The 72,089-nt window shown below is 25.4% G+C and overlaps 6 protein-coding genes across 6 annotated transcripts in view; 3 read left to right on the top strand and 3 right to left on the bottom strand.

The window, feature by feature from the left end:
- LOC105365879 (uncharacterized) overlaps positions 1–502 on the top strand; it is a 1,034-nt gene extending 532 nt beyond the window's left edge. Inside the window, exons 3-4 of the mRNA XM_011504147.1 lie at positions 1–132; positions 230–502. The exon at positions 1–132 is cut by the window's left edge and continues 30 nt beyond it. Of these exons, the coding sequence (XP_011502449.1) occupies positions 1–132; positions 230–502 (405 nt within the window). The remainder of the gene's footprint in view (positions 133–229) is intronic.
- Positions 503–20,215: 19,713 nt separating this feature from the next.
- LOC105365896 (uncharacterized) lies at positions 20,216–22,015 on the top strand. The gene is made up of 4 exons (XM_011504171.1): positions 20,216–20,344; positions 21,135–21,317; positions 21,504–21,665; positions 21,750–22,015. The coding sequence occupies exons 1-4, from the start codon at positions 20,291–20,293 to the stop codon at positions 22,011–22,013; spliced, it is 663 nt and encodes a 220-aa protein (XP_011502473.1). The 5' UTR covers positions 20,216–20,290; the 3' UTR covers positions 22,014–22,015.
- A 19,882-nt stretch (positions 22,016–41,897) lies between these two features.
- Positions 41,898–43,059, top strand: LOC105361891 (uncharacterized). Its single transcript, XM_011499187.1, has 2 exons — positions 41,898–41,984; positions 42,452–43,059. The coding sequence occupies exons 1-2, from the start codon at positions 41,920–41,922 to the stop codon at positions 42,945–42,947; spliced, it is 561 nt and encodes a 186-aa protein (XP_011497489.1). The 5' UTR covers positions 41,898–41,919; the 3' UTR covers positions 42,948–43,059.
- Positions 43,060–50,032: 6,973 nt separating this feature from the next.
- Positions 50,033–57,511, bottom strand: LOC105361898 (neprilysin-like). The gene is made up of 17 exons (XM_011499199.1): positions 57,389–57,511; positions 56,276–56,413; positions 56,096–56,176; positions 55,375–55,577; positions 54,699–54,884; positions 53,838–53,936; positions 53,622–53,763; positions 53,380–53,497; positions 53,196–53,286; positions 52,415–52,591; positions 52,227–52,327; positions 52,067–52,143; positions 51,597–51,648; positions 51,461–51,528; positions 51,249–51,391; positions 50,905–51,048; positions 50,033–50,297 (listed from the first exon to the last, which is right to left on the bottom strand). Exons 1-17 carry the CDS (start codon positions 57,453–57,455, stop codon positions 50,118–50,120), a joined length of 2,067 nt encoding a protein of 688 aa, XP_011497501.1. The 5' UTR covers positions 57,456–57,511; the 3' UTR covers positions 50,033–50,117.
- Positions 57,512–60,307: 2,796 nt separating this feature from the next.
- LOC105361905 (E3 ubiquitin-protein ligase RNF181-like) lies at positions 60,308–61,690 on the bottom strand. The gene is made up of 4 exons (XM_011499212.1): positions 61,408–61,690; positions 60,777–60,981; positions 60,559–60,674; positions 60,308–60,474 (listed from the first exon to the last, which is right to left on the bottom strand). The coding sequence occupies exons 2-4, from the start codon at positions 60,970–60,972 to the stop codon at positions 60,340–60,342; spliced, it is 447 nt and encodes a 148-aa protein (XP_011497514.1). The 5' UTR covers positions 60,973–60,981; positions 61,408–61,690; the 3' UTR covers positions 60,308–60,339.
- Positions 61,691–66,431: 4,741 nt separating this feature from the next.
- The window catches only part of tup (LIM1_Isl and LIM2_Isl domain-containing protein tup), a 34,286-nt gene continuing 28,628 nt past the window's right edge, over positions 66,432–72,089 (bottom strand). Inside the window, exons 4-6 of the mRNA XM_011499224.1 lie at positions 68,693–68,991; positions 68,191–68,397; positions 66,432–67,225 (exon numbers count right to left, since the gene is read on the bottom strand). Coding sequence (XP_011497526.1) covers positions 66,980–67,225; positions 68,191–68,397; positions 68,693–68,991 — 752 coding nt within the window. The 3' untranslated portion in view covers positions 66,432–66,979. The remainder of the gene's footprint in view (positions 67,226–68,190; positions 68,398–68,692; positions 68,992–72,089) is intronic.

A 72,089-nucleotide genomic window follows, 5' to 3' on the forward strand; every position in this document is an offset into this window, starting at 1 on the left:
ACTATCAATGATTGCGTCTCTTTATTTAATAATACAATTAATAAATTGAACACGGAATTAATTGCCTCTTCAGAGAAGGATGCCGATAAAAGATTTACGTACATGATAAATGAAGCAAATGGCTTTTTGGGAGTGAGATTAATATTAAAAATCATATAATAAACTTTTATGCGCTTTGAATATAATAATAATATGAAAATATCGATATAAAATATATTTTAAATTTTAGGAATTAAAGATTATGCTTGCAAATGTAGAAGGTGAAAAATTAGACCATGAAGTAGAAGCTTGTAAAGTTAATCCAACTGGCTGCTTAATTGCTAAGTATTCCACTCGCATAACTGAAATTAATGCTGTTAGCAGAAATGACCGATGGCTAATACAAAGTATGCCTTTTGATATATATGTAGCAGTGATACGACCATTATTGAATAAACAAATTACGACGGAAATTTTTAATCCTGTAAGTGAATGTATCAAGCGTCGATTGGACCACGATTAGTATATTAAAATAAAATTGTCATATACCTCAATTTAATCATAAATATAACTATGAGATAATCACTGACATACCCTATAATTATTTCGCCCATATCAATATATTATTTTATTATTTATGCATAAAATATAATATAACAGAAAATAATTTTCGGTAATACGAATGAATATAATGATATATGAAATATTGGCATGAATTGTAAAAAATATGTTTGCTTATTTATGGTTGTTATGTAAATAATTTTTTTTTCCTTAACATTTTGAATAATTAAATATAAAGAATTATGATATTATTAATACGATAAATGAAAGATAGAATTTGTTAGGAATTATATTAACATTAAATTATTACTCTCAATTGAATATCCCATCAACTAAACCTGCAAGTTTTTGTATTGAGCCAACGTTTTTTTCATAATTATTTGGCAAAGAATGAAATCAACTTTGATACAATTTCCAATATTAAACATTTTTTTACATTCTTATATTAAGCACATTGAAAAATATGCCATTAATAACATTTCTACTCGATTTAATAGCTAACATTATTTAAATGGATAATTTCAGATGAAATGTTTAAGAACTTTAAACCGGGTTCGAATAATTTATTGTTCCTTCATCTATTGAAAAAATAAATTTCAATTAAAACTGTTCGTTAATTACAAGTTGTTTTTTCATACATTACATTACGTATGTATATTGCAAATTCACAAATAATTTTGTTTAATACTTAAGTCAAATTTACGTAAAATTTTTTTTTAATTAGATCTGATAATATAATGGGTGAGATATTCTAAATCATATAAGCAATCGTTATTATAAGAAATATACTATTGTTTACTTTTCTGCAGTTGTATATGCTAAAATTCGTATTAGTCATATTTCTAATAGTTATTCAAAATTATTGAAATTAATAATAAAAATATTTGTTAAATTTTGTATTATTGTAGCAAATAAATGTACATATTATCAAATAGAAGGACAGTAATAAATTATGCTGAAGATAATAATTATTAATATATTTAAAGAAAAATATAAAATAAATATATATTCTGAATTCTTTCTGAAAGTCTACACAAATTATTATGAAAAAATAGTTCTGAAGGTCTACACAAATTATTATGGAAAAATAGTTTTACCAGATTTGAGATTATCACAATCTTATTAAGCAAATTTAATTATGATAAGACATTCGATATATATAATTTAAATAATTTTTCACAAACATCCAAAAAAATTTAGAATTATCTAGCTGTTCGAGAGTGCAAAGAAATCTCTCGAATTGTATTAATTGGGAAAATTTCAACGGCTATCATAAAGGGAAATGGTGAACGGACATAAAATGTAAGAAAGTCCTCCCACAGTCGTTGGAGGCTCGAAAAGGTTAGTACATCTGAAAAATACTCGTAAACAGCCACTTCTATTATTTTTCGCGCCACAAATGTAGTCATTGTTTTTAATACAATAAATGACCCTTGCTATTTACCATCAAAACCCGGCTAGCTCGTTTACTAGAGTATATTTTGAAGCTTAAGATATTTGAAAAGTATGCCAAATGTTGCCGTTTGGCAAGAGGTAGAAAAGTCAATTCGAAAGGGGCTCTCCGCATAGAGAAGCCTGGTCTGCACGGAACTTTACGCACCTGTACGAATTGGTAAACTAGTGACCAAGTACTTCCGGAGATCCACTGACCAGAACAAGACTGCTGTATCCCTGTGAGTACAAGGATCATCTCGCACGCACTTGCTTTGCCGCGTGCCCTGGTGAACCACTCACCCCTGGCTCAGATCAAGACTACGATATCGCTGTGAGTACACAAATCCGCGCTACCTACTCTATTATTGCTCGCCGATGACAATGATCGGCACAACGCCATAACTTAACGATCTCAAGAGCATCTTGTGTAGTGAAACATTCCATAGATTCCAAGACACCCATGTGTAAATTGTGTAATAAATTGTATAATAAATATATAATTAATCAACTCTCACGTCTCTTGTACAGCCCCAACATCTCACTCCTTCTCGAGCGTCTGCTAGGGCGGGCGGCAAACTAAGCTATTGAAGCATTGGCAGTTCGAGCCAAGAATTACATTACTAATTTCGAACACTAGGAAATATTAGAATTTACATTTTATGATAAACATTTCATAATAATATCTCAGGAATAAATATTTCATGTAACATTTTCATGTTATTAATAACTGTATTTTATGAATTTGTTGTAAAATAAATGAATAATCCTTTCTTCATCTCCTATCTGCATATATAAATAATTTTAAAATTTCTAGTGATAAAGGGGAGGTAGTGTAAGTAATTACAAAAATTAATATTTAAGTTATTTTTTGTTGTCACAGTGGTATAAAATATTTTTTATTTAACAATAAAAAGTTTTTTTTTTTTCCTATTATAGACACAATTTAGATTTAATAGGTAGTTAAATTCATTGTATAATTAAAAAACTTCGTACCATAAATGGATTGTAATAATTAAGAATATATAAATTTAATCGAACATTTCATTAAAGCTTCACAAATAAGTCGTTAGGTTAATTTGAAATTAACTTATTTATCATCAAAATATGCATTCATTTCCATCCATAATTAAAGGAATTATTTAATAAAAATAATTAAGTAATTAATAAATTAAATAATTAAGTACATTCTGGTGTTCAACTTTTGTCATTTGTCGATTAACTTTAAATAATATATTATATATTAAAAGACCATTAATTATGTATATACTTAAAAATCGCCCAAATCGATGATATTATCACATTAATAAATAAACTAATCTTTCTTGCATATTTACAGTATTAACAAATCTGAGCTTGTTTTGTCCGCTATTGACAGTCCCTGTAATTTCTTTTAATTATATAAGAAATAATTTACACATAATTTAAATTTGATATTTATGATATTTACTCAGTATACAGACATTAATGAATTCATTGATTATATTTTGACTGCTTAATTAAATTCTATAAATTCTTAAATATAATTTGATAATGTAAATATATACGATAATAAAACTCTTCGTTTAAAAAATAGTGATTTTTATTATTCGTATTATTTTTTAATATGTTCTTAAATGCTAATTAAAAAACTTATTATATCCAATTGAATGTATTGTATTCAATAATATATTATATAAAAAAAGTGCGTTACAATATCTTAGAAATTATAAATACTTTATTATACAAAGTATTTTATTTCAATGTTTTTTCAATACTAGAGTTAAAATTCTATAGTTTGGTACATACAACGAATAAATAATAAAAATTTTAAAAAGATCAGCTTTATTCGTTCAATTCAACAAAATAGAGAATTTTTTTCTTGATACTTATGTATTAGTAAAAATTAAAATACAAATATTATTCATATTCAAGATCGTCAAGTATTGTAATTGTAACACAAACTATATGATATACCTACAACGATAAGCTTATGAAATAACAAATTTTAATAAATAAATTATTTTTAGGTATAATATTAAATTTAATTCGTGTATCTAAATATTTTATTATTTAATTATTAAAATGAAGACAACTATTATTTAATACTAATGCTTGACAGTAATTTAAATATTTTATATTATAAAGAATCTTAATAATAAGAGATATTTTTCACTGATAAGAAAATTATATAATTAAAAGTTTATTTTGTACAAAAATTATTATTTTTAGTTTGAAAAATTTTATTTTGAAATGCTTTTCAGTAAATTATTCTTTATGTTTATTATAAAATATTATCTATCTAACAATAATTTTTAATATCTAAAATCAAAACAACTAAAATCAAAATATCATAAATACATTAAAAAATTTCTTCCACTTGCTAAAACAACCTGTAATAGATCAACACAATTATTACTAAAATTACGCTCGACTGTCAACGTGTAAATTCATATTGATGTATATGATATTCAAATGAATATCTTCAATTTGATATATTTCAATTGGTTTAATCTTAAAATTATGATATTTCCTAAGTCATGACAACAGAATACAAAATATTTGCAGGTACTTCTAAAAAACTAGATAATACGGCTATTATAATTAATAAATAAAGAATACTAACATCTGTTATATATTTTTATTGTCAGGTTAATCAAAAACATTTCAAATTAAAAAAAAACATTTCAATCAAAATTATACCAAAGTTATAATTAAAATAAGTAAAGTGTAATACTTTTTATCTGTCTCTTGTAAATAAATGATATATTTAACGATTATCATTTAAGAAAAGGCAATTAATATTAATATACTAGAATACAAAATTATATAAACAACTTTAATCATCTGTGTTAAAAAGTTTTGTTTTCACAAGAATAACTAAAAATTTGTATGCATCTATACATGTATTTGTAAGCAAAAATATTCTATTGCTTATACAGATATCTCATTTATAGATAAATAAAACAAACGAAATAACGAAAAAATGATGGAATATTAAAAATTTATATAAAAGATGCTATAAAATTAAGAGAATAGAATAACTAGATAAATCATGGTTCAAACAAAATTATAATATTTCATATTAAATTCAATTTAATTTCACTATGGATTTGTGCAACAAAAAAATTTAAAAAAAAATTAAAAATTACATAAGTAGTAAATACTTATATATTTATTACCAACTTATTTTGGACTTTAATGAGATAATTATAACATTTATAATAGACAATCGAAAGCAATCAATTAATGTAGTTCCTATTAAGTTTTACTGAAAAGAACTGCATTAATAAAAATATTTTGAAAGAAATATATTAAAATAATATTAAAATAATATTAAAATTTTAATTCAAAAACACATTGTAACATCAAACATTTGAATTCTATTCATTACTAACCATAAATTCATTACTGATATTATAAAATAAAAATTCTATAATACTTCATATTAATAAATATATAATTAAAAGTTGAATTATAATTACTGATAAAAATACAATTAATTTGTTAATTATGAATATATTAAATTTTAATTCTATTCTTAATATTCAATCGGAATAATCATAAAACAATTATAAATTATTAGAGTTATTCTGATAAGAAATAAATTATAACGCAGTAAATATAGTTTTATTCTTATACTATTTACTATTTACTAATATATATAGATAAGTAAATCATGAAAATTGAATAAAGCTTTTTTTACATAAATTTTTATGAAATAAAAATTAAAAAGCCATTTAAAACATACTTATTTACATTTATTTACATTTACATTATTTTATACTGAAAATAATAATTCTATTAATGAAATAAAATAAAAGAAAAATTACATGCAGTTCTTAATTGAAGTAAGGAAAAAACTAAATTATAATTTTGAATTACTTTAAATATAAAATGAACCATATTAATCTCTTATCTAAACCATAAATGAATAATAAATAAGTTTATTTAAAATTAGAATTAAGTATTGTTCAAAATATATTTTTTATTTGCTTAATATAAATCTAGAATGTTAAATATATAATTACTACAAAGAAGCCTTGATATTTGAAGATTTACGGTATAACTTTCTTCTTTAATGATTCGTAACATTATATTTTTTCAAAATAACAAGATAAACAGAACTTTATATAAAAATAAATTAGAAAAGAAAAATTATAAAAAGAAGGATACTAATTATATATTATTCTAAATAACTTTTTTTAATAAATAAACTTCTATTTTTTCTATCGAACCTGAGTAGTAAATAACAAATTTATTATATTTATGTATCTTTGATCCAATTCTATACGTAACACGTCACTTTCACGTTTCATATTTATCATAAACGATTACTAATTATTCAATGTAATATTATATATGTATAAATTAATACTATGACGAGAATTTCAGATTTCTATTTTAATTTGGTGTTAAAAAAATTGTAAATTCTTTCCTTATAAGTCACTAAGTTTCTTGAATAACTTCAATAGTAATTTATTTGTATTAAAAAATGATACTAAACATAATTTAATCAAAACTGTAGTGTGCGAAATTGGAAAACTAAAATATCTTAATTATTTTTATGAAATATTTTTAAAATAATTATACAAATATATATAAGATTTTCTTCGTTCTGAAATTCATCTGTACATGTCCTTTTATGCATACGTATTTTTTTTAAACAAAAAATGTTTTGAATAAATGAATAAAAATTTAAACATACAAATGATTAAATAAGCAAATATAACACTAATATAATATCTAATCATAAATACGTCAAATTCTCGTGTTTCATTATTTACATTAAAATTAGTTAATATAGTTAAATATTCAGTCAGAAGACAGTTTTACATACATTGTATTGAGACTTTGTAATTTATGCATAAAACCGCATTTACAGCTGTTTAATATTCCATGTTTCATAAGGATATAAAAGAAAAATGAAAAATAAGAAAAATGATCAAAAAATAAAAAAAATGTTTTTTATTCATATATTTCCTTTTAAATAAAAAACTACGCAGTAATAGAATTGTTTACTACAATTCTTTATATTTATAGCTTATATTTCTTGTAATATTATAAATGTAGGAAAATAGAAAAATGATTTAGAATTCAAGTTTTTTAAAAATGCAATTTGAAATATAAATCACAAAGCCAAGGCACATGATTTATTATAAACGGCTTTGATCATTTCTTCAAACTAGACAGAATAAAGAACAAAAATTGCGTATTATTTTGAAACAAGGCAAACAACTAGTGTACAATGAAATCAAAATATAATAAAATTACAAATATATATATATAATTGAATAGCATTTTTGTATTTAATTTTAATTCTATTTTTATTTTTTTTTTAAATTGAGTATCAACAAAATGTTGGCAGACGTATGTCATAAAATCTAGTGCAAAATCCTACACAACCTATGAAAAATGAAATTCTATGCACAAAATTTAATCTCAATCTAATTGTACTTTATATAATTTTATAAATAAATAGGGCATTTTTTCGGTAAAAAATTTTTTCTAAGATATTTAAAATAATAAGTATATAAATCTGGTGAAATATATTGAGTAGTAATACAGTTTGTACTCAAAAGTGTAAATAAAAATGAAAATAAGAAACTAGAACTTAATTTGAATTTAAAATAAATAATAATTAATTTAATATTAAATAGACTAATTGGCATAGTATAATATTTATGGTGTATCTATAATTAATAAATTTAAAAAATAAAATACCAATTAAATATGTCCGCAATTTCAAAATTTAATGAAGACGGAACTACCATGTAGCAATCTGGCTTTTATCTATTATAACCCCATAACTCAGCATAAAACATTAAATAATCGAAAAATATTTAAAATTTACTATATTTAACTTTCACATTTTGTTCTCCTCTCCAATCAAATATAAAAACAAAACAATTTTTCATTCACAAATTAATGTCTACATTAAAACAAGAAAATTCACTCTTCACTGTAAATATTATTTTTTTTATAATACATTTATATATTCTTTAAAGAAGTATTTAAATTTCTTATTTAAGTACTTAAAAATTTGGATCCAAAAATATTCTTACTACTACAGTTATTCGTGAATTATGATAAATTAAGACTACTAATGACAACAATTTGTTTATTCACTCGACAAAAGGTATAACTATGAAATAAATATTTCTACATATCAATTACTCTAATTATCAGGCTAATCCCTGAATAATAATGTCTGCAATATCTAATTTATATGGTCTATTTTAATATTATTTACAGATTCTCAGGTGTATACTTTAGTGAAGGAATGAAGAACTATTAAAATAGTCTTATTATTTTCTAATGAAATACAGTTTTAAATTACTTATACGATAAAGTAATGTATGTAATTTTAGAAATATATTATTTTCTTTACATAAGCAACTATAGTGTATTTATTATTAGCATTATTATTTAGTAAAACGTGATATTTAGGAACATTAGAATAATTTAAATATTTAAATTTATTAATTTGTGTTGGAATTTTTTATAAAAATTTTTTCGCTAATTATAATGACAAATTTTATTTCAAACTAATTATTCAACAAATATTTTTCCCCTAAACTTTGAAACTTATTACTTCTATTGATTATCCATGGGCAATTAAACTACATTAAACTCTATTAAATTATATTAAACATTATAAAAAGTTAAAATAGAATGGATTTTCATTGTCTCTCAATTTAACATATAAATTCTACCAAAAGATAAAAATTTTGTTTTATTACCAAAATTATTCATCTTATCACATTTCCTAATCTTATTGCGCATTATATTACATCTGTATATACTTAAACGTACATAAATATATGCGTATAAATTTAAATTTCTACCTACATTCACTTACTTATAATGTGATACATTCGAATCTTCCTTCATGGTTACGAATTTTATAATAGTCTAACTAACAATCTGATGTATAATTGAAAGAAACCTTCAATTTTTCTCCTTCCATCATTTGTATACACTGTATGTATTACAAATTTCAATATGCTTTATTTACTTTACTAAGCGAGCAATCAACGTAATTAAAATATTCCTTGCGAGCGTTAATCGCTTGATTGAGAAAATATATAGCATATACACATTTATCAATAATTATCATAATTACTAATATTGACTAATCGAATTATCCACTCCTAATGCTTGATTTTAGCACACGTGTTGCATGCATATATATATAATTAATTATTTATTTTTTAAGAAATTTTTATATTCAAAACTTCTATTAATTACTATTTTTTTCAATTTTATTATGTCTTATCCACTATTTATACTTCAGTATTATCAGTATTATCATCTGTCTAAATTAAATAATATTCATTAAAATCTATAAATAAGATTGCTCAATGAAGTCTAACTATTTTTCTCTCTCGATTCTAAAACGGTTCTGATCACTATCTTTTATTTATGTTATCAAAATAAAAACTAAAATTATTCTGTTCTAATTTAACAATAGTTTTACGTACATCCGAATTTCATTCATAATGTGCAAATTGATTGAAATTATATTGCAATTAAAGTTAATCATCAAAGTTGTATCGTTGCATATTTTAAAATCTCGATAGTTGTAAAATATTTCTAAACTACTCCATATTCAATATGCAATTATCAAACTAACCAATGATTTAACTATAACTACATTTAATATAGCTTCTCTGAGTTTCTAAAACTAATATAATAAAAGGGCATTAAATTTAAACATTTTTATATATGTTAAATAAGAAATAATACAAAAATTAAAAAAGATTATATTAATTTTATTATTTTTTATTTAGAATTTACGTAGAATTTATTTTTAAATTATCAAACTTGAAATATAAATGATAAAATTCATATTTCATTCTCTTATTTTATAAACGATTTGATTAATTTTATATTATATCAAAATAGTTTAAAACTAAATAATCCCTATAATTCGAATAATTGCAAAAATTAAAAATATAAAATTAAAAAAAATATATATAAAAATCTGAAAAAACAGCAACAATGCAATTTAGATAAATAATTGCATACCAAAGTAGAAAAATGTTTTTATAAGTATTCTTTCGTAAAATGCCTAAAATTATAATATTTTATCATATTTAGACACGATTATTTCAATATTGTAATACGTGTTATATTGAACTGCAATTCATAACTTTGCTAATAACCAATATTTATTATTATTTTTGACACTGAATGAAACAATTTAAAATTAAACATTGTTCGATACATCAGAAGCTTCATACCTTACTTCAATTTTACTTATGATAAACTTAATAAGAAATTCTTATAGATATGAATGTATTTTTTCTATTCTTAAGCTTCTATTAATATTAAATAAAATATCAAAATTAATATAATCATTTGTGTAATTTTTTTATATTCATATAAATCTTTACATGATATAAATTTTATAATAATTCATTTTACTTTCAAGCATGCAAAATCTAAGCAAACAATTTCATCAAACAATAAAGCAAACAATCACATAACCTATCTACTCGATAGTTAATTTAAATAAAATAGATAAAAAGTGCAAAATTTAAATAATAATATATATAAATAAATTAATATAACTGAAAATAACTTGACTTTAGAATACTATAAAATCTATATATAATTACTGAATGATACTAATCAAATAATATTCATCATCAAATATTATTAAATAATACCAAATATATATTCGAACGGGGAACGATACTTGTCAAAAACCATAATATTAAGAAATTAACTAATCTGTGTGAAAAATAAAAAAATACATCGATACAATCACTTAGCACACAACTAAATACTAATAAAATATATTTACATAATATGTATAAAGTAAAACTATTAATTTATTATTCAACGGAATATAACAGAATATAAGTATAAATACTAGGTTTATTAACTTTAGAAAGCTGCGAAGTTTTTAACAATAACTAAGCGAAATGAAATATTGTCGGGAATCGATAAAATTGTCAAATAACAATAAATTATCTAAATATACTAACCTAGAATAAAAAATATAAATATCGTTCAAATTGTTGTCAATTCATTATTAAAAAAAGTTTTTAATATTTCAATTTATCCAACAGTATCAGAAAAAATTAATAAATATTTAATTATGTTACTTAACATATAAAACATATGTAATTTTATTTTAAAAAATTTTAGAGTAAATTGTTTATTTATAACTAATGTTAATGTTCCAGAAATTATATAGAATATTAAATTAAATGAAAGCCATAATAAATAATGACAAATATGTTAAAAAAAGTAATTTTATTTACACTTAAGTATCTTCTAACAATTAATGTTAAAATATTTTTTTTAATTAAATTTTTAATTATATGTAGATATTTCGATTTTTTTCAAATTCTAATTTCAAAAGTACTATTTTCACAGATTTAGTAATTTTTATAATTAGAAAAATATATTTGTTTCGGTATTTATTAGTTAATATATTACTATTAAATATAATATTTTGACACGTAAGAAATATCTTAATCAGAAAAATATAAATTTATTGATCAGTATTGTCCATTCACATTTTTTATTTTTAGTTAATGCAAATTTTATTTAATTTAAAATAAATCGTTTCCACCATAATGTAATTTTCCTACTCTATTAATTTTATAAGAACAGAGTTATATACGAAAAAAAAAATTTATCGATATATTTTGTATAATAATGCTATAAATACATTTTTATAAGTAGATTCTATTTAAATTAAATTTTTGATTTCTGTTATACTGAGATATTATTAATTCACCTAATATTATCAGCAAATCATTTTATCATTGCTTTACAAACATGTTTTTAAATAATTCATGATTTTTATAGCTTAATTTATAATTGGACATATATATCTTATGGACAAACACGCCACATAAAAAATACTATATACTTTAATTAATAACTCTATTATCCTTTTGCATCTATTGACATTAATTTTATCCTACCTGGGCTAAATTAAATTTACCTTAATATTTGGGCATTAAAAAATTTATTAAAATCTTATTTTAAAGAAGCATATAAACATTTTTATATAAAAATAAAATAAAAGTATAGGATAATTATTTGGATATCTCGCTTTAATGTATGTTCACATTTTATTAAATACACGAAAATTAAATTGCTATATGTTCATTTTTAAATGTATGTTACTTCATAGACAAAGCACTTGAGTCCAATATTTTAACAATTATAATATAAATAGAAATGGTGCGTGAATCTGAATTAATACTAAGATAATATAATATAATAAATAATAAATACAGATGTTCATGAAGAATGCCCTGAAAGTATTTTCAAAATACCCAACCTTATTTCAAAATACATTATTCCTTAATTATTTATCCAAAATAAAAATAAATAGTTAAATTAATGATTTCCACATTTTTCACATTTAATTAGGGCAATTTTATCTCTCAATTTAAAATATAAACATAAACGTCAACATAGACAAAAATATATATACATATATGAATATAATTTACCATATAAAAGGTGCAAATTACGTATAATTTCGTGGTATCATCAAAACCGATTAAATTGGAAACTTGATAATTTAGTAAAATTATTAACAAAATAAAACAATTGGAAAGTAGAAAGAATTACATTATTAGTGAACCTATACAAATTCAAACTGTAGTCAATGAATTTTTGTCCTACTAATCATCAATGGTACTTTCTACGATTGTATAATTAATTATGATGAACTCACATGTCTTAATTAAAATAAGCTTTGTATAGTTTCTATTTACTTGATAACATTATTAATACGGGAAGTGCAAAGAAACTTGGTTACTTTGCTAAATAATTTTATGGAAAAATATTTAAATTTCTAAGATTAAAAATATTATTAAGTATTATAATCATGAAGTAATATTATTTCCATTTTCAAATTATTATTTACAATTATCTGTATAGCATAAAATTTGAGAAAATGTATTGTTATAAGTTTCGCAATTCTGATATGAATACTATCTCATTTGAAAAAACGTATTGTTATTTAATATAATGAAAAATAATATAAGTTTAATAATTAGATAAAGAAATGTGTTTTTAAAGCCAAGATATCACTGAAAGTCGAACAATTTGCTCAATTAATTTGAATACAAAATCGCAATTATATATTATATAATATTTTATGTATTCACAAATAAATATTTATAAATATAATTGAATTCTACAAAATTTAATTAAATTTGTATTTAGTCAAAATTTCTATAAATTATTTAAAATATACACGTGTATGCAAAATAGAAATTCTTTATCTATAAACCCGTATAAAATTATAATACATTATTCAATCTGAAATTAGTTTTATTTCCATTGTCTAGCTTTTTATTTGCGATAGATATAAATTTAAAAATTAATATATATTATAAAATAAAAAAAATAAAAAAATTAATATAATTGAAAATAATTTAAGTTATAATACTACAGAATACATAATAATAGTATATATAATATATCGTATTTCATTAAGTTTCTGAATAAAATAAAATCTATAAAATAATAATGATTTACTGATTATAAAAACTGTTCTTATGAGGAAAACTATATTAATTGAATTGCCTACATTTGTTTCATTAATTATAATGTTATTAAAAAGTACGAAAATAATATAATTATTACATAATTCTGATAAAAGAAATATTTAAATTTTAGAAACCGTAAGTATAATAAAACGTGTAAAAACTATTAATGTACAAAAAACATAACGATTAGAATATAAAAATCTATTAATATTATAGAATTTCTTACATCTATGAAATCTTATATCTGTTGAAATTAGTAATGTACATAGTATAATGTATATAATGAATATTATTCATTATATGTATATAAGTTTATTCCATTCTTACTTTTAAATATTTTATTCTATCTGAATTAAAAAGAAGTATGTACTTAAAGATATTTTATCTTAATAGTAATAATATTGAAAAAATTCGAAATTTATGTAATGAAATATTCGTTTATAAATTTTAATATATATTAATTACATTTTTTTTGTAAATATTTTCAGTTAAACAATGTACAGATGAATGTAAATTTTAGCAATTTTAAACTTCTACATTGTGTTAACCAACTATATTTTAATAATAACTAAATTAAAAAATAGAACTACTTACTTTTGTACAATAATTTCCAGAAGAGTGACGTGACTTTCGGTGATCGATGTTTTAATATAAAATACGTAACGATATAAAAATGTAATACGTAAAAAATAACTATTATATATGCTACTAATAAATCAATTTTTAATAATATAATAAATATATTATTCTATTAAAATAAATTGTCTAACACATTAAATTGTTAAAAAGACATAATTATTTTATGTAATGCATAAGCTTTGTTATTCTTAATTTAGTTATATCATCGATAACAATTTCTCTTAATGAAACTTAAATAAAAATAAATAAATAAATAATCAAAATTATCAACAAAAATATTACTCGATGATATATTTTTGAATGAATATCATATGGTTGGTTATATTGAATAAAACAAAATAGTAATAATAAGAATTTAGAATGATTGAAAAAAGTATTACTGAATAATAAGAAACCATCTATTATTATGAATTATTAAACAATTTACATCCATTTTACGTATATTTTTTTATTAGAATAAAGTAATTTTAAATACTATCAGTTATGTACAAAATGTTTATCTTCGTACATAAAACGTAGATTTATGGCGTACATTTTTACATGAATTTCACGCTTTTCCAAATTATCATAATTTACATTTAAAATAAAATTGCGTCAATAGTGATAACTAGGTTACTATGTAACATAGTATATTGTTTTTTATAAAAGACTGTTCACTACTATTTGGATTTAGTAATTAACTATAGTGTATTTACTAAAATGCAAATAATTATGCAAATTCATTATAAAAAATATATATATATATATATATTTCTTTACTTTCAAATTGACAGTCTTAATCAATCTCTTGATTAATAATGAGAATATTTTTTAATACCTTTCTTTTTTTGGCAGCTACGAATAAGAGTATAGTAAGTTGTTAATCATTCACTATTTGAAATATAATTATAAAAAACTATATTACGCATGCATAATGTTAATTGTTCCCTATTCAAGAATTCAAGTGCATCTAATGTAGAAATGAAAGCTATTGCCAGTGATTTATTAAGAAAAACAATCACCTCAGTTAATCATGTGAATAATATTCAATTGCTTATGATAGAAGTAGAAAACAACATGAAAAATATTAAAAATACATATAACTTTGAAATACCAAACCATGCAGAAATAGTTAAACTAGAAGTATGTATTAAATTATTAATATTTTTATTTCATAAAATATAAGAATTAAAAAGTAATTAGAGTAATATTCTTCAAAATTTTATGTAATTGTATAAATCCATGGTTTACATAACATATATTTCACGCACTAGTGCAGTTAAAATTTCTTTCAATTCTATTTTTACATAATAATATCTTTTCTTATACGAAAAATTTATTTTCAGACTATTCTAAAGTATCATGAAAAACAGAACAATATCACAGTTTGTGAAAATCTAAAAAATGATAAAACGGAAGCTCTCCTACAAGAATTAAGAATGAAATTCACACGACAAGTACATAGACAACTAGAGAAATATAGAGTTACTCTATCTAGTGTACATAAGGTACATAACTGTTTTTAACGTTAAAAATATTACAACTCTTAATTATATGAAAAATTTAATTTTTAGACTCTCGAAAATATTTTTAATAGTATACAAGAACCAAATTTAAATGAAGAAATCAAATTTTGTATTAATAATCCATCAAATTGTAGACTTAAAATTCAATATCCAAGCGATATCAACAATGGCGAGGAAATTATAAATTCTATGAATCATATTCTAAAGAATCTAATACAATTAGTCTTACAAGGAATTATCAATCCAATGTTATGTAGTCAAATTACTAATATAATTTATAAACCCGTAATGCATTGTATCAAACAAATCAAAGTATAAAAAATACTATTTATTTTTCAAAAAATTAAACGAATGATCATAAAATTCTAATTCAATTCCATATTTTTGAAAATAATCTATAAACTATAATAAATTATATAATTATATATAAAACCTCAATAATCGTATCAACCAAATAAAATTATATTATAAGACAAAATTTTATACTATAGATATTTGAGATTACAGATTACAGAATCTTGCAAATACTATGCAATGAGAGATACCTAAGATGAGACAAACTTATAAATCATTTTATTATTTCTAATATAAGGTAACTTATTAATAGTAATAAAATAAACAATTCAATTATTCAAATTAATATATTAATTATTGCAACATTCGGTACTTGTATTAAAATTTATTACAATATCTGATATAATATTCAATATTATTTTATATATTATTTAAAAACTTTACGCAAGTTAAATTTAAAACTAAATAATTATTCGACGTTATTTCATTTACCAAAAAAATAGAATGTAAATATTTATTATAATGATTCATAATCATTTAGCTTATCATTTATATTATTAATTTATTAACATTAACATTAATATTAACATTTATATTATTAATTCATTAAGAGAAAATGTTTTTATTTTAATATATTTTGAAAATTAATACATAATTTTTTATTTAGCACAAATTATTAATCCTTAATTAAATGTTATTATATTTCATATTAAAACTAAATAATATGACTATAACTGAATGCTTAAAGGAAATAACTTTTATATAATTTATCTTAATGAATATTTTTATTAAAATATTTCTTTAATGAAGTTTCTTAATAAACAATGATAATCAAATATAAGTCATATAAAATTGAATACCTTTTTATACTTTTTAAATAAATTTCTTTAGAAGTATTTAGAAATGATAAAATCTTTCGTATCATAAGAAAAAATTATATATTAATATAAAAAGAAATTATTTATTTATATTTACATATATTTTGTATGAGTATAAATTTATGTTACACAATAATATATTACTAATTAAATAAATCAGCTTTTTTTATATTTAGCATTATTAAATAATGCAATGTACAAAATGAATTATGATATGTTTTATTATAATTAAAAATAAAAAATTATGTATTTATAATATTTCTTAATTTATTACTGAGCATTGGAAAAGTTAAAATAAAAGAATGACAAGCAGCCTTTTATTTAGAAATAAATTTATTGAAATTAACAATATCCTTCGTAAATGTTCGATATGACTTAATTTATTGAATGAGAAAAAATCAAAATAGTATGTGCATAATTAAGTTAAAATACAAAAATATTTGCAATTTACATTGACAATCATGTAGTAGATGATTGATTTGATAATTCAGTAATGTAATAATACATATAAAATTCCTAAATAATACTTTTACTGCTAATTATTATTGACGCTTATTTGTTTAGAACATAATATTTTGAAAATAGAATTTTTATGATAGAATTAAGCAGATGATAATGTAAATTATTGAAATAAACATATTATCCAATGCATTGATAATATAATAAAGAAAATTTTTCTTTTCAATAATTATAGATTATTATATTACCATATTAAGCCATTTCTTATATTGTAAATATTTTTTAGCACTTTACAAAACTTTTTCAAATATATTTTCGACTAATTGCGATTTGTTTAATACATTAAGTTTAATAATAAATATTTGACTATTAAAGTATATTCATACTTTATAAAAAAAAATACAATTGTATAAATATGTTATTATATATTCAACGAAGTATACATAATAACGAAGTGATAAGGTATAATAATTAAGATTAAATACCAAGGACAATGAATATTGTACTTATTCCTTTTTTTTATTAAAATATTTATTACACAATTATATCAATTATTTTTCCTCTTTTATTCCAAAAAATGCAGAATATTGCTAATGTATTGATATTTTTTTATAATTAATTTTTTTTAATAAATAAACCACGCAATAATCAATAAGTATTTCGTTATCCTATTAAAACTTACAAATAAGTAAGTAAACCAATGCTTATAGTCGCGCTTGTTCACGGTCAAGGGTGCTCCGTATGATTGATTTGTTCCCGATTATTGTTGGTGTCACTGATCGCTTATCCTAGGAAATGTAATTTGTGTTTTCCGAAAAGAATTAATATCAAGGAGAAGCTTCGATATTGAGACTCACTGCTTTTAGTTTCGGTGACAAATGTAAAATGTTGAAGATCTTCCTTAGGTTCTATCCGAGAAAAGAACACAATAGAGGATTTGATAAACAAAAAAATGATGTCCATTTGTTAAAACGACATGGTAGCGACTTCTGCTCAAAGGGGTGCAGCTGCGTTTTCCTTGTCTTTATTCTTTTTAGCTCTTCATCGACTATTTGTGGCTTGAACTGTTGGAAATCTCGTGACGCACGAAGCGAGACTGGAAAATAATCAGACGCAAGATTAATAAAGAAGGGAGTATTGTCACGGTACATATTAACTTTTGTAGGAATAATGTTTTTGTAAGACGTAAATATCATTGCATACGTTAAATGTTTTTATTGTACCCCGCATTAATTAATTTATTTTACTAAAGATAACATTTTCTTTATATTATTATTAATGTAATAAATATTATTGATTAAAGTACTGTAAATAATGAAAATTTTAATCTACTATATTATACTTATTTACGTTTAATAACTGCCTGATTGTTTTACTGTATTTGATAAATAGATAAGCATTTTCTTATATTTAATTTAAACAATGAATATTCGATATAACCAATACGCAATAATTTATAAAAATTCTCCATTAGTTTTTATTCTAAATGATTATTTTTATTTGCACAGCATAAAAAGTAACTTACTTCAAGTTCATTACCTAATTTTTCGTACATATTACTTAATAATTTTGATAATTAATTCTCTATAATTCTCTATAAGTTAATTTTTAAGGACATCATAAAGCTTACTTTTTCAAATTTGAAACTGTTAAAAAAGGGGATTGTACATAACCTGAATATCAGATAATATGAAACTGCTGACTATACAATTTAGTGTTATAAAATAAATTTAAATAATACATGTTAAAATAATAACAATTTCGCTTATTTGATTTGATAGAAATCAAAACAATTTTGATATACTTCAGTGAATATTTAAATAAATAATAATTGTAGTAATTGGGGATTTCAATACACTTAGCTGCCGAATATAATTAAACCTCTTAACTGAGTTAAAATAAAAAAACTTAATTTAATGTATGCTGTGAATATAATATTATTTTCTTGTCATAATTTATTATATATAATTTAAAATGCATTTATTTTAAATTTGTCAATAAGCAAATACTAAGCAAAATTTAGATAATTTTTAAGTTCTCATTTATTACATTAGTTTCACTAATTGTTGTATTTAATGCGTTCCTTCGATTGCTTGCTTATTTAATTCTACTATACTTCTAATTTCACGTTACTTAAATGTCAATATGATGTAAAAATTCTATTAACAAATCATACAATCTTAATTAAATATTATAAGATTGAATATATTTACGGATCAAATGATACTATCAAAAACGGCGGTAAAATATTTTAATACGCACATTTGAATATTTAATATTTCTGTAACATGCAGATTTATATTTAATACTACTTCCAAATAATATTACCATTATATTACATATTAACCTTAAACAAAATAGTAATTATAATTTTTTCATATTGATTATCATCATCTTAATTTGATATACTAATGATATTCAGAAATCAAATAATTATAAATTCATAGATTAAAATATAAATATGATAGTGATTGAAATCTATCTATTTAGTATTTTATAAATTGTAATTTAATCTTACGTAATTACATTAATAAGCTAATTATTTTTATTACCTACAAAATTTTTAATAAAAACAATTACGGTTATATAAGTTTCTATTTACTGAGTTATACTGATATTTACTAATTTGTTATTATACTATTTATAAATGGTCCTTTTATTTGCTTTGATTAAATAAAAATGTAATATAATCCCGACTCCGAGGTGGAATAATAACATGTTAGTCATATTGATTAACAAAAACCTGGTTTATTACAAAGAAAATATGCTTATAATATTTATCAACAATATTTATACTACGTAAAATTTATGAAATTAAAATTTTTGATAAAGTATTGAAATTAATTCAGTTTGATTACTTATTTGACAATTTTGAATGGTATCTAATTTATAGCATTATTTTTATGAATATAAATACCATATCAGCACACAACCTACGCATTATTTCATTACTCTGCAATCGAAAAATAGAGTACTAATTACTTTATTTGTAAGGTTTACAATTTTCATAAAATTTAATATATTATATTACACAATGAACACGCTTCTTACAATCTCTCTAATTTGTGTAACCATATTAACAAGAGCAGTAAGTTTTAAAATAGTTTTAAATAGTAAAATAATATAAAGAAAATTTATAAATACGTGTGTATGTGTCCGTGAGCAGGTATGTGTAGATATAAATGTAAATAACAATGCAATAAAGTATTTAATGTTAACGATAAATTGATTTGAAAGAATACTAAACAAAATAAACAATTTTTTAACCAAAAAAATAAATTCATTTCAGTTTATTATTTTAATTTCAATATCAAATTATTAGTTGAATATTAAAATTCAAAAATATTATTTAATATACTATAATATAAAAATTGCGTCAATAATCATCATTCTATTTCAATAATTCCAATTTTTAATTATTTGTAAAAATGGATTTTAAAAGTTTTTAAACAAAATATAACAAAAGAATGTGTGTAACTGAAAACATAAATTCGAAATATCGTTAAGGTTCACAATTGGTTTAAAATACGTAAATTATTGTGATCAATCTAATCTTATATAATCAAACTAAACAAACAATTATGAAAATAATGATACATATACGTAGTTATTTTTTAAACATACAAAGTTTTCTTAACTAAACAGATTATAACGATTCTCCTTTTTATACTATCCATGAAACTACAATATAAATTTGTATAGTAATACTTAGGAAAAATACATAAGGTATTACATTTATTCAAAAGTTGAATAAATCTAATACATATTTTAATATATGATCTAAATTTCAGCGAAATCTTATACATTTCTTTATAAAAATATTATCTTAAATATCAAAAATACTTTAACTATATAAGTTCTAATATCATTTTTTACAGAACTCAAAACCAAATACGGATTTTCGTCAAGTTGCATCTGATCTATTAAAACGTTCAAACATGTTAAAAGATAATGTAAACGATATTCTGACTCAATTGGATAATCAACAAGCAACATTAAACCAGAAAACAGATACATTAAACTTTGAAATACCACAGAATCCTAAAATAATTGAATTAGAAGTAAGAAACTATTTATATACTTTTATTTTAATAAAAAATTTTTATTCTTTTGTTTATAGTACATTATACAATAACACAGTTTATTCAACAATCAATTATGTACAATAGAAAAGTTATTTTTATAAAATATCTATACAACCTACGTTTTTACATTATTAACTAAATTTTCTGTTATTCAATTTTAAGAGCATTTTAAAACAATATGAACTGAAAAAAGGGATTTCAACTTGCATACAACTTAAAGATGAAAAAGTAAACGTCGTCATACAAGAATTGAAAGATCTATTGAGAAAGAAAATAACTGAACAATTAAATATTGATAAATTAACATTAAATTCCATAAGTCTGGTACATATCTATTTTCTATATTATAAAATTAAAAATATAAACAAATATAATGATTAAACATATATAATTGCTTGTAATTTTCAGACGCTTCAGAGTATTTCTGAAAATATTCAAGGGTCCAACTTAGATGTTGAAATTAAATTTTGCGAAGATAATATGGAAAAATGTAGACTTACGAATGAATATTCAGGAGAAGTAGATCACAGTCAAAAGGCTATCGACTTTATAAACACTTCATCACAGACACTAATTGATGCTGTATTGAAAACAGAAGTGTATCCAATTTTATCTGGTAAAGTTACTGTTGAAATTTATGGACCTGTTATGTTATGCATTAAAGGATTATAAATTTTCGAATAATTCGTTCTGAAATAAACTTTATGTACAATAACAACAATTAATTCAGCCCATTTAATATTATAATTTAAAACCCATTTTTCCTAAATACTTGAAATATTTATTATTTTAAACGATAATCAGATTAAAAAGCAACTGTTGTAGATAAATTTATAGTCTTTAATACCCTAACTAATTTAACAGCGATATTTGTCTTGAAAAAATTCCATAGATAAGTTACAAAATAATAATATAAATAATTATTGTTATTATTGTAATTTTAATTTTACCTACATCTATATAATTAATTTAATAGAGCACAATTATATTTATAAGAATAAATTATAGTCAAATTAATTTATATTATTCAATAAATAAATACTAATCAAAAACATGATAAACATAAAAATATTGATATAAATATAGGAAATACTATATTCTTTAAGAGACACGTAGTATATAAATATTGCAATTAAGTTTTTTACATAAATATGCATATCAAAGATTTATTATGATTTTACGGTAATTATGATTATAAAAGCATCATTATCGTACTAAGTTTGTTTGAAACTACGCATACATTATACGTTATAATATTACTTATAATTAAATAAATACAAAAGCGCTCACGCAGAAATATTTGAATTTAATTTAATAATAATGTGAAATATATTTTATAAACAATGTCAACAAACTCAATTACAATATACAAACAAATTAATTGCCGGTTTATGACGAACAAAACAAACAATTTTGACAATTAAAAATTTCTCCTAGTTGTATTGCACACTTGATTAGATAACCATAATAAAAATTATTTTAAATAAAAAGTGACAATTATAATGTTAAAGTCTTTGTGTTACTCTTAGAAGAATAAATATCAATTATTGACAATAAAATAGACGTTAATTATTAATAAGTAAACTAAGAAATATTATTTAAAATATTAGCTTTACAAGTCATTTGATTATTAACTATTATTTCCTAGAAATATAAAAATTTAATTTTTCCTAGTTTTTTTATTTCACAATAATTTCATGAAAATTTTAGTATTTTGTTTTATTATTATCTTTAATGAATATAGATTGCGTTTTATCCTAGAAAATAATATATTAAAGTAAAACATAATAGCAATACAATTACGTTTAAATACTTATCTTAAAACAAATAATTATTCTAAAAATATAGTACTATATATAAATTTATAATTACTATACAATTTACAATAACTGTACTGATCAACATGCCTTTATCAATTGACTATCTTGTGTCAATATTCTTTTTAATGAAGATATGATGTTATCTTCCTTTTTATTATTATCTGCTTAAATCAGGACTACATATTCAAGACCTTAGCACGTATGGTAATAGATTATGTATTATAATAATTACAACAAAATTGGAGGGAATATAGAAATATTTAATATCTAAGTGATTTTTATTTGTTTTAAAATATATTCTAGTAAGAAGTACATCAAATAGTGTAATCCGATTATAATGTATTATATTAATTGCTAAATTTAATTACCTAACAATATTATCCAAACAATATTATTTTTCCTAATCTTATTATAATATAAGTTTGCTAACAATAATCACAATAATGTAATAAAGTAAAACCAAAGAGTTCTTAGAAAAGAGAGAGAGAGAGAGAGATTCGCGATACAACAATCATATATTATTAATACACAATAAATACTTTATGGCAATAATGTTTATCAGTAAATAATTTCACTTAATCATTATTATTTTACTGTCCCACTATGTATATTCTAATATAGACCATCGCATATTGGATTATTCACTTGGCTCAATATTAAATAGAAATCCGTGTTGTTATCAATACACTGTTTTCTTTTATGATAATGCATCAAAATTACTATTTTTTCCAAACTATACGTTCGGTATCCTATATTAATTAGAAAACATTGAACATTCCAAATAGAATATGATGTAGCACTGTAAGAGTCGGACTGACTGATTTCATATTTATAATCGGCTCCAACGTTCGAAATAATTTTGGAAGTATTGAGAATTCGTAATGGATAATTATGTAATATTGTAAATAATAATGTAAAAATATTGTAAACAAATACATTTAAAATATGAAATTATATATATTTATAGTAAATAATTAAAATATTTTCATTAATCAAATTATAATTATAGGAATTTTTATATATTTGAACCTCAAATCGAAAAAAAATAGTAGATTAATTTGAAATAAGAAAAAAGAAATTTACTTTATACATAAGAGTAATTTTACTAAAATTTGATGTAGTGTAGACAATTATTGTAAAAACACACAATTGCTTCAAAATAATGATTCTTGATCATCTCTAAATCTCAGAAATAAAGTACTAAATATAATAAAAAAAAATTTTTCTTTTCAAAAACTTACTTTGAAAACTATAAATATCTATTCCAATAGAGTAATTAAGTTGTTAAATGTAAAAAAGAAAAATTAATTTTTTAATTTGACAAACAATCTCGACTATTCATTGTCATTTCCCGAGCTCTTTGTGGGACCAAATCCAACACCAACAGGCCTACAGTAGATAGAGTAAGGATCTTTCAAGCACTTTTTATAGCTCTGCACCTTAAAATCGTCCAATAAACGATTCCGTAAAGGTCTTAAAGAAAACTTTTCATTCCCCGTTTTCAGCGCACTGCTGTTAAACTCTTTACGACGATCATTCGTTGCCTACGATCTCACAGGTCATTCCAGTGAAATAAGCGAACGCATAGTCGGCCATAGACTACATTAAAAGTCAGTAAAATGGCGTTGTTAGTTCTTTTATTATATTATATTTTGTTAGAAATTTGTTATGTCCTGTACGTCACGATAATTAGTATACATCGCAATCTGCTTGAAAGCAGTCGTTACGTACACAAGTTAATTTCAAATTTGTAATCTCATACTGCAGATATTTTTGTTTTTGCGTTACTGAAGTAATATTAAATTTTAATGATTTTAAAAGGAGGATAGATTACTTGAACTTTGTAAATATTTAGTTTGTAATATCCGAAAATTGCATAACATATGATTATTAAGATAAACATTTCGTAATCATTTGAGTTATTTATTTAAATAATACAAATTTTTAATAAATGAAATATTAATATTTAGTAAAATACGCATGAATAAATTATTTTATATTTTGGTAAAATTAATTAAAATAATCATAACCATGTATTATTAAAGGACATTATAAGATAGCTTAATCCAACTAATCATATTTAATCAATAGACTGACGTTCACGAATGTCAAATTTACTCTAGTAAAATATTAAATATGTACCTGAGAGCAGTATAACTAAAAATATTACATTATAGTTTTAGCAAGTATATATTTTATATATTATTTATAAGATTTATATTCTAAAAATATTTCTATTTTTATCGAAAGCACTTCGATATATAAATAATATTATTACAAAATTATAATAATATTTATATAATTTCGTTGATGACCCATTAATTTTCTCATTTCCCTTATCAGATTCTAAACTTTCTATCTATATCTTTCAAGTAATATTATACTCTGTTTAATCTTGTACTGATAAAGAATATAACGCATAATTTAACAATGAATATTTATATGTCTTAAATATTTATATTCTTAATTGTTTTAAATACTCAATTACTTCTATTAAATCTCATACATTTTATTTAATTATCTCTAGAGATATCTCTAAAGGACAAAGTCTAATACCCAAATCATATTTGGGTTAGATATTGTAAGATATACTGTAAGTTCAACATATTTTGTAATAAACATTTATTTTAAAATACATTTTATAACTATCTAAACGATAATTATTTAGTAACATATTCCCTGCTTTATTAATACTTACTCATTTTAAATCTAATAGTATTTGGTATAAATATATATAATAATATGAAATATTATCTTAAATATATCACATCTAGTCTTTAATAAATTCCACTAATCTAATATTAACAATAAAATAACCAATATAATATAACAATCTTGAAATGAAATTTGTATTTATTTTAGTATTTGTCTAGTATACTGTAGTTATTAGTTAGTTAAAATATATTAAGATAAACTATTTTATCCTATATTTAAATATGAATTAATTAACATTGTATAAACATGTATCCAATATTTATATTTAAATAATTAAAACAATTATTTTTATATGTACAATCTTATAATCATCGAAGCATATTTATTTGTACCTTTATCTCCACTTCTATTCCTACCTCTATCTCTATCTCTTTCTCTATCTCCAGCTTTATCATTGTATATATATATATATATATATATATATATATATATATGCGTGTGTGTGTGTCTCTCTTTTCTCCCTTTCCGTTCTTTTGCAAATATCTTCAAGGCACAATAATTGCATGTTTTCCTTTTCTTTTCGCTTCAAAAACTGCTATTGTTACTCTGGTGTTTTTCGCTTCAAACTAAAACAAAGCACAAAAATAAAGGAAAGATTGCACGACTCGATTTTGTGGATTCGAAGGAAAAATACAGAAATGACGATACTGATATAGAACAAATAAATTTCAAGAAAGGCGGAAAAATTTTTTATCTTTCTTGAAAATCGAGTTTCAAATAACTCTTTCGATAAAATTCAATAAATAATAAAAATCTCCATAAATACCTTTATAAGAAAACATTTCCATAATTTAAATCAGCGCATTAAACATTATCATTATTGTATATATTTTAAATAAAAGTAAAATCTAAATTTTTATTGAATTTTCCATAGTTCTTGCTAATCGACTTATTTTTAAACGAACAAAAAATTCAACTTTAAATTTATTTATTTATTTTAAATATAATATTTTAATAAGCCAAGAAAAATATTGTAAAAATCTAAAAATGTAATAATAGTAAATAATTCATGTAACACTATTGATTTGAAATCTTGATTTACAAATATGTTAAAAATAGATAATTACTTTTATAAGAACATTTAAAATTTCTTAATACAGTAATTAATGCATACGAAATTTCTATTTTCATTAAAATTTGATACAAGTACACTATATATCCAATATATATTAAAACTAGACTTTCTATATTATGATTTTTCTTCTAACGCCGCTTTATGTTATTTCACAATCCGATTACACGTCCCTCTAATATAATTTATATAATTTTATATGTAATTTTATACTTATATGACATAAAAATATAAACACTTTTTCTCTTAACTACAACTAAAAGTGGATTTAATTAATTTCAACTAAAACAAAACTTTTGGCAAACGTTGATTCATAATTTTTCTTTTATAAAGATATTATAGATATAATTTTTTGTATAATAGTCATAAGAACGCAACAAAATTAATATATTATTTTATAGATAATAATTGAATTAAATAACATTTTATTAAGTGGAAATTCTACCAAAACTATAAACAAATAAGATTTAATCGTATTAGAATAAATTTATTTATTCATTAAAAAGTTTATATTTAATTAAGTTCAAATTTATTAAAAATTTATTAAAAAATGATGATTTTAAAGACAATACCTTTTTAAAATCAATTTTGTAACAACTATATTTATACTAAATACATACGTATACTTGAAATGAATAACCAATTGACAAAATTTAGTTATTTATAAAAAATTTTATTATCTGTATTATATTTCATACATATTACAATAAAAAAGCTCTAGTATATTTTCTTATTTATATCAGCAAAAATGCTGTATTCTTTCAATTATTACAACATATAATATTAGACGTGTATAAATCACCTAATTAATCATTTCATGTGAATCAGTAAAAAAAGAATTTTTGTTTCATTACCAGAAAATGACTATTTTTTTGTCTGACCATACCTGTATTTTGCCTATAATATTATAATAATTTGATTTGTAATTAAATTTGATTGAATTTCAGTAAAAACCTCGACATTAATTTCTTCATTCACGTTCACTATATCACACTTGTAAAATGAAAATATGGTAAATACTAAAATATTATTCTAATTATTTCTTTATAATATATTTATACAAAAATATAATAGATAATATTGTATCAAAAATATTATTTTACAACTTTACGATAGCTATCTTAAGCTTTATCTTACTAATACATTAATAAAAATTGATTACATTTGTTCCATAATTTCAGCTGAACAATACATTGCTTCACTAATACTTTATATGTTTACGTTAAAGAATATGCCTAGATATTCTAAAAAAAAATTATGGACATATCTGTAAATTAAAAATACATACTAAGGGTCAGGTAAAATATGAAATAATGCATTAGAAAACCAAAATAATCTACATTTATAAACAAATCAACATATTAATTTAATAGTGACTAGTTCATATTTTACTCATTAATCATCGTTCTACGTCACTTTCTTTTTTCATTTAATACGCGCAAGCGTAGATAAGGAATTTTTAATCAACAATCATGTCAATTAATAAATTTCACTATCTTTTCCCGATTAATTGTAAATAACGCAAAACTAGACCAAACATTAATCTTCAGCAATTGAAAATAATTTAGCAACTGTATTTATTTAATTCCAAATATAATAAAAATTAATAATATAAGCTATTCCTTAATTTTATTATCTTTAAATAAGTGTAATACTTACTATGTAGTGTTAAGGATTCAGATAAAAATATAATTATTTTTACTCTATTTGATTATAAATTTATTATAATTTATTTAATATAAATTTTATTATATTTTTATTTTAATTCTATACATGAAGACATGTTTTATATATTAAGATTTAGTAAGAAGTTACTATTTTTTTTCTTTTTTTAATTAATTATTAGTATTATAGCACAATAGTTTACAAAATTCATGTATTATAAAGTATATAAATATAAAATAAGATTAAATTTAAATTAAATAAAAAGTTGTGAGAATCTACACAACGTCATAAACAATATTATATTATTTTATATTTTACATTATTGATAGAATTTTCTAAAATCAGCTAAAGTATTAAAAATTAATAAACAAGAAATAATATATTGTATTAATATATTGCTTAGTAAAAAAATTATTATAATTTTTTAAAAATACTATATCTGCAATTTCGTTTACATTATTCACTTATTTATAATTTCATAAATGAATAACTATATTTTACTGAAATTCAACACATTTTTTTATGTCAGTAGAATATCAGTGTAGTAAAAGGGATTATTTTTGTGAAATTTACGGAGTCAAAGTTACTAACATTTAAAAAATTTCAATATTTATAATAAATATTAATCGTTCAACAAAAAATATTTTTTTATAAAAATTTACTAATGTATACGTAAGTCACATAAGTAAAATTATTAAAAAAATAGAAAACAAAAATTATATTCGAATATTATTAATAAAAGTATTTAAAATAAAAGTGACTTTATATAGCTGTTAAAATATAAATACCAATTGAATAAAACGGATCTAGATTCCATTATCAATAATTATTATAAATAGTCTATCACGAGTGTGTTAAACAACGAGTAGTAAATATTAATTAGAAAAAGTATATACATAAAAAGTTCGTTTATTTGTAAGGATCATGGACTAGCCACGCACTGACAATAACAATTAATCCCTTCATTGCTCTGAGACAATGCCCATAAAGCTCGCAAATTATGATTATTACGAAGTGGAGAGATAAGAAGAGAGTGGAGGGAATATAGAGGCATTTCCCTCGTCCCAACACTAAAAGGTTTCATTTTCTCTCAAGGTTGTGTCCTCTCAGATCCTTTCTTCCCTTTTTTCCTCTTTCCGCCGTCTCACATCTTTCGTGAGCTGAATTTCGAGACCAGCGAACTTTCTTCCATCTCCAATGTAAGGAGATCCCAAGGTACGCTTTTCCGTCGACCCTTCTACTCTCTCCTTCTCTTTCAGTTACTCCCTCATTCTGACTTTCATTTTTTGTTTTATTCCTACCTTCTTCATAACCCCAAGATTATATGCATTGAATGTGTTAGTGAAGCCTCTAAAAAGACGTTTCTATATATCTTTATTATTAATTACAAGAACCTCATCCTATGAAATTGTTCGATATTTTCAATTTCTCTTTACTAAAACAAAGAAATTTTTTTAACTATATTAAATGACTATACTCAAACCAAAGCTGTATAAAAATTATAAATAAGTTATTATTAACTTTACAAAGTTTATAAAATATTGCATAAAATTAATATCATACGAAATTTTTTTTCCTTTAAAAATACATTACAATTTGATTCTATTTTTCCTTTATATTTTTTATATAAGTATTATACTAATTAAATGACTTATAGAATTAAAATTGAATTACTTATAGAATGATTCTGCAGTTTTTTTAGATTATCTTTAGACATCTTTAAGATGCATTTTCCATTAATGCGAGATTTAGAAAATAAGCTTTTTAGAAATTGGAAAAGAGCTTTACCAACAGTGCAAATTTACAAAAGTAAAGTAAAATGTCACGTGAAATTTATAGCGTAAGCAAAATGTAGTAATGTACGTATATCGAAAAAGTTATGTTTACACACGGTATCCATATTGCAACTCTGCAGTTTGTATGAATCAATACTAATTATAAAATGCAAAAAAACTCTAAATATGATTGTATTGGCTAAGTAAAACTTGTTTATATCTTACAATATCTAATTAATAATATTTGCAAGAATATCTAAATTATCATAAACATAATCAATTTTTTTAATCTTGAAACTTTTCATAAAGATTATTTTATCTAAAGACTTCATAAAATTTTCTAATCTAAACACACATACACGCATATGTGTACGCGTGTCCTTATATAGATATGGATGTACTATGAATATTTAAATATTTACTGTATTAAATCTACATTTAATTTATATTAAATTTGATATATTATACATTAATCGCATTAACTAAAAAATTGTTTTTGATTATATTTAAAAGCAAACATAATATTTATTAGAATATTTATTATTTTCATAAACAAAATATAAGAATAATTTTTTAATATTAATACTTTTAATGAGAAGAATTCGAGCATGAAAAATAGATAGTTATGTTAATTATGATATCGAGATACTCGTTAACTGTCAAGGGCCAAGATAAAATATTCATAGAAAGCGTAAGATGTTCTTTCAGATTAAATAGATAAGGAAAATTATAAAGGGGTTACGAAGATAATAGCAAATTTTTGGTCATCTCATGTCGGTCGTATAAAGTCAATTTTTTTTATTTTCATCCTGATATTATAAGATAAAAAAATATACTTAACATATTAAATTTTCACTTCTGAATTCTTAATCACATTAGGAATAACACAATTTCTACGTAAAAAATTTAATAAGGCAAGAATTGAAAAACCGTATTACATATAAAAACGTTTTTAGCATCTCTCATAGATAATAAATATTTAATTCAATATTTTAGGTTTTAAATGAGTTTCAAATTTAAATATTATATTAAGGTGGATAGAATATTAATGTACTTCGAAAACGAATTTCTTTGTTTATGAAATATTTAAAAGATTTTTGCTTTATTTTTATTCGATTATTATAAAATATACAAATAAAAAGGAAAGTACATTTATAAGTAATAGTTTGCAATTAAATAGGGATTAATTTGAATAATACTGATCGTATACCTACACTTGCAATTTGTAATTATATTTCCTTGTCTTATCTTAATCGAATAACTCAGTTAACCATCCATTGTCTTCTTGGAAAAGAAAGTATTTTATAGTTTCAAAACTGTTAATTATTGCATTTATACTGCAAAATTTAACTAAATAATCGGCAAATGTATACTATTAATAGATTTATGCATAAACTAGTTCATTTTATAAAATAGATTAACATGCTAGAAATAAAAATAGAAAATATTCTTTTAAAGCTAGAATGAATGCATGAATGACAATTATAATAAGACATAAAAAATTGAGAATATATTGGTAAAACGAATTCTTTATTAATCCGAGTGGTCGCAGCATCTACCGATACGCTGATATTTAAGTACTTCTGAGAACTGTCGTACTTCAGTGTACTCAAATTTTCAAAAATAATTGAACCCAGAAAAATTGACCTGCAGGATAGAATTACTTCGTGACGAAAATTTCACATAACATTAACCTTATCTTCTAACTATAAACTTTACTAGACCGTTGTTCGTAATGAGGTTTGCGTATATATGATAAAACGGGTCCAATTTCAAATAGCTGCCTTAGTAGCTTTTAATTTAGATTCTCATTTCTAGAACTTCAAATCGTCTCTATAATATACTGGTGGTTCAATTATTATTTATTTTAATTGCTATTAGCTATTATTAATGCTAATTGAATTGACGCAAGTTAAGGTAAAAAAATTATGCATAAATGATATTAAAGTATAACTGTATTAATATACTTGTCGTTAAATATTCCAATGAAAAAAAGATTGCCGAACAAAAGATTGCCTTGTGCACTTGGATTTTAATAATAATACGCGTCAATTAAATCAATGTCAAATAAATCTTGTATTAAATTTCAAGCAAAATTCACTTTAACTCCAGTAGTAGCGATTCAAGTGACGCCCACAGAGCAATCTATATAGAAATTAAGTATCTCGTTCCAATAAATGATGGCAAATCTGAATTCTGAGATAAAAGTTTATCATTGCCTATAAAAAGAATAACAACGTGGTATTTGTACCGTATATCGTAAATATAGATTCAAATCAATAAAAGCTTAGTGCTCGAACGACCAAAATCACCGAAGTCAGCGACGGTAATCAGCGATGGCGATAGCGTCGTTGGACAGCGCATACAGACCACAAAGATCAATCAGCACTCTAGGAGTATTCATTGGTTGTTCGCCAATGAGCCGCGTCGTCTCGGACTGTCGTTACCTAGTGGGTCGCGCTGACAATATTGACATTTGCCCGTACAAGATTATTGCCGGGGGCAGGCTGAGATGGGCAGTGAGATGAGGCACGGGAGACGCAGCGGCTTAATGTCGCGTACTATGGTCGCAATTGTCCTCGATGCATTAAGAAAATTTTATTTATCGGAAGAAAATTGAATTCCGTGACCTCAATGCTTAAAGTTGTATTTTATTCTTAGTGACAGTTATATGGTGGAAAAAAACAATGCAAATATCACCATTTTAAACTACTTTGACATCATTCTATACATTTCTTTAACAACTACAACAACTAGGATAAGAAACGTAACACGGGGAGAAAATTTATATACAAACGACTATAGATGCATGTACCAAAATTGTGTATAAATTAGTTAAAACAATTTAGATATCCATATATCGTTGGTATAGGTGAGAAACATTAGCGTACGGTAAAAATAAATGTAATTAAATACTAATAGTATCGTTGATCAGAATCCAACTTTCAATGCTCCAAATATCTTCTAAATTTATAAGTATATACATTCCTGCTAGAAGACATACTCACGGATCCCTTAATCTGAGTTCAGAATTCATTGAATGCATAAAGATATAGTAGGAAGCAACAGTTAAGATATCAAATGATTAACTGCCCTACTATAAATTGTTTCTCCAAGGCCTCGATGTTGCATTAATGCCAAAAAAGTACAGACAATATAGAGAACTATTTTCTTGTTTATAATAGTGGTAATTGATACAGATTACCGTTTAAGCTTTAAATTTATATGCGTATTTTGAAATACTTGATTTATTTGAATTACCAATAATATTTTTATTAAAAAATAATTATTCCCGAACTTTTATTATAAATCACTTTTATATATTTATCTTATTATATTGTTATGAATGGTTAGTTAAATAGTATGTTTAACAAAGTTTTTAAATAATATATTAAAAGTGAAAAACTTGCAAATACCTAAATAAAAATTATATACAGACTTTCATTCTCCTATAGTTAGTTCAAAATTATAAATCTTATATATATATGTAATATACTATCTTTTCAAACGAATAAATAAACATAAAAACAATACAATCGATAAAAAATTATTGAATTGAAAACGATGTGAAACAAAAATATGATATAAAATTATAAATTTCATAATAAACGGCATAGATATTCAAACATTATATTTCGAATTAAAATTTTATTTACCTTCTGTTAGACATTAATACTATAATTTAAATAATTTTTTATTCAACAGACAGTAATTGCATTATTAAAATACAACATATCAAACAGTATTTCGTATACTGAACTTTTGTAATATTTTACGATTACTTAAAAAACCGCAAGTCAAGCAAAATTGTATATAGAAAGAAAGTTGTTAAAATTATTAATATTAAATAATGAATTCATTCCTTTAATATAATAAAAGTATTATATCATTTTACTACAATGTAAAAATCTAGGCCTGAAATGTCTTTTTTATTCATCATATAAAATGAACTCTATTATTACGCATAAATTATATTGTATGACAGAATGTATTTTTCAAAACCCGTGTATATTTTATGATTATAAATTACAAAAACTTTACAAAAATGTGTATAAATGTAGACAAGAAATGATGTAAAAAGAAAAATAATAATAAATCCATTATATTGGATATTATATTTTCGTCATTATATGACCACCCCTTAAGCAAACTATGAAGATACTATCTTTCTCTAGACTTGCACACGAACATGAGAGAGTAGGGAAATGATGGAGAAAGAGAAAGGAAGAGAATTGATCTTCTTGTCGGACATAGCCCAATTGCAATTCCACAACCGCAGTACAAGCACCACTTTGTCCAACACCAAATTATCACAATAGCAAGTGATCTCGCCTATAATGATTCGTAGCAATGAAGTAATTGCTCTTTAATATGCAATTATTAACCTTATCGTATAGTTTTCATCTATTAGACGAAATAAAAATGTGCAACTTCAATAAGTTCCGCATTAATATCTCTTATTTTTTAACGAAGAAAACATTTCTACTATTATAAGCAAGATTACGATCACAGTTAATTAAATTTAATAAAATCATATAAATAATAATTCTCTATTAATAAGTGTGTTTGTTATTTCTTCATTACAACATGAACGAAATATATATATATCCATTATAATACATTTTTAACCCGTGAATTAGTTCATTCGGAAAAAAGAGATAAAGAGCAATTTTCATAATACAATGCTTTAGAAAACTTTCTTGATAATATTGCATTTAAGTTTATGATACTATTATATATATTAAAATAAAATTAAAAAATAAGTAATCTATTTTATAACTACAAAGTTATTTACAATTTTATAGAGCAACATTTTAAAATGTAATTACATTTTAAATCAATTCCCAATAATTAGCAATATTAAATTACAATTTAGCAATATTAAATTATAATTCATAAGTATTTCGATAATATGATAAGTTAGAATATAATTTATTGCAATTATCATATTTTGCAATAATAGTCAAATATTTGTTAATACTTCAATTATGAGTATTTAGTATTCAGTAGTGAAAAATAACTAAACTGCTTGTCATATATAATTTTTGAGGGAATGCTATTCAATATTAAAATTTATCCAAAAAAGAATTATTTACAACTAATTTATCAGAAATATTAAACAATATAGACAATTATTAAAACTAAAAATATAACAGAATCAAAATTGTAACTCTTTTACAAAATATACATATTTGTAATTATAATTTTTTGATAAATTTTATACGTATTAATAATAAATTATTTCCTTTTTCAAAAAATTATACGTATGCTAGTAGAAATATATTTATAGTAGAAAAAGTAATTTAGACTTTTATTTAAAATAATAGTTAATTAATAAGTAAATATTACAATAAATATTATATTACTGGTAAGAAGTTAAAAGCTTCATTACACATGAATAGTGTAGCTTTCGCCGTCAACCTTTGACTTACCAATTACTCTACCGAGCTTTATGATTATACAAAAACAAACATTGACTAAGTTAAGATGGAATTTTTTCAAAGTTTAAAAAAAGGTGCTGACAACAATATTCCCGTATTGTAATTACAACTTATAATTATGATTTAACACAATAATTTAATCAGTTTTATAAAAGTTGACCGATATCTTAAGTAATCTATCAAATAGCATCGTATAAATTTTCTATAAACAACTACGTGCAATATAGAATTCAAAATTGTTTAAAAAGACAATAACGTAAAGTACGCACGTAATATTTTAACGATATGCTTACAATGTATAAGTTGAATGTTTTTTAAAGCATTTTATTCTTAAGTTTATTTGAATCTTATCTCCGCGAACAAAACTTTAAGTACTAAAGAAAAAAAAATTGTAAAAAAAATTAATTTTTTTAAGTCTTCGTTTCTGTAATGCATGTGCGAAAATTTTTACGAAAAGTCTAACGATTGGTCAAACTATTTTTACCTCTGCGTATTTTAAGTTATAAAATGCTCTGATACACGCCAGAACAAATACTCGAAAACAATTTCGCTCTTTTTACACATGTCTTCCTTTTCTCCTCCACTTTCTCGAAAGACTTTGCCTCCAATGTCCTATATTTTTGCCTCTGCTGTAGCGAAAACAATTGAAATACGTATTTAATGTGAAAATATTGATTGTAAAATATTATAAGAAAAGAATGACAATAACAATTTTTCTAATATATAAAATTTATTATTGACTGTGATTTCAAAAGATAAAAGTATTGATCAGCGTACTAATATTATAGAAAAAATCAAAAACAAATGAAATTTAGAACAACAAAAAATAGTAAGCCAACTTATTTTCTTCAATAAAGAATGTTATTCTATTAAACAAAACAAACACCAATAAAAGTAAAATAGCCATTCCTTATAATATCTAAAAGGGCTACAAAATGTAAATACATCTGTAAATACATCGAAACTTTGCCCTTACGACTTAATTTAATAACTTTAATAAATTTCATAAATTAGCCTTTACATAACATGATAAATCAATATGATTTTACTTGCCCAATATTATGTACATACACACGAATATTTAATGGCAAAAATACAACAATTTACGAATTCAAGATAAGTACACATATGAACGTAGAGTTGAAGAAATAAAACTTTAAGAAGACTGAAGCTGATCGATATATGATTCGACGAATAAGGCCGTACTCGATTCACCAAAGATTTTTCGAATAACTTTCGAATTAAATAATGTTTCGAGTATATTAACAAATGCAATTATCAAAAAAGATGACAGAACGATTCATCTTTGTTATATTTGTGGATCTGTATCTACGTGAGTGATTCTGGATACTAGATATAGGGACTATTAATACACTTTGTAAGTCAATTTAAGATCATACATGCTTACCAAAGTTTACCAAAGTTCATTGTTAGTTTAGTAATTAATGTACAAAAGATAAATGTGATATTTATTTGATTAACATAACCTCAATATGTACAATATGTAAGACTGTTTAATTTCATAAAAGAGATACGAAAATCGAAAGAAAAATATAAGAGACAACGGGCAATGAGCGTATAAATAAAAAAATAAAACAGTAGTTCACTAGAAATGAGAAGGATTTTAACCCGTATAAAGGTAATTGGAGAGATAAGTACACCCAATTTAAAAAGCCTGGTTGATACTTTATGGGCTTTTCTTATTTAAAATATAAAATAAAGAGACAATTGAATTATAGGATTAAATATATTCAAATAAAATTGTTGAATTTTTTTCTCCATATTTTATAATGAATATCCATAAAATTATAAATAATGTACAGGTATTTTTATTTTCAAGCAATACTCAACGTCATTGATCATAACTGATTTTTTTTTTTTAACATAGCTGCATTCGAATTTAAATACAGTGCGTCAGTTTTAATCCGCCGTATATTCAATATATATTCAAATGATTTAAATATTTATAAATAAATTTAAATTAACATTAATTAATAAATATGCTTTTTAACGGGTAATATTTTATAATATTATTTTTAGAATAATAAATAGTTGTTTGAGATAGTGACATTTCATAATTATTATTAGTATTATACGAGTGCCATTCGGAACATTTTTCTTCAACAAATAAGATTTAATATATTTTTTCAACCTATAATTTTTAATCTTAAATCACACTACAATAATCAGACTTTTAAAATTATTATTATTACTTATTATTGTAACATTGATATTTTTCCAATATTTCTCATGATTATATTATATATATTATACATATTTACATTATAAAATTATAAAGAACTATGATATTTATTTTAACACTAAAGATATTAGAATTGCAGCGTTACCTTTTAATTATGAATCTTCACAATTTATCATTAAATTATCAAAAACTTTAATTTTAAATTTCATATTATTATGCCATAAATCTTTATTCGAAATTTAACGGTATAGACATTGCTATGTATTCATCATAAATTTACGTCATTATAAATGCATTTAGTGCAATAAGGAACTAAATTCATTAAACAAAATTCTATATTTACATTGAACAAACTAGCACTTACAGCTTTCGCAAACATCGAGCAACAAATTATTACATATTCGCGCTGCGCACGGAGAAAAACGAAGGGAAACATTTTCATAACAAGCATACTAGCTGAAGGTTGAAATAACTTTGAAGTCGATATCATAGCGTAGTTTAACATGGAAGTTTATTTAAAGCGATGAAGCGGCTCGCGCAGAATGATCTTCCCCTTCTGACACTTTGCGGCTTCCACCACTTCGAAAGTTTCACCCAAGTGCTGTTGGTCCTCATGGAGTATGTCATGTTGATACAGTACAAGTGAGCTAGCCCCACCCCCACCACACTTCGTTTTATCTTTATTTAACTAACTTTGGCTAGGAGATATACGTAGGGACCACTGGAATTTTCGTCAGAGCAACTTCCTAATATTATTTATCTGTGTGATCGAACGCAAGTACATTTTCACCTTAGCTTCCGGATAAAAACCACGTCGAAGTTCCAAGTTGTAGCCCACGCAAAGGCTCTTTTTAATACCTCGTCTTAAGAAATCTCAGCTGCTCGATGAAACACGAGTGAATTTTAACTTTTACGTTCCAAACTTATCATACCCGAGCCGATAATATTGATCATAATTTAATTAGTAGAAAAGACTTTTAGTTAACACACTGAAATCAAGCCACTAACTTTCTATAAAAAAAAAAGAAAAAAAAACTGTTGACTCCCAGTGGCAAAGATAAAAAAGCAGATCACAGATTCAATCTTAACACAATAAGACAAATTCGATCTTTACACCCCCGATGGCCAGGCGCCAAGCCTCAAACCATGTCTGCGTTTTAACGCAGACTAGTGTGAACGTGCGCTTAAAGACGCTGCTTCGTCACTCGTCAGAAATCAGAAATGAAACTCTCTCTAGAGCAGCTCTAGGGATTTATTATTGGGCATCCCCAGAAATACTTAATTCACAGAAGTGATTAATGATTGTACATCGAATGATAATCAAAGGATCAAAGCTTATTAAGTTGGCACACCACTAATATTCACATTATCATGTAAGGCTTTTGATAAAATAATTGCCTTATGAACTTCATAATATTTATATTAATTTTATTTAATTCAACTTATAAAACAGGAATTAAAAATGCTAACCGTGATGCAGACATAAATTTTCTTTTCTGACAATTTCTCTCTCTCTCTCTCTCTCTCTCTCTCTCTCTCTCTTTTCATACAAACACGTGCACAGATTTGGAAGCGTGGAGCAATAGAAGTATATATTAAAAAAATATAACATTTATAAACGACCGTGGAGAATAAAAGGCTATTGTAATAAAATAAACAAGCAAATAAATAGAGAAATAAAAATAGAAATATTTTGATTTTTAATATTTGTGAATAAATATAGAATTGAGACATTTTGTCAATAATACGATAATAAGAAATTTTATGCGTGGAAACCCGAGGGAATCATGTTTTTACATATGTAAATCAGTGTCTTATAGAAGTCTTATAGAAGATCGCTCATGAAATCCACACATTCTTTTTGCTTGTTATATATATATATATATATATATATGTGTATATATATATTTTTTTTTTTATATGAAATTTGATAATAAATAATATATATTTTTTATTATTGGTTAGTCATTTGTTCACTTACACAATTAGGGTTTTCATCGATATGATCGATACCTGGTAGCTCGGTATAATCAATTTCTTTTATGACAATCATGTATAATAGAAATGCAATTATAAAAGAAAAATTAAATAATAACCATTGAATCCTTTACAAAGCTATTGCGGCAAAAAATGCCTGTAAATATTTGAATTTTCGATAGTAATACCCAGATTTTATTACTAAAATCTTGCAACAAAATGCTCTTTGTATAGCCCCATAGTCACAGAATCTTCATTAACAATATAGATTCATCGCTTTTTTATATCAAATTTACAATCGCTTAATACGTCGCTGACTGCCACGAGGGCGCGTTACATACGATATACATTATTGGATTGCGCATGCGATTGTTTTCAATGTTGCCGACACGATGAACAAAAATCACATAGAGTTCTTTCAAGCAGTGTTTATCTTTATAAATGTTTCTCTTTCTTTTGTTGTCAGGACCTCGCATCGCGTTTTCACAGTTGGCAAGAAATTTCAACTGCTAAGACAATATAGACGTGCACGACCAAGTAATATAAGGTATTAGATCCCATTGAACTTTGTTCAAATAATAGTGTGCTTTATTAAATATTTGAGAGACAGCGTAATTTGTTACTTCGCTTGCCACTCAAATTTCAAATTTTTCTATAAAATTTCATCAATTAGTGCTCAATAGAAGAGAGTCAAATATATTATTAATCGTATAGATATATTGTTAAAGTATTGCTACAAACAAAAAAAGGAAATTATTTTAGCAATAACTAGGCCACAAGTGAGATCATTAACAAAAAGAAATAAAATATACTGAGTAAGTATAATAGTCTTAATTTCGACATTAATTTTACGTATAAAAAAATTGTCTTTAAAAGATTAGTTTTGTAGTTATTGATTTCAATCAAATCTAATGAAATAAAGTATGTATAGTTTATAAATATAGAAAAGGTAGAGAAATGTGCATTCTATTACGTATATACCTATATAAGATCGAAAACGCCATTGCACTGCTCATATTACATATATTGTGGCGGTTCGTGTTTCATCCACTGATCCCAAGAAAAAAAATTCTTCGATACCTAATACTCTGAATTTCAGTCACAAATATTTACTTCTTTCTACTGGCTTCGGTAAACACATTTAGTTTTATGTTTTCACAAATGCCTCGTATAAGATGCTTACTTTAAATAACTTTTAACGATTCGTACATGCGATATTAAATTATAAAAGTGCATGATGATATATAAAATTCAATATTCTTCATATGTTTGAAATTGACAACTTTATTTGATTATTAACAAAATTAATATGTTTTAATTTATCTAATAAATTTATGAAACAAATAAGTGATGTTTTTTAATTAAGAGAGTTTACGTATTTCAAAGCAAATTATACTTTCGAGTTTTATGCAACTTGTAAAAAATGGAATTTAATAAAAAGTTTTATTATTGTATAAAAATTAGATTGCCACGTTATTTAGTGTCAATTTTAAAATAATGCAATCGTTTATCTTATAATAAGAAATTTCTGATCTTGATAAATAGTCATTGTTAGCGTAAATTAGAGAATCAGTGTGTACGTAATATTGTACAAAAAATTTTCCATATATTTAACAAACAATCCAATTATTTAATAACATTACAATAATCATTATCTTACAACTTCAATTTTTATTGCAACCGCAATGTCATTTGAAAATTGTTCTAAATGCATTATTTTCCTAATGCACACCCTTAGTATGCCGATCTCGTCTATAGTACAATATGTTTACAATATAAGTACAATGATAATTAGAATATAACCGTAAGATTTTTTATGAATTTAACCCTGTGTTCTCAATCTCACCATTATTAATTTAATTTTTATTGATATGTTTAATAGTTAGCTAAAGGAAGTTGTTATAAATTAAATGGAACGTCAAGAAAACCAACAAAATGATAAAGGACCTTATTTTAAAACGCCTTTCAGAAATAGGTAGTTATTAAATATTAAATCCTAATTTCTCTTTTTTACAAATATTCTGAGTATTGTTTTTTTTTACGTTAAACATAAAAGTATAGAATGATCGCGATAGAAGAAACGATAGTATACGTCAATTTCACTTATACATTTCATTAAACAATAATTTATTTTTAATTCTACTCATTAAATTTCATGTTTACCATACAATAAATTTTTTTTCTCCAAAGAAAAGAACAGTACATAACGGAGTATTTAAATTGGATAACAATAACAGTAATAATAATAATAATAATAATAATAATAATAATAATAATAATAATAATTATTACCTATTTTTCATAGAACGTTACTCTAAAATTAATTAATTAAATAGATATAATTAATGATTTATTTATTTACTTAAAAGCGGCATATCATGATATATATGTATTATTTTTTATTAACATTGCTTACTATATTTATGTACTTATTATTTATAGAAACATATCTAAAGTGCTAAACCAAAACCGTCTACGTAAATGGGATCCACAAAATCTTGTTAATTTACAAATGGCTTTAGACAGTGTGTTAGATTATTTCCAAAAACATGGAGAGGACATGCCAAAGTATAACACTGAATTTTCAAACGATATTGTTTATTTTACAAATGCAGAGGACAATTTTCTTATTCGATATTTACATGATAAGAGCGCATCGCTAGATAAATTAGAAACAGAACACATATTTCGTGAAATGCTCGAAAGTTTTCCATCCAAAAGGACCGAACAAGAGCTGAAATGTAGAGCTGTTCAATTATGCCAGCATAAATATGAAATTAATCAGTGGCACGCAATCACGAATAGGTATGAAGATACTTATATTCCAGAAGATGTACCTGAATTCGCCGAATTCCAGAGAATACTGAATCGGCTGCGTTATTATATTTTACCTATTAATGATCCAAGTCATCCAGCTTCACCAACACTTACTCAATAATCACTAAAAAAAAACTACTCCTTTAATGCATTGACGTAAGAAAAAACTGATGAGAAAAAACATTTTATGGAAATGCTTTGTGTTTCGTAATTATTTAATACTGCATGTTAATAAACCGAAATGAAAGATATAAAAATATTAAATATTTATTTTATGTATTTGTTTTCTACAAAAAGTATTATTTTAATAACGCCTATAAAATTGTTTTGTTCAGAAAATAATTCAAAATATATTAATTATGAATACCTTTAATTGAATTTGCTATCAAACATTCATCAAATCGTACGATGTCATTGAAATTTATTTCATATTATATAATAAAGTAGTTGGCACTGAAGAGGAAAATTTTGAATATTGAATTTTTCAAAATTACTAAGTTGATCACGCTAATTCGTTTCAAAGTGCAAAGTGTAATTTTTATGGTTGTTTCATACTATAATGATAACTAACGATATCTGAACTGTAAATTATATTGAATATCCTGATAACAATAAAAATATTTTCAATTTAACAAGTACAGAACAAAACAAAAATCAATAAAAATACATGATCAATTATGTTTCAATTTTTATTGATTTTCTTTTACACCAACAACAATGTAATTCAATTTTAAATAAATACTTTTTACATTTGATAATTATAAATTATGCTGTTTAATGGGTCAGTAATTCCGTTATTGTGAATTATTATATATTATAAAATTATAATTATATATTTTCAGCATGTTGTTGGGTCTGTGATGGTTATATATTTTTGAAGTTCCAAGATTTTTTAAGCGACACAATACATCTTCACTTGACTAACTTCATCCATATTACTCTGATGTATTCAAACATATCATTCATATCTTTCAACAAAAAAAAAGAAAAGAAATAAAACGTACGATTTAACATAATTAAATTTTTATTTTTTTTTAATTATATCAAATTTATGAAAATAGTATTCATCTAATGCACTGTCAAGTTTGAGTAAGTTTTTTACGTCAGTAGATAAAAAAAAAAAACAAAAAAACAAAATCAAGGTCAGTGATAAATAAGAACGAGCCTATAACTCCAAGCCGATTATTTCTCATTAATTAAAAGTGCGATTACACCGAGTGTAGCAAGGCTCTACGTTCTGATGTAAAATTTGAAGGATCGTCGCAAAACCCTGTACAACCCATTCCAATTCCTAAGAGGCGTTATATGCAACCTGGACTGAAAAAGCCGCTCCCACCCTAATGAATGCTCCCAGACAGTTCGCGCATCCGGTTCTTACCCCGGGGATGAATTTACGTGGCGGCGGTCATCGCTGACCAAAAAGTAAATGGGCTGATTTATATGGGACCAGCTTATTAATGGATTTACGGAGCCAAATCCGATTTCGCGCGAGTGTTATTGCACGAAAAAGTCAACAGACAGTATTTCGTGAGGTGTGTGCAACACCTGTTGTGTGCGCCTAATGTTACATTAGATGCATTGAATTTGCAATAAATACGCTCAAACGCATGCTCTACTAAATATGAACGAGTTATAAATTTTAAAAAATAATTATTCCTAGCATTCTACATCTTCCGAGTACGTGCACGGGTATGAATTTAAATAGGCAAATATTCTTCCATTCACCTAGGGTCATTTCAATTCTCAAATAAACTAATTGTGTCAATTTAATTCAAATTAGTCAAGTGCATCGTTGAATTTTATAAATTTGACTCCTGCATTTTTTATACAAGATTATGCTTTAAGTTGAAAATTCAATGGTGCAATGTAATATCAATATTTACACTATATTATTTTATTTATTTACCACTACTGTAAAGTAGCTTTAATTCCTCGATTTCGCGAGAGAGTTGAAAAATTAAAAATTTATCCAGCTTGAGGGAGAATGTTAAATCAGCAGTTTCACAAAAGTTTTCTTGTAGACACTTCATTGAACAATACAAGAACGTTTCCTTACATAAAAAATCGCACACAACATATAGTCGCTTGTCACGATAACCAAGCCCGCCAAAGCCGAAAAATTTTGCCTAAATATTATTTGCTCTTCGCGAGTGTGCTAATTAAGGCTGCCACATCTACAAACTCGGTATGTCTGTTACGACCCAAGCCTCTTAACAATCTTATCGGAACAATTTCATCAACACAAAGGCGTCACGAGGAAATTGGTCGTTAGTAGGTTGCAGGAAATAATTAGACTCGTGGCGCGTCAATTTCGATTTCGCGTGTGATACTCAACACTACTTTATAATTAATAGATTATTTTAAAATCTTGCTTTACATCCTATCGAGCGTCGTATTCACTTACCCCCACACTTTTTTATTATAGTTCTTTCATTCCAGTTATGAATGTACGCGTGAGTACGTGCATCTTTAATAGTGTCATACATGTCGAGAAAATGTGCTTTGCAAGTAATTATGTGAATTAGAATGTTATTTTATTTGAAATTATTATACGTGCATGGTATTTAATTTTATCAATATCAATATTGTAATTGCCTAACTCCATAAATTGTTTATTTAAATCACATTGATGCATTGATATTAAATAGGAAAAAGTTTCATACTTTTTATGATGATATGATAGTTGTTTCGTATAAATAGTTAGATCTTACATACAAAGCTTTTTTCTTTTAATCCTATGATAAATTCGTAGCTAAACAAATCGCTGGCTTGATACATTGATTAAAACTATAAACTTTTCCACGTTCGAAGGATAAATAAGCTGAAGTATTAAAATAACGGCCAATTAAAAATGCCCTCTCACATTAAAACATATATAATAATATATCAACGTAATTATGAGTCATAACAACCTACACATGCTCATATTTACATGAAGATATGAGTGGAATAAAAAAATGTTACAAAAACTATTTATCATAAGTTGAAACAACAATATTCCTAATAGAAGTTCGGAATCCGTAAGTAAGAGGAATGAAAATCTAAATTTCAATGCAAAGCACATAAATATCGAGCCCTCAGTTGATTTATACATCGACGAATCAGCTTCTTTGAAAGGTACTCCAGCCTACGATTACCAAGCATTCTGGTACTCGGAGCTTTCATTTGTTTTGTTGTCGCGATCGCATAGTCGCGCTCCGTTTGTTGCGTGCAGCCGATCAAGCATCCCTGACACTCTCCGGTGTGCGCAGCCGCCGGAACCCAGGAAACGCCGAGGGTCGTCCGTCCAGGGTAAACAAGAAAGTTGGCACGGGAAATCGAGTTATAAGCGCTGAGACTCCCATCACGCGTAAATCAAATGCCAATAAATAGACGCGCCCGGGCGAGCATCGCTTACGTGCGGAAGCCATAAGTTTTTTACGTACAATCGCCCCGACTACTTTTCTGGCAGCGATCGCGCTTTTTCACCCATTCCCCATCATTCTTATATGTAGGGATAAATACGTAAGTAGCCGGGCGAAAAATGCCGATGGCATTAATGAAAAACGAGCTACGGCGGAAAAACTTGTTTCCACAAAGGATTTATACGCTTATTTTATTCCATATCAAGTATTGGAAAGCATTTAATTTTTTCAATTTATAAGTAATAATAATGGCTTGCAATGGACACCATACCTCAATGAAATTCAGATGATCAATGTTTTTTTTTACTTATTAACAACAACAAGAACAACATAAAATTGAATAAGTATAGAATAAGAAGCTTGAATTGAGAAATAGTGAGTTCATGAATAAAAATGATAATATGTACAATTGTTAATTCGATCGTTTCAGTTTCAGATAATGTCAGCAGATATATTAAATACTGGCGTAGAATTAAGCATTAAATAATAAAACTATAATAATACGATACAGGTAATACTACACAACGTTGTAATAATATTAAGACATTAATCGATAATACAAATCTGCATGCACACCATTTTTCAATAATATCTAACATAATCCATAACAAAGTGCAAGTTACAGTCACATTAACGATGAAAGGATGAAAATTATTTTTCCTTACATACCTGACAAAATACCTGCTAATATATTGATATAGTATTATATAATATTCTTCTGATAACAACTACTCGATTAGAATAGCTTAAAAATATTTCAACTAACAATAGTTGAATATGAAAATTCATGAATATTGCAAACACATCCGGAGCAAATGTGATATATTTCCTTAAAAACCAAAATAATTGAAAGCACACAAAATAATATATCCGTGAGCAATTCTGAATAATATGAATCGAACTGAGAGTGAATTGAACGCGATCCAAAGGCGCTTATGCACAATTAAACTTTATTTCCAGCGGCAACCCACGACCACAGGAATACGTAAGGGAGTACGTGCGTATATCGCTGAATTATCCGCTTCACCTTATCAATTCCCCTTCCTCTCTGTCACTGTGTCACATACCGGCGTGTATGTGCGCGAATGTGTAAAAAGCCAAAGAGTATTTTGCAAGCGACTTCGTATGTACACTTTTGGTCAGCAGTTATATAAATCGTAAAAATAAAGGAAAATATTCTTAGGGCAGAGTGCCAATCAATTGGCCTCTAAGTATTTTTTTAAACCCCTGTTGTTATCCATTTTTATAGACTCCGGTGTATACTCGAACCGGAGACAGTGCTGACTCTTATTATACGAATTATATAAAAGTCCATAATCTTCATGAATTTTTATAATATATAAGCTCTTTTTAATTTTCATCATTCACCGTGTATTTCAACTAAAAGTAGAGTTGTATTGGTTGGTCATTTCGAAATAGTTCGAAAGGCATTTCGAAATCGTACTTTTTTATATAATCGCTGACTTCGAATCATAATAATATGACTCAAAAATCTTTATATTTATGCATATATTCGTAATAAATATTGCTAGAATAATGAAAACTCTCGATCAGTTTAAATTTAAAATTTCAATATTTCATTATAAATTTATGCCTACATGTAATAAAATCAACTAATAATTTAACTATTATTTGGTAAATGCGGAAATAATGATGGAATGTACACTTCATTGGTTTGCATGATAATAGATCGTTTATAAAACATCATAAAAAATTGATTAATTTTTTGATTAAACGAAAGCATGGAGATATATTAAAAAATTTTACATCTAATTTATTACGATCATCAATATAAATACATGAATTAAAAATGGTCGTTTCCGAAAATTATTTTTGACCTCTACATAATCATTTATATTATTTAGTGCCACATTGTTACTCAACACTGAAATATAATTTAAAAAAAAACAGTGCAAAATTATTACCGAGAAAATTTCAAGGCATGAATTTGTTAATATTATTAATGTTTGTTAACTTGTAATTGTAAATGTTTAATAAAATACCAGCATAAAAACAAGATTGTATTTATCATAAAATCTTTTAATATTAATATAAGACACCCTCGCTCTCGAAAATGTTTATTAACTCAATAACAAATTGTCACGTATTTAAGGACCATCGAAGACAATAAAATATAATTTACCGTAATAACTAAATATATACTATAATTCAATTTGTATTATGCTTTATACAGGTAATCCTGCATTTATCAAGGACAATAGCCTTGTAACACCTAGAGCTTTTAATTACAATGCTGGATCTTTAAACCTCGAAAGCACCATGACTTTCTGCCAATTCAGCCTTTCAACGTGCCGGCTCAGGTATAAGCAACACCTCCAAGTTTGTGTTTAGCATATCCAAAGTATTTAAAAATTCTGTTTATTAGTATGAGCTAAAGAAATTAAACTTTTGCGATTAAATTGTTACTGTTGTCATCATACGTGATATCATAATTGATACAGCGCATAATGAATACTTATCATCACATTAAACACAACGCATAATGATTACTTATCCTAGTTTACAATCATAATTCGTAATTGAAAAACTCGTCATATCATATCTCGCATTGCCTTTGCGTGGTAATACTGATTATTCGAAACTTCCGTGATATCTAACGGATACATTACCTAATTTTTTCGATAATCATGTGATAGATTTGTAAATAAGTTTCACAGTTGAAAAAAGTTCAATTGCCAAATAACCTTATTGATGAATTTACCTTAATTATTTCGAACTGATGAATTTACCTTAATTATTCCGAACTGATGAATTTACCTTAATTATTCCCCCTTAATTATACCAACCCATTCAATACCTCAAAATGTACTTTCCAAAATCATACACAATAAATTTTATTGGATATTATTATTAAAGATTCTTCGGATACCATTTAATTTACATTTGAAAATAAAAATTATTAAGGGACTGTTATTTAATTAAATTTATTCAATGTATTGAACAAATATTCTTAATTATTAACAATAAATAATGTAATAATAATAAATATCAGTGAGTAATAAAAAACAATGAATATTATTTATAATACATGAGAATATAAATTACTTTATATTCTTCATACTTTCAATATATTTTTCATATATTCTCACTGTATACCTTCTTCGCTCTTTATACCTCCATATCTTCTTTATGCTCATTCATTTATTAGAAAATTTAATTTATTATAGGCTGCAATTCTCATCATTTATTTCCATTTCTTTTCAGCATCAACCTAACAGTTGTGTAAGATTTGATAAAATAGCCTTGATTCTTTAAATTATAAATAACTAATAAATATTTAAACTTTAAGGATAAAAATAATCAATTTTTAAATTTATGTAATATGCAATTTTAATTTATGTCGCTGGTCGAATCACACCTTGAACATATTACAAATTATAACGAAATTGCTCACCAGAATTTCATTATCAATTATCCACAAAAATAATAATAATAATATAATAATTATTATATAAAGTAATTTCCTTATATAAGCATATTCGTATTAGATGTCTTTAAACATATATCGATGTTTACATAATAATAGTATATATTAATAAGTATACATTTATTTAAATAATGATAATTTAATTATTATAATGAATTTTGAACATTATCTTGATTTAAGTTAGTTTCTAAGCTTATAAATTATTCAGAATTCTATATTTTTTATCCTATTAATTTAAACATAAAAACATAATTATTCCTAACTTAATATCTAATCAGCTTCAAAATATTCTAGTTTTTCTGTTTAACCGTTAATGTAATAATTCAAAAATAATAATAAATTTCTTAACTCCACTGTTAAAATATGCCTAATTTTTTCCTTCAGAAACCAAAATAAATGAACGAAGCAATATAATAGGATAGATTTAGCTCGTGAACATTTAATTCCAAAAGTTACACTTCCTTTTAGGATTCATTCGGTCTCCGCTCAAGCAAGAAAACGTTTTAGCAAATTCATTAGTATTCGATAGAGATCCAATGATACGGAATTGAGGCAAAGTTCTAAGAGCTAAGTTGAATCGACTCAAATAAAACTCTTCCAATTCCGGCCTGCAAAGTAGCTGAAATAAAAGGACATAACGATAGAGAAGTATTCATAACTTCATTTAGCATAAATCTTAAAAAGTTACTCAATACTTTTAAATATTGCAAAAGGAAACTTTTTAATCATTAAATAAACATACTATAAAAATGTTCGTATGCTTCTCAATGATAATACCATAGATAAAGCAAATATTAGATATATAAGTCATACATATTTTAAAACAGAGAAGATAATACTTGGATAAACTAGAAGAATTTATTATTAAGCATTAGATGTGTAAATAAAAGCTAATATAATCAAAGTAAGTTCAAATATTATTAAATGATAATCATTTTTAAGCAAAATATCTTATGTGACATGTGAAATATACATATATTTAAAAATGAAAGATTTTTTATTAACGGAAGTTTTTCAAAAGAAAAAAGTATACATATCGTACATCTGGATATACTTCAAAATTATTATTCAAGACTTGTATTCAAACTCGATTTAATAGCTTGAATGAAAAAACTATCCCTGTAATATCAGAAAACTTTGTCTTCAATGTATTAAAATACAATTAAATTGGTATTATATCGCAATCACGCAGTAATGTAAAATAATAGAAGCTTACAATTACTTACACTAGCAAATGAAGTAAAAAAATTTTCATCGTCTTGGATAGATGAAATGTCTTGTTTTCTAGATCTTTCATAATATGCTTGGAAAGCTATTTTGATTGCTGCAGAATCTGCAATATTTTCCATCGCCGACCTTTCACCATCGACCTTTAACAAAACGTAATAATACAAGTTTGGCGTTCGATGATTAAAAATATCAAAAATATTGAATGAATATTATTAGTATAATAAATATAAAATCATAATTAATATATAAACTCGATTATATAAAATTATACATGCGTGTGTGTGTATGTGTGTGTTCGTGTACCGCACTTAGAAAATTTTTATCTTTATAAAATTATTACATAAACTCGTCTTCCTGAATCGAATGGATCAGCAATGTAATAGTTATCGAATTGATTTATAAAGCAATCCATTTTGTCCCAAAACTTTAGTTTGGTTTCTTCGGAAAACATGCGACGCCGGGGGTTAGTATTTTCAATAGAATCTAAATAAATTATTTATAATTTTAAAACAAAATTTATAGTTTTATACTTAATTCAAGGACATAAAATACCTGCATCATTAAAGGCATGCATAATTTCATAAGCCATAATAAAACCCAAAATTCCATATTTCTTGAATCTATAATGTAATAATATAGTTTACATTACATTTAAAAAGGTATATGTTAAATAAAATATATTACTTACTCTGGATAGTCAGGATGAAATAATGGTTCTACAAAATTTTCTACTTTAATTACTAAAACAAACAAAAGAAATTAAATAATTATTTTGTGAAATAAAATAAAATAATATAAGCATTTTATAATCTACAGTTTTTAAAAAAAAATTTTATTTTATCGCTTTAATTAATATAATTAAATCTCTATTCTTTAAAATAATTAGCTATTTTAAGAAATTAAATAGTTTAATATTATATGTTAGTGTTCCTAATGTTATTTTTATCACCATCAATAATATCTTGTTAAATAACAAAAATAATAAACTACAAGCTTTCATAATCATATTAATCAATAAAAGAAAATATATTGAAAGTAGGCAGCTCGTAAGATATAAGAACTTATGTACAATAAACTTATATTACACTAAAATTCAAACAACTGAAAACTATATGCAAATTTTTAAATGTATGCTAGTTTTAGTAATTAGTTCCTTACAAACGCGATTATCGAAGAATTCATAAGCAGACCCAATACTACTAATGGTAGTAATTTTCATAAAATTATTGTTTTCACTGAAATAAGTATAACAATATTAAATTAATGCGTATAAAAATTATGTTAAATTATAAATGTCATATTCATGATGAAAACTTACGATAACTTGTACTTATTTTTTTTCATGGTCTCAAATTCCTTAAGTTTATAAAACTTTCGTAAATTTAATATATTACTAAAGTAATTTTGAGATATTTTTAACTATAATATATATCAAATGTCGACATTTAGTAATATTATAATATAAAATATTTATATAATAAAATAATTAATTAATTAATAGCCTACCTTTTTATAATAATTGTCAATTATTGAAATATTTTTCAATGACTCTGGAATACCTAAGATAACATTAATATTCAGAATTTTACGTTCAGCCATTCTTTTTTCATCTTCATTTAATAAACGCGAATGTTTTATAGTTTTTATCGTTTCGCGTTTGATATCACTTAAAATACGTTGTACCTTTAAAATTAATGAATCAATTAATTTCTTATACTATAAAATTTTTTCCATATATAAAATATTGTAACAAAATTAGACAACATGGTGTAAGAATATAATACATTAAATATTTATATATATAATGTATGCCAATCTATTTTGTACATTGGCATTGATGTTACATTCGTATACCAATTTACAAAATGTGAGCTAAAATTATTAAACATCAAATCAAAAGTAATTTTTCTTTTTATTGATACATATAATTAGAAATATTTATATAATTATAAGTAATACATGGAAATTACGTGAATATATAAGATTAAAAATGTAAATAAAAGTAATACGATTAAATAAAATATAAAGTTTTTAAATTTCACAATTTGAGTTCATATTATTTTCATAGAAAATTAACTCTTACAAACTTCTTATATTATAAATTATATAAGTGAATTCACATTATATTTCAATAATTCAATTCAGTAAAATAGACTTATAAAAAAGTAAGTAATAATTTTAATAAATTATTTAAAAATTGAACTTATCATGCAAATAAAATTACGTAATGATTTTTTATATGCTTTTATCTGTATATTACGTAATATATAATATATATATGGCTTACGTATTTTTCAGATCTTGGTGATATATATTTCTTTGCAAAAGTATAAGAAATTGCATGATCAAATGAAGGTTCAAATCCACAAAATTTCCATCTGAAACGATAATCATTCTTTTTCAAAAAATCATTATATTTGCTTAAAAATTAATATTTCAAAATGTAAAAACTGGTTTGCGTAATGATATACCTTGATACATTTTTTGGAGGCTCTTGCATTAAATATTTCATTTCAAAATATAAATTTCTCATTTTATTATTTGTATATAAAAGAAATTGATGTATGAATCTCCAATGTATATAGTTTACTACATTATAAAACATAAATATATGAAAACAATTAATCATTTGTATACGATAGTGGATTAATATTTTTTTAGAATATTTTATATTTATAAAGAATTATATAAAAATGGATTACATAAATCTTACCAATAATTCTCATCGGAGTTCTATCCATTAATTGCATTAGTTTTGGAAAGTAAGTTAGGGAAGAAATGTCAATTATATCCTCAATAGTAACTAAATGTGAAGATGTGTAGTACATTTTATTTATAATTTTCACCCAATCCCACTAAATTTATTCAGAACAAAATAAAATAGTCGATAAAGTAGACTAAAACTTATTTAATTTTATATATTTATTACCGTATAATTTCTATTGTTCTCTAATTGATTAGTTATATATTGAAATTTTTTCAAAGTCACTGGGCGATAAAAATCTGGCCTCTCACTTATTTCCAATATCTATGAACAAAAACTTGTTACTAGTATAGTTGAATACATTACTTAAATATCTCTTTTTATAACTTAAATATTTTATTAAAGTTTGAAAATTTTATAGTATTATTTTATCGAACATTTTCTACTTCATAAACTAAAAGAAAGATTTAAATATGAAATTTAAATATACACACTTATCTAATAAAGAAAATTAATTATGCTTTTTATAATAATAATACTAATATTAATTGATAATGATTTATATAAGATCAATTTTTATTTATTTCTTATTAATATTGATTATAGTAGTTTTGTTTTGAAAAAAATTACGTCCAAATCTGCTTGATTTTACAATGCAGAAAATTATTTTCTAAACTTTTAGTTGTTGAATATCTAAATTAAATTAAAATAAATGATTAAACTTATATGAACTTATATAGAATAATATAAAACAAATAAAAATACTAAAATAAAATTGACAAAAATCAGTTATAACGTGTTAGTAGAATTACACTGAAGATATATATATATATATATCATATACAAGCATATGATACTAGTTACAAAAAATTTTTAAAATGATTTTTATTTGCATAATTATACACTTTATGCAGACCCTAATACAAATAAAAAAATAAATAAAAAAAATCTTTTTAAGCTTCGGGTATTATTGCAAGAATGTATAACCAAATGTAAATTAATATACCTCTAATTATAAATAGAGATATCTTTTCAAACACAAGTTATTTTAAATATCTATAAGCATATGCAATTATTCCAACATACTTTCGAAATTTCTGCTTCGAACGACGCTATTTGTTTGGCTTCTATATTAATTTTTTGATCCATGACACTAGATTCGTTTAAATTTGCAATAATGGAAGCCACTGTCTTAATATATTCGACATATTTATGAAATGTTTTTGTTTTATATAATAATGGCTCTCGAATGATTGGTTTTGGCTGCCGAAGCTGAAATACAATGATGTTTATTTTTTATATAAATTATGATGAAAAAAATCATTTAAAATAAATATATATTATTTTAAATATAATTTAACATAAAATTATTTGTAAATCTTTATTTATAGCAATGATTTTTTTCTATTGCATAAGACAATTTTGGCATTACTAATTAATATTTTCGCTATATGTCCTAATAAAATAAATAGTATTTATCCATATTCGTATTTGTATGAATATGTTTAATTTATATGCAAACTATTTATATGTTTACAAATATAATGTTGTATATAAGTGACGTGTATAATATATAGAATCCCATATATTTTCATTTAAACCAATTTTTTTAATTCAATAAATAATTACGATTCATTTGAGTCTAATACAATATTTTAAATACATAATACTTTAAATGATTATTTTTCTTAATACACAATTTCTAATTTTAAATTCTAATTTTAAATATATATATATATATATATATATATATATATCTTACCAAAATCTTGTGAGATCGTTTGAGGGCATCGTTATTAACAGAAATCTCAAACAAAGGAAATACATTAATTTTATTGTAAAATGTATGAAGATCTTGCCAATTTCTAACATTTTCATTTTTCAATTTATTTTTTATAATAGGCCATCCACTAAGTTGTTTTAAGATCGATTGAATTGGCTTGACACCTTGCGCATCAATTGTTTCTATGAATTGTAATTAATATAATATTTTTTAAGTATTGAACATTAATAATATATATTAATTAATGTCCATTCATTAAAAATAATATGTGTGAAATCGTAATTAAAAAACACGTGTTTTTTCTTTTTTTTCATAATTTCTTTTTCTCGTATTACAAATACAATTTAAATGAATAAATCGAACGAAATTCTTTCTGATAAAATGATGTAATAAATATCTTATTTAAATATCTTGAAAAATACTTTTTATAAAATTATTATATATTAATTATTGGTATTAAGAGTTGAATAGAACAAGGTAATAAGAGTAAAACTAAATTTTCTATTTTACTAAAAGTTTATATTAAACTTGCCTTAGTAAATACTTGAATAAGATTTTATTCAAACTTTAATGATTTATAATTTATGTAGTAAGCCTTATAACTAATGAATAGATTTTTTTATCATTAATAATTAAGAGTAATTATTATAAGCTATTAAATTGCTTCATTGCGCTTTGTAATACTTTTTACTTCAATTACCTGTATCCATACATGATTTATAAAATGTTCTTAAAATTTTTGGGGAAAAAATATTTTTCTCATCCTCCTCTTCTAATATTCCTATAATGAATATATACATTATATTATTTCATCATATTATTACATGTTGAGCGAAAAATATATTATTGATAAGTTGATATTGATAAATTTTTTAATTGCCTTTTAATTTTGTAATTATATTGTCTTGGGCTTTTGCTACAAGCGATTTGATATTGGATCTTGAATGTTTTAAGTCCTTATATAGCTGATTTTTACATACGACCGTATGAAAGTTTTCACATGGATTGATTATTATATCTAAAAAAACGATATTTTCTATTTATTAAGGTAAGACAATGATTTGTCAATGCATGTTCTAAATATTCTAAACAAACTTTTATTTAAATTTAAAATTGATCCTCTTAGAAAAGATTGAATATCCTAAAATAAAACTTTATTTATATATATAAATAAAGTTATATATATATATATATATATAGGCCTTTATTAAATGTATAATAATTACGACAACTAATAATACAATCATCGTATATAAATATTGTCTAAATTAAATAAAATAATTATATTTAATTTTTCATAAATCAACGTATGAGAACGTATATTAAAAACCAAATAATAATGGTCAAATACTTCATAGTTACTTAATTTAATATGATAGTATACGTAAATATAACGATTTACTCATTTATTTATATATAAAACGAAGAACAAACAATTAGAAGTAACAATAACAAAAAATAAATAACAATTAATATACAATAACAAATTAAGATGCTATTTTATTAATAATAATTTTGTGTCAATACGATTGCCCTACGATTGTATTTCATTATATTAATTTAGATAATGAAAATTTTTCAAAAAATGTCGATAAAAAATTTGAAATTTGTCATAATGACTCAGACATCATTATTAAATTAAGTAAAATTAACATTTATGAAAGTATTAGTAAACTTATGTAGCTTATAAAACAACGACCTCTAATTATATCAATGCTTTGAAGGTTTATTAAAAATCAAAGTCACGAATAAAGTTGATATATATAAAGTCACGCCTCCAAATTATCTCGCGAAAAGCAGCGCAAAAGCAAATTGGAAACTCGGCGATAACCGATCATTTTACTTCATATTTCCTAGGCAAACAACACCACGCGTATTACATAAGCAAAAGAAAACTCCCGCATGAGCCTCTCCCGTTACAATTAATCAGCCACAACAAGCATCGCATGACAAACGTCCCTAATGCAAAAGTTTCAACCTTCGGGCGACTTACTCTCGGGAAAAGTGGCGACGGCGGCGCCGAGGACAAGGACGAGGAGGCCGAAGCGGGTGCAGGGCATCGAGAGATCGGCGCCGCGACGCTGCAGCACTGTCTGAACGGATTTGATCGGCTCTCGGTCTCTTCGATCACCGCGGCTCTGCTATTAATAATCGCCGTATTTCTCGTAGCTCTTGAAACGGTCGTCGTTTTGCATCCTAAAGTCGAGCCAAGAAAATTGCGAGGGTCACTTGCGCGCGCGTTTGCTTTGCCATTACGAGTGAAAGACGTTGGATGCCTTAGCCGGACTTTTCACCGCTTCATTTCGGGGCGATAACGAAAATTTTCCATATTTAATTGTCATTCGTATAGCAAATTGATTTAAGGCCGTTAAAGTTCCAACATATGGTGGCTTGTGGGTATATGTATCGCTCAAAGCATTTAAGACAATTATTCATATGCATTATTTGTCCTTGTATAAGCCACTTCGATGAAAATTCTCAAAGTTCAACTATATTTGTCTCGTTAGAACGCAATTGTCGATTTTATATTCTAACGTAATGTATTTTTTTATTTACATACTCGAAGTTTACAAAATGCTTTATTCAGCCTTTATGATTATTAAAAGTTAAATATTTTTTACATAGAAAAAAAATGTTCTGTCTTGGAGATTTTATGTCACATAAAAAACTTATCGAAAATAATCTGTTTAATCAATCTATCCATTATGCGACATTGTTAATTTTCGTATTTAATTAATTTTTTTAAATACAAATGAGTTGTTTTCTGGATATAAAACAGCATATATATATATAACGCGTGTGTATTCATGCGTGTAATTATTGTTAATTAATTTGCTAAATATTGTAATTCTCTTTCAATATATATATAAAAGTAATTACGTATAATTATTCGGTAAATATTTGAAATAATCTTTAAGATTTATTAAAAACCACGTAAATAACTATTTAACAATTTCGTACAAAATACATATCTGTTAGATAGATAGGCAGTACTCTGACGTATTCAAATTCACGTAATTCTTATACTGTCTCTTAGAAAAAAAAATTTGATACTATATCACTACTACAAAATTAAAATTTATGTTTCAAATATCTATATATATACTAGAAATCAAATTTTTCTCGGATTCACTCTATTACATTATTTATAAACTTTACATATTTTATAAAGTATTCGACTAAAAATAATGTAATTATCAAGAAAAATGTTAGCAACGTAAATATAGTTTTTCAAATTATATATTTCATTCTATTAAAAATACATGTGATTATATCGTTATCCCACATATTAATATAAGTGGATTTATTAAAAATATGTAAAAATCAATGATATAAATATAAAAAAAAACAAAGAAATAATCTTGCAATAATAAATTAGCATTGAATTTAAGTATGAATTATATACGATGATAGTATATGCATAAAATAAAGTTATTGACAATGCAATATGTAATTGTTTGAACAAAAATTCACGATTTCAATTTATATTCATATTTTTTCTATATCTATAAGAATTTCTATATGACGAAAAAATATCATAAACTTATATTTAAATAAAGAAAAAAATATATTTCAGCATTTTATTTAAAAATTAATTATAATTATTTATAATTAATTTATTATTTATTTATTATTATTATTATTTATAATTTATATTTTATGAGAAAAATGTATAATTTCGTTAATTAATACACTATCTAAGATGTTCCAAAAAAGCATAAAAATCTTTTATTATAATGATATAATATATACTTCATATTTTTTATAAGTTTTGGAATTTTATTTTATTTTTATGTAAATTATGTGGATAAATTCATAATATCTATAAATTCACAATATCTGATAAATTCAACGCCTAAATTATAACATAAAAAAAATAATTTCTGATTTTCAGTTAAATTCATGTGCAATGATATCTTATAAATATATTTTTATATTTTTTAATTTATAATATGAAATACTTTTGAAATTTTACATTTTATTTATCATTATTATCAAAATGATTAATAGGTTAAATGAAATTTAAGAATTTAAAATAAATTTCAAATAAAATAACTTTCCAATTATGAACTTAGATTCTTGTCTATTAATATCTTATTACTATTAAGATTTTGTAACTCATTAATATAACAATTTTTACTTTTAAGATCATTAGCAATGTCGATAAAATCTATGATTTTTAATTTATACAGTACTTAATGAATTTGTAAAAAATGGTATTTATTTATAGATACTTTACAATGCACGAAGCTTCTCATTTGGATGTTGTAACATAAAAATTTTTATAAATCATAAATACGATAAAAGCATTATCAACATTCAAATAAATATAATCAAAAAAATACTTAATCAGTAATTAAAATTGTCTTAAAAAATTATAAAATAAAATAAATACAACAGATTAACTTCACATGATAAATCTCTATCATACTTAATACTTGTAAAGCAATTGTATGTTAATAACCAAACCTAAAATAAATTCTTTTATTGAAATATTATTAATCTTTGACCAATCGAAAGGACGTCTTTATCATTGTTATACTTCAGAGAAAGAAAATAATTATTATATAATATGCAATAGTAAAACTTAAATTACTATTTGCATTATTTTATTTTTATTTACATAATTTTATAGAAACAATTCATTACTCAACATTGTTTATTTTATTAAAAAATATTTAAATCAGAATAAAACTTCATTTTAAGCACTGCACATAAATAAGAATATTCAAAATCTCATTCTTCCATCTTGAATTGGATTGTAATGTTATAGCTAATATTACTCATACCATCATCAATAACAAATAAAATATGTTTAAATTAAAATTAGTACAATTAATTGAAATTATTACAACCTTATAATTTTATACAATTTTTTAAAAGTTCAGAAATTAAAAGTTAAACAGGAATGAAATTTAAGTAAAAATTGATATACAATACATATTAGGAAAACATTGAATTATGTAATATTTCCAAATCCTTTTCTCTTTCTACGGCTCGTTTCTTTTCTTGTTTATAATTTTCATAATCTTTATCGTCTGTAAGTAATTCGTATCTGCATAGTGGGCACGAATTTGTCTAAAAGAATAAAATTAATTTTATTAATTGAAATAATTTTATGAAATCTTCGAATTATAGAAAATTCTAATATACATGGCATACCTTGTGTAACCAAGGTTCTATACACTCTTTATGAAAAAAATGTTTACACGGTAAAGATTTTATAATAATCCCCTTTTCAAAATCTTTTATACAAACTGGACACTGTTCTCTTCTTCCTGTTAATTAAGAGTATAAAATGTAATTATATTTGAAAATTGTCAATGTATGTTTGTATAAAGTAAATTATTTATGATTAACACAAGTTCATTTTATTTTACCTGAATTATCTGTATATTCAGTTTCTTCTAGATTTCGAACAACTTCTTTGGAAGCTGGAGGAGGCAATTTCTCGTGGTCACCCAAGAGTTCCCACATACCAGAGTCCATTAAAAATCGAGCCATTTGTAATAAATGATTGGGAGTTTCCGCATCACCCAAAGGAGTCCATCCCATTTCATGAAAATAGTCAGCCATTTTTTTTATCTACAATTATAGAATTGTTACTTACTTTATTACAATGAATTTTAATCATTTATTTCATTTAAATAATATATTTTAACATTTAATACATTTGCTCAAACTAGATATAATTCATTATTTAGTTACTGTTACAGTATTGTACATTTACTTGACACAAAGTAATACTGTATTACGACAACAAGATATCACCTTCGCTTCTCAAATATTGCTATTACAGTCTGATATTTAAAAAAATTTCATATATAGCCATTCACAATTAAATAAATATATTACATATATACAACTAAAGAAATTGTATATTTACAGTTATTTTTAATTGGCTAAAATGTTCTAAATTATGATCCACGATAAATTTGACATTCTCAATTATAAAATAAAATTGTCACACAATGTACGCGACAAAATATTCAAGTTTATTAATTAACGTACATGATTTTCATCACATACTCATCTCAAAGGAGACACAAACGCCTAAATATCAAACAGCCTCAAATACTACTTGTCATCATCAATATCACAAAACTCATTACGCACATGACATTCCTGATGTCAAACTCAAAATAAACCTCCAATGGGTCCAAATTCCAACTGATAGGCATATTAATCGCATGCGCAGTAGAGATTTAGCCTTGCTATCTTACACAGCCGCACAAATCGAACATTAAAATATATTGGCTACGTAAATATATCTTTCACGTCGTTCAGTATTATTAATGATAATCGCGATAGTAATTTCAATGCTCATTCTGGATAGATTTTATAATTAATTTTTGCCAATATAAATTATAAGTCTCTTAAACCTTTGAATTCTCGCGCCTCTCGTGACAACAGATTTCTTTTCCGGCCAGCCAGCATATCTTCGACTATTATCACTAATTGACAAGCCGAGCTTATTTATAAATAACTCAAGGCTGTTTGCGTATTATTATCGAGAACATATATTAGACGCCCATATTAAAAAGAAATTTTTAATACAACACCGAACCTCCGCGAGGAATTAGTTTACACGCATGAGGCCACATTCGGACGCACGGCACATCACACAATCAATAATTATCCAATAAGCGCGCGGCATGACAATAAGAAGCAAAGACTCGAAAGTTACTGGAAAGCGTATAGCAGCTCAGTAGCGTCACTTACGTAAGGATTCGCGAAGTATAAGTGGCGCGTGCTTCGAAAGCTGGTAGAACAAAATAGATGCGAATAGCGAAATTGAATAGTCCGTACGGTGATTAATTATTTATCCAGTCGTTTAAGAAGTCATGGAGATTTTAAAAGGAACGATGAGTCGATGGAGAGAATAGCTGGACTGGAATTAAAGTGCAGCTCCGTAATTCAAAAGTTAAAGCAATCGATAGAAATTGTGTATGTATCGATAGAAATTCTGTAAATGTAATATGTGCTATTATTATCATGTTTAAAGCCTGTGATCAGTCAAAAAGATATCTATCTCGTGGTACTCTAATCTGAACGAAATTTTTTTTAATTGAAGCAGTAAAGTTACAAAGTGCAAAGTTAAAATGGATTGCAAAGTTAAAAAAATGGATTGAATAATTACTTTTAATGCGTAAAGAATTATTTATGTAATTAATCATGCGAGAATGAGCCCCGATGAAAAGTGTCTTAAAATAGTTATGCATTAGAGCATTAAAATCTTATCGGACACTTCAAGTTGCCGACCTTTATTTTTCTTATATCTTTCATTTTTGTAAGACGTTTTTGCTTCGCTATTTTTTAATTAATATTATGGTAATTTATGGTTTTTAATTTATGCAGAATAAGAAAGATTGAGCAAAGATTTTCTTAACGAATTAATGAGATTTGTTATCCCACACCAAACGTGTAATGGCTCACGTCTATTTCAAGACTTCAGTTATATTTATTTCTACGATATCCTGAAATAAATACAATTTAAATAAATGCAATATATCCTCTAAGCCTACATCCTTTTATAATTTGAAATCCGTAGCCAATTTATCGATAATTTTTTTACAGGCACTAGTCTTACACCCACTTTTTAGAAGCGTTTTACTTCATATGTAGCGAACAAAAATTTAAAAAATAATAATCACTTGTGTTTATCGGTCGCCCTTTACTCCATGTAAATGTATTTATATTTTTTCTCTTGATCTTGTTCTTTTCACATCAAATTATTTTTGTTTTAATTTCATGCCCTAAGCTCTTTATTATTTTTTTCATGAACCTCATTTTAATATTCTAGTTATACCGCCTAGTTATTCCGATCTATTTAATTAATTATCTATTATTATTATTATTATTATTATTAGTAGTACAATCAAATTTATTCATACAGTATCATAATTCGTAAATTAGCCAAGTACACTATTTCATTGTTAGAAAACAACCACTTTCCTTAAAAGATAATTTGATAGATTTGAACTTTTGGAAATTTTACACTTTACAATTTCATAATTTTTATTATGAATATTATGAATAAAGATACATTTCAAATATCAAACCCCACAACTATTTATTAGAATTACTAATAATATTATAGTATGATCATTTGTACAATTTATAGATATAACAACAATAACAATGAAATACTTACAGTATTCATTTTTGAAAATATCTAAATGATCAAAATTAATTATTAGTTAACTAAGTATATAATTATGAATTTATTGATATATTTTAGTCTATATTCAATATCATATAACATCAATGAGCTGTAATATAAGCTCGTGTTAAATTTGTTTAATTTATAGCTGTAAATCAGTTTGTTTTAGGTACAATATTATAGTATTTAAGGGTAATGAGGGTTGTTAGCCTTTACATCATTGGAATCAATGTTAAAGAACTTGAACAAGTGGACGCCATGCAATGAAATAATGAAGTATATATTACCAGATTCGAGTGCATATGCGAGTCCGAGTAGCTCTCAACGCAATCACGTATTACGTATGACGTCATTATCAAATTCGCCCTGTATACTGCAACCTGACATATAGCTTGTGTACGTGTGGTACTTCTTTGACGCAAATGTCCCCATAGTTTATATCGAGATTCAAAGTACTTGGTACTTGATGCTGCATAGTGACTGATATCTACATCCTGCATTACATTTTTATTACTACATTCTTTATGAATTTAAAAAATTTTAACTTTTTCCTTTCTATTTTTTCATTAAATGATATCGAAAAGTGTGACGATATTTTTTATTATTTTTCAATGCTATTTTTTGACACGAGTTAAACTTTATTTATAATAGGTGAATATTAATTTATTTATTTAATGATTTAAGATTTATACTTATCTAAATTCGTCTTTTATTTCTTTTGCATTATTTTTTTCAGTTTAAGATCTTTCTTTAAATTACATTAGATAATTTCATAATGAACTGAGTGAGATAGGCTGTTAAATTGTATTCCACGAGAAATATCAGCATACAGAGTATTCGTTCTTATATTTTGTAATATTATTTAATATTTCAAATTATGTAAAACTTATAATTATTCATACATTTGAAGAGGGTATGTGTTAAGCCATTGAGCGATCGTCGAAATGTATTTGTGAGCTTCAAAAGAAATAGTAGAGGGAAAGCAAATTAACACAAGTAATAGCGCGCAAATAATACAGAAGGTAATAAAATAATAATGATATTTTAAATAATGACGAAAATACTAAAAATTAAAATTAAATTTATATAAAAACTCAAGCAATAAATACTTTATGTCAACTCATTAAATATAATAATTTTTAATTAATGTATTAATAAGACATGGAACTTTTATTGAATTTTATTAAAAATAAAGCTAAATACAACAGTGATATGTATCAATCAATGGTGAGCGTCAGAAAGTATTTGGATAAAGGAGTTATAAATCAGGTGGTAACAATCTAATCCATTTCGAATTTTTTTTTTTTTTTTTTGTTTGTTTATTATTACGTACACTGTGCCTGTATAGAAATATTATACAAATTCCGAAGTCACTCTTGTCAATTCGGAAAACTTTACCTAAGACGACAATGTTGCACCCATCGCGCAATATACAGTACTAGAGGAGGCGTCATCGCAATATCTGCTTTCTACCTTTTGCTCTGATCGAGTCACGAATTTCCCAATGTTCACACGTATGCATCTATTTACAAAATTTCGATGCGTTTGCTTTGGTATTTGCTCTGCTTACGATTTGCCTCAGACAGTTCAGTACGTAAATGGTTCAGAGTCGAATGTATCTTTCACGGCGTACAGCGAAAATACTAAAATACTTTTAACGCGACAGTATCTCTCATTACGTTCAGATATCTGCCATCATTTTCCGTCCTCTATATTGAGCAAACACTTTATTCTTCAACTTCGTTGACACACCAATCCTCGAATAAAACATTTATATACATTTTCTTTCGTATGTTTCGTATGTACAATGTTCCACAGGTGAGGGACAACGATTTTCATGACTATAAAGTAATGAACAATTAATTAACAAACGAGCAGTGAGTTTTTAATAATTTGAAAGGCAACGGTTACTCAGCATTGAAGTGACATTTTCATTTTGTTTTGGAATTATACCACGAATATTTAGTCACAGGATTTCAAAAAAATTAAATAAATTCAAACAATTTTACTGATAAAAATTTAGTGGTGCTATTTTATTGTACTATTATTTCCGTCGGATAAGCTAAAATAAAACTCATTTTATTGCTTAAAATGTTCACTTGTATTATTAAGAATATATACAAGTAGAGTTTTAAACATTGTATTGGCCATTATATTATTTTTCAGTGAGTTCCATTGAAATAATCACCACTTAATTTAGATAAATGCAACCATTTTAAATCGGATAAAGAGTACCTCTCAAAATTTTACTCGTTACACTTAATTTACAAGTTGTGAAATAAAATATTTATATTAAAAACAAAAGAATTTTATAATATAAGAATTTGTATTAAAAAAAAAGAAAAAAAAAACACATTATAAATTAAACAATGAGCAACAACTCATTAAGGCGAAAATTTTTAATAACAACATTAAATTTACTCTAATTAACAAATCGCATAATTTCATAAAAGATCTCAAATCAATGCATAATTTTTTTACATGACCTAGCTGTAAGATCTTTTCTTAAAAACTTGATTATTGATTTTTCCAATCACTGGAGGATTGAAACGAGATTACAATTTTGACGGATTATTAAATTATATAAAATTCTCTTGACACTGATCTAAATCTGAAAATACCGACAAACGCGAGCATTTTATGAGAAATTTGAACATTTTCAAAATGAAACCTTTGCACATTTACTTGGTAATAATGTTTTTTCTTTCATTTACTCCAATTTTCTCGAAATTCTTTAATACATAATAATTTCATAAACTCAAGTAAAACATACATTTCTAAGATGCTGATTAGTCGGCAAAATCGGAATAGATTATATCGTTTCACAAATAATTATCAATTGCAATGTTCTAAAAATTCTAAAAAAGATAAGCCATATTTAATGATTTAATGAACTATTATTTAATGAAAATAGACACTTGCAAACGAGTAAATTAGCAATTATTCAACGCATCTTATTGAATTTATATTTTCATGTGTCTATTTTACCGACCATAAATTTATGACGGTTTAAAAATGTCCTTACTTTATTTCTCTAAGTTTGTCTGTAAAATTGTCACATCGCTTATTTCAATTACCAATAATGTGGTGAGTAGTCCGAAGCATATCTAGTCCTTACTTTGTTCTCTAAAGACACTTTTCATCGTGGAAAATCAAACGATGAAACGACCTAGCGCGTGACTTCGTCGAAATTCGCACGGTACGCTCTAGCCGAGAAACGATAACCTTCGGGTAACTAATATACGGTCGGTCAAGTAGAATGCTCCGTTATTACCGACGATCCTTGCTTCGCAGTACTCGCTTCGTCACGTCGCTCATGCTTAATGCACGCGACGAGGCTTATCCAGCTAACGGTCATCGTTGTCATCTATGGCGGGGTAGGGCGGGAGCCGAAGGCACCTAAAGATCGAGGGATCGACACTAGGGGCTGCCGGTGTCGTGGTGAAGCGAGTCGCTGTCGCTCTCCAGATAAGTCACATAGCTATCGGTACTGTCGGGATGTTGGCCCATATCGGGCCCAGATCCGGGTCCATTACCCCCGCCCGGATGGTGGGGTCCAGGTGGTGGTAGAGGGCCACCACCCCCGGCTTCGCCCATCGGCCCACCCATCATCCCCGGGGGTGGTAACTGAGGTGGTCCACCGCCGTGCATATCGTAGCCGTGCATCTAGAAGAAAAATTTGTCAGTTAAATGGTAAAGTTAATTGCTTACTCCGCTTGTCTTATTATGTACTTTGCATTGGAAAAGGCGATATAAACCGTTCGCCGTGCCATTTGTTATTAATCATCTAAAAGTAAGGCACGATCGGTTAATAATTATTTGATTAATTAGATATAAAAGTGTGTTTGGGTGCTAAGTATATTGGAATTAACGATTGCCAAATCCTGAATGACGGCTCACGCGTATAACTACGTGGAGTATTATGATGCAATAGCATCATTCGAAGTTATCCTGAATTCTAATTGAAATTTAAATACAATATTTGTAAATTTTTAATCGATGATATTTAATGTATTTTAAAGTTCCGAGGAAACAATAATTATATTTTTCACTGTCATCTCGCTTAATTGTATAATAGTTATTGACTTAGCATCAAAGAATATATAATAATTTTTCAAAGTTATCAGCTCTGCTTATATATTAATTAGAATTCATGCTTATTTTAGGTAATGTGTGCCTTTAAACTCTCACTCCCTTTAAGAACTACACTCCTCATCTTGCCCTCGCTTATATTGAATTTCTGCACTCGAAAACTCTGATCGTCTTCCCCCAGCCGCTTTGGAAACACATTAAACGTTCGATCATTCACTACATCCGATAATAATTTACAACTGTGATGTGACTCACGCCATGATTTCACGACGAAGCAAAGATTGACGAAAATATAAACGTAATTTATATGTAATGTATAGAAAGTAATTCCATTATTACTCTAGAGATAGAATTATTTACAAGCAGTTTTCAAACATCGTTCGTCATCGCTCGCCAGTGTTCATTCTCACGCATGTGCCAATTGCTAATTTCACTAAAGCCGAGACGAATAAGTTAGTATAGATTTTGATTAACCGTAGTGATAATTCTTTCATAATCGAGGAAAAACAAAGCACTGGGTATTGAGAGCGGAGCATTACCTGAGAGACCAAGTGGTGGAAGGAAGGCGCGTTCGGATCGAGTCTGTCCAGGTCGGTGTGTAGTGCGAAGTCGGACAGGGCCTTCCAGGGCGGCTGGTACGCCTGCACCTCGAGGGGAGTCATACCAATGGGACTCTCGTGCCGTACAGGACTGCTGGCGACCATGGGAATACCGTGCATACCACCGAAACCCAATTTCCGCCCGTCCTGAAACGGGAAATACTTCGATTCGTCAGTGTCTTTCTTGCACTGAGTAGCCAGACTATTTTTTCGAATTCCAGCAGTAGGCTTTGGATGCTCATAATACTTGACGCGGCAACATTAATTAACACACCCGGGGTGTTACGCGACGGTACGTGCTCAAGTCCACGAGCAGTCGAAAAAAAGCAACATGGACGAGCAGTGCAGGAGAGCATTATGCGATCGATCCACCATTACGCACGTACTATGAGCATCGAGGCACAAACTAAAAATTACAGCAGATCACTCTTCGACGACATACCTTCTCTTGCTGCATCTGTTGCTTCATGGCGATGGTCTTCTTCTTGTCCTTGCAGCGCTTGTTCTGAAACCAGACCCTGATGACGCGCGGACTCAAGCCCGTCATCTCGACGAGCTGCTCCTTCATGAGAGCGTCCGGGCGGGGATTGGCTGCGTAACAGGTGCGCAGGGTATGGAGCTGCTTCTCGTTCAGGACTGTGCGCACGCGCGTTGGCTTGCCGTCGGAGCCGCCGCCCTTGTGACCGGCGGTGCTCCGGCTACCGCCCACCGTCTTGTGCGAGCCGCTTTCCGAGCCCGAGTCTGCAATGTCGTTACACAAAGTCGCTTTAGTTTACCGGGCCTTCGGTCCCTTTTCTATTCCTTTCATGGGGATTGCCCAAAGTGGGCAAATCTCACATCTGAGCTATCGGGATTATGTATCGATGCTCGCATTAAATAATTAAGGGCAAAAGCTGGTCTTTGCGATTGGCTACGTTTGAAAAAATTCGTCCCGTGCATTCGCGATTTACGTTTGAAAGTACAATCGTCTAATATATTAAAACTCGCTGAAGTTTGATTGACGCTCGATGCCGTTCCAGCCCCTCGTTAAACAAACACTTTTTTATTATACCATTATTATTGCATTTTTGCAATTTGATTGCATATTGAGCTTAGCGAACCAATGGGCTTGAATGAGGCTTGCCTCTTATTAATCACGACTTTCCCTAGCTCCGACCGGAATTAACGACGAAGGGAAGCGTTTGAGATAGAAAGGGCAGGCCCTTAATTATCCATCAAGAAAGGTTAAGACCTTATCTCTCTCTCTTACATCTATTTCCAAGGTATAAGCCATCGCGTTGCGAGACCACGAAAATTCCAAACCCCTCGAGAATTCGTAAAATCTCGCTCGAGTCCTAGTCGCTGTTCCGTTAACAATTCTCGCTTTTTCCGCGCTTCCTCGAGGGCCTTTTGAGAAAAGATGCCACGACCGTGAAGAGAGAACAACTCGGACTATTTGCTTAGGACGCCGAAATAGGCCCCGGATTTTATTTGCTCCCTTGGTCAAGGCGTACCGTGGGCTTCCACCAGGTCAGATGACTAAACAGTCGAATGGCTAAAATGGTACTCGAACGTCCGCTCGGTCCATTGTTGTCCATTTGTATTTTAACGAGCAACGGCGGTTAGTTTGGCCACTTCGACGGCGTCGCGACATTTCAGTTATTGGTGGAACGCTGTACGCTGCGATCCACTCGACAATGCGTTGTTGCGATGTCTAGTTGTATAAAAACATATTGACGTTAAAATTTTGAACTCGTTTCGAATATCGGAAAAGACTTTAAAGCCATTAACTTCGTTATGCAGATGAATAATTAAGCACTGGTAGTTCATTAAGTACTCATCGTATTTATTTTTAATGGAATGTTGTCCGTTTTAATACTAAGATCGAGTCCCGATGCATGCATTATCGTTCGAATCAATTTCGAAAAAGTTTGTGCTTAAAATAACATGTATTTGCATATTGGCTTATGTGAGATTTGTACACATCGAGTTTCAGCTAACAAACTACTTATTTGATTAACGAGCGAACGGCACTCCATTCTATTCGTCGCAATGCATATTTTGCTAGTTTAATATTTTGATTGATAAGACAACGTCTTATCAATTATTATTACAAAAATCCAATCCAAGAAAGATACTTTCGGTACAATTTCAGAATAATAAAAAGTTTTAAAATTTTGTGCGCGGCATCAGGATTAACGAGCAAATGTACGCTAACAATGAGATATTAATGATATTAATGAACTTCAGACCATCGTTGTTTCAAGAGTAGCGCCTAAATAATCATTTTCAGCTCGTGGACGTAAGGGAAAGCGTAAAACCGAATGAAAATATACGAAAAAAAGAGATAGAAAAATGTCGATAAAAATTAATCGAGTCAAAGTCGATAATGGATAATGAGAATAATCAAAGATTAAATTCGATTAGTGCACCGTATTAAAAATCAAAGTAATCAAACTGCATTGGATAGTTGTTAATGCGAGTGAATCGTCGTGATCGTGTAGAGGTGCGTAACCGAATTCCGGGAGTAGACACCGGGGCAAGTTAACAAGTGCAATGAACTTCCGACTGGCTTGAAAATCTGATATTCAGAAGATGAGAAGCGTCTGTGTGATTCGACTACGGTATTACAGCTGCCCCCTCTCTTTTCTTTCGCATCATGCGAAGAAGCAAATTTGAAGGTTGGATACGTATGTGGGGGCTAAGCGGTTCACTTTGAATGGCGGCGCACTTTGAAGTATTTTGCCACCCTGAATTCTCTCTTGGACCTTCATTTTTTCTCAATTCCAACTCCAATTATCCCCCCCCCCCCATTATCCCCACCCCACACAATTTCGCTCATTGTCGATAAGAAAAATTTGTCGCGTCGTACGTATCGCAATATGGCTGATCTTCACATTTTCCAACATGAATCTAATGATGACATAAAAAACACTTGATATGAGTTTCCCACATCTTATTTCCGTGAATCATTTTAAGTCATAATGTTGCATTTGTATGCAGTTATACAGTTTGATCGCACATTCATATAATTTAAATAACAACAATCCGCAAATATCGCATATTGTTTGGAAGATTAAAAAATGAGCAAAATGTTTATTTATGGATATAATAATTAAATGCACAATGATTCTTCATTGTGATAAAAGTAATATTCTTCAAGAACATGTTACAATGATAAATTAAATGCGTCTCGCAGGTGTGTGTGTGTGTGTGTGTGTGTGTGTTCGTGTATGTACGCGCGGGCTGACCTGTTAACGATAAAATATTTTACTGCTCTATTAAATTTTAATAATTAAAAATTACAGTATCGTGTATTTTACTTATACTCTTTGGCGTGAGCGCGTGTGCTTGAGCGAGAATGAGCGCGCGGATGTGTATCGAAATTCGAAAATAGTAAATCCGAGAATGTCTTTAGTAGTTTAAAATAATGGAAAAATATTTGTAGTTTATAATAATACAAGAAGCTAGCCGTCGTCAAATGTTTGCTACAGTAATTTATGCTCGATGACTATTTTTCACATTGTTAGAAAAATAGAAATCACAGTTGGCTGCTCAAAGTGTACATTATAGTCGGTCTTGGGGACCAAAATGGCCAAGTTGACGCATAAGCTTTGTAAATTTGTCTTACGATAATGCCGAAACGGACGGAAGGATGACAAGGCGATAATTCGTAACAAGTGAAATAGATAAAAATCTTACACTTAAGCTAAAGAGAAGATTAAATATGGTCGATTTTATCATTGACAAATACTTAAAGCAATTTTTCCGAAACAAGCTGTATCAATATGATAAATAACGTAAGACCGCACATTAATTGTTACATAACCATGGTACATCGTCCTACCTTTTCCTCATTT

This window comes from Ceratosolen solmsi, unplaced genomic scaffold (genome assembly GCF_000503995.2).
Source record: "Ceratosolen solmsi marchali unplaced genomic scaffold, CerSol_1.0 scaffold10, whole genome shotgun sequence".
Taxonomy (NCBI): Eukaryota; Metazoa; Arthropoda; class Insecta; order Hymenoptera; family Agaonidae; genus Ceratosolen; species Ceratosolen solmsi.

Bases quoted from the DNA above. Each gene is read 5' to 3' on its own strand.
- LOC105365896 (XM_011504171.1), top strand. From the start codon at position 20,291: ATGAACACGCTTCTTACAATCTCTCTAATTTGTGTAACCATATTAACA. The intron at 21,318-21,503 runs GTAAGAAACTAT...TTCAATTTTAAG, and splicing joins CTAAAATAATTGAATTAGAA to AGCATTTTAAAACAATATGA. The intron at 21,666-21,749 runs GTACATATCTAT...TGTAATTTTCAG, and splicing joins CATTAAATTCCATAAGTCTG to ACGCTTCAGAGTATTTCTGA.
- LOC105361891 (XM_011499187.1), top strand. From the start codon at position 41,920: ATGGAACGTCAAGAAAACCAACAAAATGATAAAGGACCTTATTTTAAA. The intron at 41,985-42,451 runs GTAGTTATTAAA...TATTATTTATAG, and splicing joins AAAACGCCTTTCAGAAATAG to AAACATATCTAAAGTGCTAA.
- LOC105361898 (XM_011499199.1), bottom strand. From the start codon at position 57,455: ATGCCCTGCACCCGCTTCGGCCTCCTCGTCCTTGTCCTCGGCGCCGCC. The intron at 52,144-52,226 runs GTAAGTTTTCAT...TACTTATTTCAG, and splicing joins AAAAATAAGTACAAGTTATC to TGAAAACAATAATTTTATGA. The intron at 51,529-51,596 runs GTAAGTAATATA...ATTACATTATAG, and splicing joins TTTCATCCTGACTATCCAGA to ATTCAAGAAATATGGAATTT.
- LOC105361905 (XM_011499212.1), bottom strand. From the start codon at position 60,972: ATGGCTGACTATTTTCATGAAATGGGATGGACTCCTTTGGGTGATGCG. The intron at 60,675-60,776 runs GTAAAATAAAAT...CTTAATTAACAG, and splicing joins TGAATATACAGATAATTCAG to GAAGAAGAGAACAGTGTCCA. The intron at 60,475-60,558 runs GTATGCCATGTA...TTATTCTTTTAG, and splicing joins TAGAACCTTGGTTACACAAG to ACAAATTCGTGCCCACTATG.